The sequence below is a fragment of the Eschscholzia californica genome, unplaced genomic scaffold, assembly GCF_041429995.1.
Source record: "Eschscholzia californica isolate CP2 unplaced genomic scaffold, dmEscCali1.0.p SCAF_1, whole genome shotgun sequence".
NCBI classification, from domain to species: Eukaryota; Viridiplantae; Streptophyta; class Magnoliopsida; order Ranunculales; family Papaveraceae; genus Eschscholzia; species Eschscholzia californica.
This window is the reverse complement of record NW_028238198.1, coordinates 43,916,554-43,988,642: the sequence shown is the minus strand read 5'-3', so window position 1 is coordinate 43,988,642 and position 72,089 is coordinate 43,916,554. Positions and strand designations below refer to the sequence as shown.

The following is a 72,089-nucleotide window of genomic DNA, read 5'->3' as shown; positions in this document are numbered from 1 at the left end:
CCAAAACCTAGGGTTTGTACTACAAAAAATTTAGGGTTTTTATTGTGTGTTTTATTTTGTGGTTTGATTGATTGTGTGTTTGATATTGAATGATTATCAATGGCCCTTTTGTTATAGTAGTTGTCTTGCAGTTTGTAGTCGCATCTTCTCGTTACTTGTGGATGAATTTTTTTCATTATGGATGTAAATTATCCATAGAAGTTACCAAAATTAGCTGGTATTGATAAATGTGATTGTGCTAATATGGTTATTATGTGATATCAGAATATGTTAGATTTTGAGGAGATTGAATAGTTGCCTCTTCGAGAGCTAAATAGTTTTTGTAGAGAAGAAATATTTTAACATGTCTTGTTGTTTCCTTTGCTACATTAAGTTAACCAGTTTCAACAACATGACCTTGTTATGAACAACAGAAGCTGTTACAATGTGCTAAGAGATGATTCACCTTCTGGTAGACTCTCGGCAATCTGGTATTCCACTTCTTATGTGTGTTACTTGATCCGTTGCACGTATTGTTTGCTCTCGGAGAATGTCAATGTCAAGCTCTTCTTTAAGTGAGATTATGGAGGTGAGTTATTACAGATTTTCTTTGAGTTTCTTCTTACAAAGTATTTGTGAAGTAGTTTTTGCTAGGAATTTGAGTAGATTAAGTATCCCCCCTTTCCTTTATTTTACTTTGTCTATATCTTGCTGGGATAGACTCTCTAGAAAACAATATGGGAAGTGAAATTGACACACATAAACTTAGGAGGTTGAAACAGAAGTAGGAAAGATAACTATGCAATTGCAACGGGTGGTTTATTCTTAATATCTTAGCATGCGACACAAAAATATCAACGACTGCAGAACTTAGATTTGATATAAGTTGCAGGTTCTAGAATTGCATAGTGAAACCCAGGATGCTAGAAAGAGAAGATATGAATAGAAGTGTTTGATGAGATCAAATCCATTTTACTAACATGGAAGCTGGAACGGGATAATCGGTACTGAAAATAAGTTGTAATGGGTAGCATTCTATGCTAGTTGAAGAGTGGGTAATTAAGCTAACGAGACACTCTTTTGATTGAAAGGGGAAGTATAGTAAGAGAACGAGAACTTATTAGATAGTCCATGTCTGTTAATTTTGTAAAACAAGATAACCACGACTTTGTGATTGAATCTCATAGGATTTTGGTTTCTTTGTATGAAAAAAAGTTAGAGCTTAGAAAAGCATTTGGGTGTTTATTTGCCATGGTTTGCAGGTTACCCCTTTGTGCCTCATACATGAACTCGTTACTCCATGAACACTATTAAAATCATAGTTCAATATGAAATTGTATTCGAAAGAAATCATGGAGTTGTTTGGTTTTAATGAATTTAGTGGAGTTTTTGTAATAGATTAATCTTAATGGGTACTTTGTAAAATAATTATAAATTGTAAGCTTTTGTTTGTGGGTAAAGAGTTCATGGAGTAACGAGTTCATGAACTCCGAGAATTGAAGAGCTCCAAAAACTTGAAGCAAAGGAAGGAACAAAGGCTTGAACCAAGACTGCTCAAGAAGTATAAGCATTCACTTATTATTGTTGTTTCAATTTTAGGTTATTGTGTTGAGGAAAACAAAGATTTTTAGTTTATGAATTTATGTCTAATAAGAGCTTGATATTTGTGAATCTCTTTCATTTTTTTATCGTGAATGTGATCCACCAATTATTTAATCAAGTAAAGATCGGTGGCTTCATATGGATCCCCTTTAAGTGAGTTTGACATGAAGTCACTGATATGCACTCCAGTAGCTTGCGTGGGTTACTATAGTTGGGCTGGAGTTCAAATCGGTTGGCTGATGTCGAATCTGCTTAAAGGGAATCGACACAAAGCCACCGATTTGAACTCCAAAAGCTTAGCAAAGCTACTAGAGTTGAGTTCGACACGAAACAGCCGATTGTCTTTGGGTGAGTTCGACATGGAGCTATCGATTTTAATTGAAACCATGATTTAGGTAGTTGTTTTAAATCGGTGACTTCCTGTCGACTCCCTTTAAGCATATTCGACATGAGCCAACCGATTTGAATTATAGTAGCCTAGGCAAGCTGCTGGAGTGGATATCAGTGACTTCATGTCGAACTCATTTGAATAGGATCGACATGAAGCCACCGATTAGGACTGAAATAGCTCTAGATTAAGCCACTGTTCAAATCGGTGGCTTAGTGTCGATTCCCTTCAAGGGATTTCAATATGAAACTACCGATTTGTATTGAAACTATGATATAGATAGTTGTTACATAGAAACACCAAGAACGTGTTCTTCTCTTTGCATTTTACAAAATTAATGTTCAAATTTAATGGAAAGCAATAAGAGTACAAAACATTCAACTATACATGATTGAAAAATTGATATTAGCCAATGGAATGGACAACAACATAAATCAACTCGTATGAGATAATGGCCTCTCCTTGGAATTTCATCAAACACTTTATTGACTAAGGAAGAGACCCACACTTTGCATATTTGTATTTCCATTACATGATGACATAATAACCTCTCTTAGTCATTTCATCAAACACTTAATTGGCAAGGTAAGAAACTCACATTTTACATATTTGTGTTCCTACTACATTATAACATAATAACTTCTCTTAGTCATATTATCAAACACTTGATTGGCAAAGTAAGAGACTCACATTTGCATACTTGTGTTTCTATTACATTGTAACATAATAACCTCTCGTAGGTCATTTCATCAAACACTTTATGGTCATACATTTCATCTTGATTTTTGCTAATTATTTTATTGATGAAGATTATGATTTTGGAGGGACTTCAACCTTCGATTGATGAAGAAGAGAGACAAATTTACTTCACAAGGTCGATCGATTTGATGATTTTGAAAATTTTGACCTAAAGAGAGTGAGAGCTTTCATAGGTTTCTTAGGATCCACTCTAGCTTAATGAGGAGTTGAAAGAGAAATCAACCGAGATATTTGAGAACTAAGACTAGATTGAGATAGAAATTTGGAGTGATAGTTGATTCAAATAGTGATTTCGAGCTTTGGTTGAGAGGGAATCAAGAGAGAGATGAAGAACATCCGATTTACTCTCTGATTTGGAGATAATCTGAATATATCTAGAAATTCTAAATATGTTAGTTATAGGAGGGTAAGGTGGGAAACAAAAAAATAAAAAAGTGAAAAAATGGCATTATACCAAACTTTTCTTGGGTTGGGGCAAAAAAAGGAAGTGGCCCTTGGATCGGGGCATTTCACGAAAATCCCCTATTTCGACACTCCAAAGACATCCAACTCAGTTGACTCATTTGACAATTGTCTTGTCATTTACATGTGTGCAAATGTAAATGTATTAATTGGTTTAGATTACATTTGAAATGTCTATAGAAAATGCTATAATTAAGAAAATTAAATTTTTTACTTAATCTTTGACAAGCTGACTCATCCGAGTAAAAGAGTGGTCTACATCGTAGACAACTTTTGAAAAACTGTCTTTTAGTACAAGTGAGCCAGCATGTCAAAGATAAGTAAAAGTTCTTTGTAATAGTGGCATTTTCTATATATATATATATATATATATATATATATATATATATATTTCTATGTAACAAATTAGCTAGGTTTTGGGTGTCATCTCATAACTTGGCTCTATAAATCTCGGACGTCGAACTTTTATTTCTTAATCTTAGCCGTTGTCAGACAAGCATCAACCCATATCACGCTTATAAATTAGCAATGGGATACAAAAAAAACAAGTACCTCCCCTTCTTAAGCTTTACTTAAGCAGTTTTTAAGTTCCGTAACTTATGAAAACTATTTTTTATATCCATCCGACTTTTTTGAATCGTGGGAGGGAGAGAATCGTGGGTAGGAGAGAATCGTAGAGACCTAACTACTTTTTTTTTTCAGATCAACTCTTGACTTTGCTAATTACCTTTCTTATTTTTCTCTAACCACTATCAAGGTTTTTGCTAACTAATTTTTTCTTTTTTACAGGCATCATGGAATAACCATAAACACTTCACTTTGACTATTTCTAGCTCCCACTTTTCATGGTAATATTTTTCCTTACATTATCTGTTACGTTTGTGTTTTTGGTGTTTGTGTTAAGTTAGAAGATGAACATTTGTTTGTTTTACATATTTGATTTTTGTTTTAAGATATAAGTGTTAGGTTAATCCCACATTGGTTGTGGACGGGGCAGGGTGTGTGTTAGTAAGTGTGGGAGAAGCCTTACCTCTTGAGCTAGTTTTTGGGGTGAGAGAGTCCTAAGATCACCCAAAATTAGTATTAGAGCCCGGATAATAACAAGTCTCGGCCCAATAAGTATTGAAGTTAAGAGCTAATGTGTTAGGGGGAGACTGTAAGGTTAGTCCACATTAGTTGTGGAAGGGGCAGGGTGTGTGTTAGTAAGTGTGGGAGAAACCTTACCTCTTGCTAGCTTTTGTTGCAAATGGTAAATCTCATGTTCTTAGTCAATTGTTTCTAACTAACTCCCGAAATAACTACTTTTTATCACTACTATAAATCTCATGCATGGTTTTGGTGCCATGTCATGACTTTTTTTTTAATAAATCTCGGTCGTGCAATCTTCGTTCGTGAATACTAACAGTCGTCTTAGAAGCCTCCAATTCATCTCATGATTATATGTTAAAAGGATAAGAAGAATACTAACAACCTCCACACTTTTGGCTTCACTACACGGTTGTAAGAAGTTGTTATGTGTGGTGACTTATCAAAACTGCATTTTTATTTATGGACCCTCAATATTATGTAGAAATGGCATTTATATTAATTTTTAAAAGTTCAGTCAAAGGGTTATTATAGTGATTTACATTTTCCCAGCTTAAATATGGGAGATAATCGAATCACAAGGAGATAATATAGGAAATGGGTTAAGTAGTTTCAGGTTCCTACCATTTAATATTCATCATCTCCTCTGTTAGTACTAAAAGTCGCGGAAGCTATCGAACCTATCTTAGAAATTGATCCGATTATGATAATTAATCGAAAAGCTATGTCAAAACTAAATATGCAAACAAAATTAACGAGGTTCGGCTTAAAGCCTACGTCCTCGGGTGAACAAGAAAACTTTATTGAAGGATAGATGAAGACGACTCCCACAACCCGCAAGTTCGTCCCAAGATGGTACCGTATAGAAATTAACCGTCTATATTAGATCTTTGACGACCGAGAAATTAAACACTGCTCAAAACTATGAACAAAATTTCTCTCTGACTTGCTCTCTCTCTAGCTCTCTCTAAAGAATAGTTGTTGTATTTGTTGTTGATCTGTTGTTGTGTATTACCAATACACAAAACCCCCTATATATAGCTTTTATCCACTGACTATTATGTCCAAACAACCTCTTTAATTTTAGAAACCAATTCACACTTAGATTCCACCTCTTCCAATTGGAAACCGCAAACCGCCTCTTCCAATTAGAAACCGTAAACCGCCTCTTCCAATTAGAAACCATTAGAAAACGCCTTTCCCAATTAGAAAACCGCCTCTCACAATTCTCCACTCGTACACAATTTGATACACTTCAAATTTTGGACGAAACACCAGGATACTCCTTGTAAGATATATCTGCTTCTTGTAACTTCATCTGACTGCACCATATGACCATGGCTGTACGTACTCTTTTATAGGATTAAGCCTACCGTAGTTCTACCAACCCTTCAAATTAAATTTATCTTGCCGCCATTACGCCCTTTAGGGGAACTTAACACGAGCTGATTTGTAGCAATTCCAAGCAATGCTGAAACTTGCTACACGTCACCACTTTAGTCAACATGTCCGCGGGATTCTCATCTGTGTGAACCTCCATGAGAGAAACATCACCTTCCACTACGACATCTCGTACGAAGTGATACCTGACATCGATATGCCTAATACGAGCATGATGAACCTGATACTTCGCCAAGTGGATCGCACTTTTAGAAACCAAAAACCGCCTCTTTCACAAACCAAAACCGCCTATGGAGTTCGTGAAACCGCCTATTAGAAAAGCCAAGAAACCACCTCTTACTATTCTCCACCTCGTACACAATTTGATACACTTCAAATTTTGGACGAACACCAGGATACTCCTTCTGAGATATATCTATTCCTTGTAACTTCATCCGATTGGACCATATGACCATGGCTGCCTACGTACCCTTTTATAGGATCAAGCCTGCCGTAGTTTTACCAACCCTTCAAATAAAATTTACCTTGTCGCCATTACGCCCTTTCGCGCAACTTAACATGAGCCGATTTGTAACAATTTCAAGCAATGCTGAAACTTGCTACACGTCACCACTTTAGTCAACATGTCCGCGGGATTCTCATCTGTGTGAACCTTCATGAGAGAAACATCACCTTCCTCTACGACATCTCGTACGAAATTGATGTAGACGCATCGGAATTAAAATAAGAACAATAAAATAAACAAAGAACTGTAAAGAAAACGATAAATAAACTAAAACTTGATTAACTTCAATGGTTTTTCTCTTCAATATATCTAGAATAAACAAGACTGGACTCCCTTTTATAGATTACTAGACTTTCCCAGATAGACACAAACTGGTCTTTCCTAAATAATAGAAACACTAAATTAATGTAACTTCCTAAACTAAGATTCATTATGAATCTTCCATAAAAAAAAAAACTTCCTAAACCTAGCTAATTTGGCCGACTAGGCCGTGGGCACGCGTGGACGTGGGCCCACGCGATATGCGCCTGCATCAGCTCCCCGCTTCCCAGATGGTTCGCCCAGAACCGTTTCGAAAAAAAAAAAAAAAAATTTGATGCACCCGTATACGAGTAACCTTGTCATGACGATCCGTAATTCCCACTTCGCACGAAATTTGCTGAAATTTCAAAGAAGACATATATAGAACAATTCACCGACTAGAATCTGAAACCCATGATGTGAAATATCCCGCAAAATCAATTGCAGGAAACAAACTTCTAACAAATTTCTACATCTCCCGTCATCTAGTAATTCAATGAAGAGGATCATAATACTCACATTATTCTCTCTAAAAAATTCAACCATGTAATTTGTCATCTTATCGAGGCTTCGACCAACTAGTGAAGAATAAACAATGTTGATCGTGCCATCTTCCCATGGTAAAATTTGCCACTTAACAATCTTCAAGAAGGTGTAAAGTAACATGAACAAGTATGAAGAGAGACTTATTGTAGCAATTCCCAAAAGTTCTTCACCAAGAGACGAAGTATCAACGAAACCAACTCTAATAAAGGTATCGATATGGAAATATATAGCGTCGCTATGACTCTCAAAAACTAGCTTACCACGTTCATCTTCGTGAAGTTTGGAAATCATAACTTTATCATAACTTGTCAAGTTAGACAATACCGTAATTAAATCTTCCCTTACTCGATCGAAATAACCGAGTAGTTGAAAAACCTCCTAAGAACATTTTATCGAGCACGTGGTGGACGCCTTCCGATTGATTCCATGAAGAAAACCAAGAGCTTGGAATTAATGCACGTGGATTCCCAACCAATGACTGAATAGCCCTCTCAATAAGTTCATTAATCTTCTTGTTGTCAAGTCTCAAATACAGTAAGATTAATTGGTTGCAAGCTAAGGTTGTGATTGGAGATTCGAGGTCCCTCGATATGTTAAAAACTGCTTCTGTCTTTTTTATGGTATCAGCAACGATACAATTAGCAAGGAATGACTTATAGACTATTTTCCTTTTGAATGACTTGGAAATCAAATCTAAATACTTCTGAGCAGTTTGTAGGGCTTGTAGTTTAGCAATTAAATCAACTAGAGAAGCATAGTCTCTTTCCGTGAAGGTGAGCCATTCATTTGACTCCAACTCGTGGGATAATTGAAGCGCCTTTGCATACATGTGACGCTGACAAAGATTGAACATGGACAGTGAGATAACCGAACGGTCCAATGAGTTTCCTTCCTCAACAAACTTATCAAGAACACCACTAATATTCAGTGATGGTGCAACATATAGAACTTTGAATAAATTAGGATACCTTCTCTTTTGGGAATCATCATGTTCGTCCTCCATTAGACCAAGAGTGTCAACATTAAGGTCCTGAATATCTTCTCGTCCAAGTGAAGCTACTACATTAATCTCCCTTTTACTCTCTCGTTTCTTAGAAATAGAATCAACTCTACCATTAGGCAATTCCAATCCATTACCACCAATGTATCTCAAGCATACTTTCAATATCACTATTTTATCATCTTCACGAAATAATCTTGAAGCCGATTTTCTCTCTGTTTCTTCAGAAACATAACAACACTTTTTGTTGTGCTTTTCTAATTTCTCTGAATCGGCAGAGGGTTTAACAACAACTGTACATGTGGAAGAAGTGCAATTAGGTTTTGATTTGGGTTTTTCTTTGGTTTCCATGGGTTTAGTAGTTTCACCGGTACAAACAATAGTGATAGGTTTGATATTAGGGTTTCCATCATTGGTATGTGAATCAACAAAAGATTGAGAATTTAATTCCCAACCGGAATCGTATGTATAAGAGAAGTAAGAATTTTTGGGAGGGGTAGTTACCTCATGTTTCTCTGCAATAGGTGTCGATTTAGTAGTTGCGTCTTCGTCTTCGATCGTCTGACCCGGCTTTATAAAAGAATACAAAATTGGATTCTTATCTTCATCAGCAGCTAATGCAGCTGCAACAACTTCCCAATCGTCGACACAGTCATCATCTTCGTCGTAGCTCACTGTTCCATCACAACTACAACTACTAGGAAGTATATTATGATTCGAAACGAGAATTTCTTCTCCCGGAATTGCATATGAATCAAATAATTGATTCGGACTTGGTTGTTTCGTATCACGTCTATGGTTTCGGTGTGATGAAGGGAAGTTACTTCCTTCTTCTTCTTCCTCCGTTGACTGAATTTTGTTCCTTTTTTTCCATAACTTCTCCTTCAATATTATCAATCTTAGTGATTGAAGTAACTTCGAAGAACTGTCTTCCAGATTCAATTTTTGTTTCGAGACATGACAAATATTCATCGAGAGGAAGAAAACCATACCTGAGGATGCTTTTCAACGTCGTCCAATCGTTTATGATTTGTTTTCCTTCGTCAATGAGTCTCCATTGCATTGCATTGAATTGTTCATAAATTCTTTTGGACATATGTTGTTCAACCAAAAAAACTTTATCATTGTCATGAACTTCTTGATTTCTGAACCAATCTTCCATGCGTTGAATCTAGAAATTTATATGGAATTGACTATCACACCATACATCTACGCACTCCTTCTTAATCCCTAGATACGATGACGAGGGTAATACGTCTAACCCTAGTACTAAGTTAAATGTCGACGAATCTACTGAGAAGACCCTAGAGCCCGAACGGACTGATGACCTTGTTGTCTTGTTTCCTCGACCCCTTTCGTCTCATCATGATAGGACTGCATTAGACGTTGATATTCAGGATGATGGCTCTATGAGCAAGTTTGAGGGTGACACAATTTTGAACTTTCCGATATTTGGAATGTGTAAGGAGTTAGTCTTAGATGAAATTCTAGGAAGGCATGATATTATAACTGACTGTGAGGTTTCAGATGTCTTTGAGGACATTGATGACGTTAGAGACATGTTAGATAGTTTGTCAGACTGTTTACCTAAGGAAACCATGGACCTTGACTTGGTCCCCGAGCATATTGCCTTACCCTTAGAGTCTAGTTTGACCTTCAACATGGCATCAGACTCGGTTATTGATCCTTTTTGGGACACTACATACGTCTCCTCAAGAACGTCTATGGAGATAGTGGATATTCTATCCACTAAGCTTGCAGATGATTTTTTGCCTTCAACAGATATATTGGCCCTTCACTATTATGTCGATCCTTTTGATAACTTTCTACTCATTGGTCCTAGTATTTATAGTTACTTAGTGGATTGTGCATCCACTAAGTTTGGGGATTGCCCCATTTTTCTTTGGTAGTCTCACATGCACTCTCTGCAATTCACAAAAATGTGAGACTATTGATTATTGGTTTACAGTTAGTTACATATCTGTAATCCAGTAGGTTAATTCTTTCTATTTTTTCGAGTCATCTGTTTCCTCTGGCTGAAGACGCTAAACTTAGCGCTTTCTGGGAGGCAACCCACGGTTGGGACGTTGGAATCAGGTAACATCTTTCCCTTCACCCTGTTATTTTTGCTTAGTCTTCAGAACATTGAGGACAATGTTCGGTTTAAGTTTGGGGATAGGGGAATGAATTTTTGCTAAGTCCTTATTTCAAAAACTCAAAAGGGTTCAAAATTTTAAAATTTTTGGATTGAAAATGTGAGTCTAGTTGTTTTTGCTTGTTAATAGTCATAGAGTTTAGTTGGTTGTATAATGCTTTGGTTAAAGGTTTTTCCATGAATTTCGAGTCTTGAGGTTGTCTGTGCACTAGCCATGTGAGTGTTAGATAGGTGACGAGTAGACTTTTCTGAGAGAACTTAATCGATCATTAGTGGAGACTTAACCTATGAGAGATTCTTAGCCTTTCTTTTTGCTTTGAGTGATCTCTTCTGCGCTAACTCCGAGTAGAGTGAAGCGCTACTCAACCTCGTAATTTTAAAAGAGCTCATTCGATCTCGTGAGCTCAAATTTTACATCCACTAGGGATGTCATCAGGAATGCAAACCTTCTCTTGTAGCCAGAAAAACTTGAAAGCAATGTCAACTAGAGGAAAATAGAAACCCTATCCGTCATTTAGAACCCAGAGAATAAGGTATGAAACAAAGTGGAGAGAATTATACCCAAGGAAAGTTTTAAGAAAGTATTTTGTGTATTTTGAGTTTTATTACCAGAAGTGTATTGAAGAAAAAAAAGAAAAAGAAAAAAGAAGTAGAAAAATCAAAGTGTTTGTGTAGTTTTGTTTAAGTGTTTATCCCTTGAAGTAGTTCGTGAAGATTTGAAAACGTCGAGTTTTCAGGAGTTCTAGTCACATCATTAATCTCTATCGACCTCTAGGAAGCATTGTTAGATAGTTGATCAGGTGATAAGAGTTGGTTAGCTTCCCCATTCCGTATTAGTGGTTGTTTCCTTTCGATGAGATCAGTCGTTTACGAAAAATTTAGTCCATCTTTTGTAATGTGTTGAGTTTTCCTTCATGTTCATACTCACACATTGAGTGAACCATTTCTGAGTGACTTTAATTTTTGAGTGTATGACGTGAGGCAGTAGTCGAGGCAAAATGTATTGAGAAGGTAATCAAGGTCTTGTCATTTCGGAACCGAGATGATACTCATATTGGCGGGTCACGTGCACTTCGAGTCTAGATTACTAGTGAAGGGATTTTTAGCATTTGCATGGTCTGGTCGACTTGGATTTCATTTCTATTAACTTTCAAAATTTATACCGGATAAACATTTTTCAATCCATGTTAAGATTTAGACCCTTATGGATTTGGAAATATTGAATTTTGTGGGTATATTCACTTCAAACCCTCACGAGACAAAACTCATCCTCTAGGGTAACCTAGAGGTTTAACGGCTTGTTGCACGTGCTAAGTGCAATCGTGATTCCCTACGAAAGTGGTAAACTAGGATTAGTTTTCTTTTCTGTTTTGCTCGAGGACTAGCAAAATCTAAGTTTGGGGATGTTTGATGAGACATGAAAATGTCCCATCTAAATCTCTTAACTCGGATCAGTTAGTCTAATTCGAGCAGTTACTCGGATGAATTGTGTATTTCTCTTTGACATATGTCTTTTATGGAGTTTAGTGTAAAAAACGGATAAAATCGAGAGAAAGACGGGTTGGGGGTATTCTAGTCATTTCTTGATTATGGTACTTTTGGTCAACATTTGTGCCAAATGAAAAGTGCAGTTCAAGACGAACCTGGAGGCGAAAGTAGAAGTCGAATCGGAGTCCGGATGCTAAAGATAGAGCTAGTTAAAGTTTGGGTCAAAATCGAATGTTTCTGTAACACGTGGCACAAATCTAGCAGATGGACGGTTATGATATAGTTTCGGTACAAGCTCGGGCTACGCGGGACGGCATTCGGGATTCTCTTCAGGACGTGATCTGGTGTATGCCACATTAGAGCTTCCATGCTCCTCTCAGCAATCTAACGGACCTAAAACACGTGTTGTGCGATCAAACGGTTGGTACATCCTCTAATGTTGCTCCATGGTACAGAGAATCATCTCCTTAAATCTCCAAAAACTCACGTTAATAAGATCCACGTTAATTGGGGCCAAAGATGCTGTTTCTTTTATCTTTCCATTTCTCCAAACTCTATCTATTATATTAAAACAGCTCAGTCGGTTATCCAGGGGATAAGTCTGACCGTCTATTTTTATTGGGATTTTCATAAAGATCACATCTAATGGCCGTTATAAAATCCCTTTTCGTGTAAATCCCTTCAAAATAGAAGGGTAATAGTATAAAACGACCAAAAGTGGTTAGGATATCCCTACATAACTACCCACTTATTTCTCTCCCTCATCAGTTAACTTCACACGTTATTTATTTTCTCAGGCGTTAGCCAAGAGGGATCTTTCCCGTCCGTAGGACGGGGAGGAAACCTAGTTAATAGTAAATAGAGAAATCGAGAGAAGGAAAGATATTGGAAGTGAAGATAATATATTTCTCTCAAGATTGGCTTGGAGTAGGAAATGGATAGAAACCGAGATGGAAAGAGCAAAGTGAAGGAGATTTTCGAATAATTTTGACAGAGAGATTTCTAAAGAGAGATTCGACTGGTTGGAGACTTTAGAGAGATTGATGAAGATAATATTATTTTTAGAGAGAGAACCGAGAGATGGGTAATAGAAAGTTGTTTATAAAATCAGAAATAAAATAGAGAGAAGGAAATTGAAATCAGTAGGGATTGATTGAAGCAACAGAATATTTCAGTACGGATTGATTGAAGCAAGCATATTTTCCATTATCATATGATATTGCCTGAGAGAGAAAGCTGGAGAGAGGGGATTTGAAATGGAGTTTATAACTGGATATACAAAAATCAGAGAAGAGAGGGAATAATATTATTGAAAGAGATATTACTTTCCTTAATAAACAGAGAATGAGAACAGGAGGAAAGAAATAAAGAAAGATTTCGATTGGAGAGAGGGGCTGGTTCTTCTTCTTCTTCTTCTTTATATATGTATAACTGAAACAGAGAGATGACATCTCGGTTGGGGGATTGATCTTGTATTGAAATTTTATTTTTTTCCCTCTCTGTTATTTTATGAGCTTACGATGAGAAAACTTTAAGGAGAAGAACAGAGAGATAGAGATCATCATTATCTTCTTCTTCTTCTTCTTCTTCTTCTTCTGCTTCTGTTGTGTTTCAGTAAGTTAAGAGAGAGAGAGAGATTTAGTGAATGGTAGAGAGAGAAAGTTATCAATTAAGAGAGAGAGAGAAACAGTGAGAAGTTTATAAAACTTGTTTTATTTTGATAGATTTGATTAATATAGTTTTATTCTTTTCATTTATACTGGATAAAAAGAGAGAAAGAAAGGATTATATTAGAGAAAGAGAGAGATTACAGAAAGTCAGAGAGAGAAAAAGAGGTTGAGAAGATGAGAAAACAGTTGGGAAAATAATTTTCCCACAGAGAAAATATTTCCGAGAAGACGAGAAAATAATTTTCCCTAAGGGTCTGTTTGTCTTTAAACAGTAAAAACAAAAGGAAAATATCTCCCTTAGGGGTGCGTTTGGCTGCAGACAGTAAATAATTTTCAACGAAAGTTTAGTTTTCTCCCTATTTCTCTTTTACTCTTTATATGTACTTTAATCTCGTATTACGATTATCTAATCCTCTAATCTAGGGTTAATGATGAAACCTTATTCAAAATTTTAATTGAGTTTTAACAAAAACATCTCCCGGAATTAGGATAATTCATTATCCGAAATTCTGAGTTATAAAAACAAAGTGATTTAATTTGACTAAATATTTATTATTAAAAATGATTTTATGTGGTGAATTCAGAAACCCTAGGCTCTTTCCCATTTGACGTCTCCCCCATTTGAGTTCCTTGTATCATTTGTATTTATTTTCTTTCCGTAATTTTATTTTAATATGTTATTCATTTCAAAACCAAAACCAAATCATTTCAAAATCTTATTACTTCCTAATTTTAGAATAAGTTTAACTAGTCTCTGAGGAACGAACCGGGCTTACTGGAATTTACAACTTGACACCCGTGCACTTGCGGGTAGACCTATTTAGGGTAACCTTTCTAGGCCCACCAGATATGGAACCATGTACTGTTGATATGCCACTCAAAATTTAATTCCCTACGTTCATCTTCATGTAGTTTATATACTGTAACGTGATCAATACTTGGAAATTGAGTTAGATTCCAAACCAATATATCATCCAAATTAATTGTTTTGGTCGAAGTTTGTCGTTGTGCAATATGCGATGTGGCCAAAATTTCCATCTCCTTGATTTTTCTAAGAAGCATATTGTCGAACACATCCTCTTCCTTTAGTGGTTGGTAGAAATATGGCAGACAGTATTCATATTCCTTGAGACTGTCTATCGTAAGGTGTTTCAGAGAAGCTCTTCTTTGTGTACAACTCAAGATAAAAATCTTTTCGGACGACGACTTGAATCGTTCAACTTGATCACTCTTGGAGTGTAATGGGATATATAGAATCCAGACAAGCTTCAATTGCTTCATATGAATTAAACCTTCTTTTCCACGTTGAGCTGGTCTGATACCAATCTTATCAGATGGTGGGAAAGGTGAAACGACAGCAACCACAACTACTTTAATTTCATCCATGAAGGAGATTAATTGAGGTTTTGTACGAGAAAAGGTGTTCTTCCCATTAAGTACTCCACCCTTTTTAAAAGCATCATCGAAAGTTGAAAAATTCCAATTGATGCCTGCTCTTCCTGGAACGTATTATATTGTTCATCATATACACAAGAATCAATTGTTGCATCTTCTACAAACCCTAAGTTGGGATTTCGCAAACCTTGAGCTATTCCCTCTTTAGCGTAAAGATTAACAAGACCATAGATCGGAGCCCATAGTTGATTATGCCTTTGTGGGGATGAATCCAGTGATGATGCCTTTGTGTCTCGTCCAGAATGTGCCATCGGGAGAAGACTAGGTGATGAGTCATGAAAATGCCTCATTTCAATCTCTTAATTGGAGCTAGTTAGTCCATATCGAGCCGTTACTCTGATAATTTGTTTGATTTTCTTTCTCAGGTCTCATTTACGGAGTTCGACGCAAAAACATCGTGATAAAGACATACTTGAGGGGCATTTTGGTCATTTTAATGACAAGGGTATTCTGGTAAATATTAGTGCTCATGTGAGAGTAGAGTCCAATACGAATCTATCGGCGAAAGCGGAAGTCAAATCGGAGCCTGGATGAGCAAGATAGCCCAAGCCAAAGTTTGGTCAAAGTGCGTTGACCAAAGTAAAACAAGGAAGCCCATAGACACGTGGCGCTGATCAGAGCCGCGATTTCTTCATCTGAGGGCTACAGTCGGGCATTGCAGGTGTACCCCAGGTCCACTGGAATGAAAGATCCAGTATAGCCGCGACCAGAAGATTACCGTACAACAGCGAGCATCAAACGGCCTCGGTTTTACTCATGCACGTGGCATCATCTGGGAATGCATCTCATCATCCTTTGATGTCCCGTAGCATACCTCATCAGCTCCTATTGGCAATTAACGGCCACTGTTTTGTTCCACATTAAGTGGAATCATATTCTCTCTCTCTCTCTTATCAGTGCTAGAGAGAGACCCGCGAGAGAGAGATTCGATATGATTTAAATTCAAAATCAAACCACAAGGAGGGTGGAGATATATATGGATTTAGATAAGACCGAGAGAGAGAAAAACAGATATTCTTGAAACAGAAGAGAGAAAGAGAGAGACCCGAGAGAGAGATAGAGAGAGAAACGGATTGAGAGAAAAGATGTAACTGAATTGGGATCCGGATTTGGAGGAAGATTCGATTTTTGTTTTATGGGTCTATAAAGGAGCAGAAGAAGAACAGAGTGAAAATCACGTTTGGGAGAGATAGAAGTCACGGTTTTGGAGGAAGAAAAGGGAGGATGGTTTTGATAGAACAGTAGAGAGAGAGAGAAGGGTGATCATCATATTGTCTTTGAGTTTATTTTTCTTTTTGTTTTCTGTTTCTTAGTGAGAAAGAGATTGAGAACAGAGAGACAGAGATTGTAGAGAGAGAAAGACATAACCGAGAGTCAAAGTATTTATTTTGAATGATTTCCTTACTATAATTCGATTCTTTTTAGTTATATTAGATAAAAAGATAGGAAGGAAGGATCATATTAGAAAGAGAGAGAGAGATTACAGAAAGTTAGAGAAAGAGAAAGAACGTTGAAGAAGATGAGAAAATAATTTTCTCAGAGAGGAAAATATTTCCGGGAAGACGAGAAAATCGTTTTCCCTAGGGGTGCGTTTGGCAGAATTCTCTGAAAATCAGAAGGAAATCACTTCCTTAGGCTCTGTTTGGTGGGAAAATCGCAGAAAAGTTAAGTTTCTTTCTTCTTTTTCTTATACTAATTCAAATATTTATCGTTTCTAGCATGAGTAGCTAAATCTTTTCTATCTAGGGTTTTAGATGAAGTCATAATAATTATTTTCTCGATAAATTTATTAAAGTTTTTACTATTTTAACGATAAAATCTTCCGGGTTTTTAGACCGTTCATGGACTAAAACCTGAGTTATATAAAGAACTCTCTAATTAGATCAAAATTAAATTGTCGTTAGAATTGTTAGGAAGACGGATTCGAAAACCCTAGGTTCCCTTTTTCTAAATACCGACTTATTTCTTTATTTATTTTTGAGTTTTATATTTTATTTTTATTTTACCACCATCAAACCATTTTTAAATCTCAATAGTTTTAAGGATAGAATTTAGTTTAACTTAGTCTCTGAGGAACGAACCGGTCTTACCAGAACTATTACTTGACGCCCGTATACTTGCGGGTGGAGACCTTTTAGGGTAACCTTTTAGGGCCATCACTAGGCTCATTATGAACCCTCATAAAGTTCTCATCTGTAAACTTGCCACCATACATAGTCCTTTTAACTAACCCACTTTTCAACTCTTCGAATCTAGCCTGTGTAAGTGACTCGGAGAAGTCTAAACCTTCGTATAGAGACTCAATTTCAACTGGAACTTGATGTTGGTTGCTGCTCAAAGCTCTCTTGGCTCGTTCGCTCTCTCTTCTCAACTTCCCAAGTGCCTTATGATCCTTACTAATATTCTTCCCACATTCATCTTCATGAAGCTTATAAAGCAAAACTTCATCATAAATTGTCAAGTTTGGGATTACCTTAGTCGACACATCACAAAAAATTAATTTTCTAGTGGAAGTATTTTGTGTAGCAAGAACCGGTGTCCTATTGACTTCTTCTTGAATGAGAAGAATAGAGTAGGTGAAAACCTTTTAAGGAACATTGTGCCGAATACTTGATGGGCGCATTCCAATTGGTTCCATGCAGAAAACCAAAAATTTGTAATTAGTTCATGATTACGAGGAGATAAACCTAATGATGACACAATTCGATGAGGAAGAATTTTGTGATTCGAAACGAGGATTTCTTCTCCCGGAGTTGTATATGAATCGACTAATTGGTCCGGACATGGTTTCTTAATATCACGAATAGAATTTCGGTTTGATGAAGAAAAATTACTTCTTTCTACTTCCTCGGCCATTGAGAGAATTTTGTTCATCTTGTCAAGAACTTCTTCTTCAAAATCATTGATCACAGAGATAGAATTAACTTCGTAGTATTACCTTCTCGAGTCAATCTTTGTTTCCACATAAGATAAATATTCATCCAAAGGAAGAAAAATATACTTGAAGACAATTTTCAATGTAGTCCAATCATCGATGAATTTTTTTCTTCCGTCAATGAGTCTTCATTGCATTGCATTGAATTGTTCATAAATTCTTTCGGACATATGTTGTTCCACGACAAAAACCTTATCTTCGACATGTACATCTTGATTTATGAACCAATCCTCCATCTGTTGAATCCAAAAATCTATATGATATTGACCGTCGAATAGAGGAATTTTGGAAACGGTATTGATTTTTTCTTGATCTTTTCGATCAACATAAAATTGAGTTGTATCTCGAATAGGATCCCAACTTAAACGTAGAAAAAATTTCCAACATTCAAGAGGAGATGTATCCATAGATATTTAATTTTTATTTTTTTTGTAAGAGAAAAAAAATCCAGAATTTTGATGGCTCTGAATACCACTTGATGTAGTCGCAGCGGAATTAAAAGAAGAACGATGTAAATAAACGAAGAACGGTAAATAACTGTAAATAAAATAAACTTTATTAAACTTCAAGGGTTTTTCTCTTCAATATGAATATCAATAACATACTGGACCTCCTTTTATAGATTACTAAACTTTCCTAGATAGACACAAACTAGGATTCATAAATATTAAAGATACTCAAACATAGAAACTTCCTAAATAATAGAAATGCTAACATAAGGTAATTTCCTAAACCTGAATTCATTATGAATCTTACTAAACTATGACTCTTTCTAAACTACTAGCTTGGGCGATTAGGCCATGGACGTGTGGGTTTGCGGGGCCGGCCCGGATGCGCTGTATCAATCGACCTCGGAAAATCTTAATTTTTTAGAACAAACAGACATAATATTTTAATTTCAAAACACATATTCAAAGACAATCAAAGTATTAGCTATCAAACCCTAAGCATGAGACATTAATGGCACTAAGTCTAAATAGGAAACATCAAAACATAAGCATAGTTAATGAGAGAAATATCATGAAATAAGTGAGAAAAATCAAAATTTCTATATAAAAGCATCTCGAAGATATTCGTTGTGAGGAAAATGGTCAAATATTCATACAAAGCTAAGGTTTCATCCTAACCCTAGATTAATTGGTTAGTTACTCATATTGAACGAGATAAAACAATAAGTATGAAGCATGAGAGAGAAATATGGAAAGTAAACTCAATTTTTCTTCTCACTGATTTTCCCTGTTGCAGCCAAACACACCCCTAGAGAAAATAGTTTTCCAGCAACACCCACTCGCCAAATGCGGTCTTCTTCTCCAACATAATTTTTCTCTCTCTTCTCTGTTGTAAAATTCTTCTAAACTCTTTCTCTCTCTCTGTTACAACTATTAGAAAAGAGAAATACAGAAAGAAAATGAAGAAGTAAACAATATCAAATTGATTCTTTATTGTTTCTCAGCTTCTCTCTCAACAATTTCCGATTTCTCTCTGTCTCTTTACTCTGTTTCTCTCTAAATCACTCTCTCTATTCTGTTTCCTCTCTCTCACAAAAAAAAATTACAGAATATGAAGAAGAAAAGATGGATAAGAACAAATTTCCTCTGTTTCTTAGCCGAGAATGGATTGATAGTGACTCTTGGTTTCTGTTTCTGTAGCCGTGAAGAGATCCTCCTTAACCCTCTGTTCTCTCTCTCTTTTATACCAAATAGAAGAGAAAATCTCCAGCCGAGCCTTGCTGTCATTTCTAATCCTCATCTATCTCTTTAGATTTTATCTCTATTATCTTTCCTTCTTGATCGAATCTCTCTCATATCTCTTTCGAACCATTCCCTCGAATTTTTGTTTCAAGAAAATACCCAGCTCATTGATTCCCCTTTCTCTTACTAGAAATCTTTCTGTCAAATAATCTTCTCAATCTCTCCCTCCTATTCTGCCCAATCTCCTCTTCATCCTTCCAAAAATATTTAGCACTCTTTCCTTTTCAAAAATCTCCTCCTTATTTGTCTCCAGCTAAACTCCTCTCTCTGGATTTTTTTCTCGTTATAACTTTGAAGAAGGCAAAAAAACAGTGAGCAATCTTTACTAGGGGTGGGAAAACGGTCCGGGAACCCGATATCCAACCCAATCCGCCCGGACCGTTTACACCCGAAACCGATTGCTACCCGAGCCGGGTATACCCGGCCCGCTGGCTCGGGCTATATGGGCCGGGACACGGACAGGAGCTCCTATCCGAGTCCCGGCCCGAAATACCCGTCCAAAACCCGTCCGTGAAGACCCGCCCGCTACAACCAGCCCGTTAGCTACCCGAAGGGTACTACCCAAACACTCTTTTCATACCATATCACCAACACAAGTTTATATGATCTGAAGGTGTGGGACTAAAGAGCTTGAGTTACTTAAAATTTTAGCTTTTACCAAGCCTTGTTTTGGGATGCAATGGAAGAGGTAGATATAACTTCCCTCTTGCTTCTTGTATCCTTATCCCAACAATATGGGACTAATAGATGAAGCTTATTTAAAGTTTTTGACTTTAAAGAAACATGTCTTCTAAAGCAAATGAGGAGGTTATATATAACCTATCTCCTTGCTTCTTTTATTTCTAACTCAAAGGTGTGGGACTAAAAGCTAAAGTTTGCTTAAAGTTTGTTTTGTGATGTTGGCCTTCTTGTGACCTTGACTAACTATGGGGCATGGTCAATATTAATTGAATATATCAAATGGTCCTAAGATCATGTTTTTTTTCCTCCTAACTTTGATGTATTTTATTTTCAACACAAAAAAAATACTTGGGTATATTTTGCTAAACAAAATTTTGTAAGACATTATAAATAGTTAATAACTTTAGTGGTCACGGTCACCATGTCTATTCCGTATTTTAATGTGCCCAACCAAAAACTTCATTAGACGACTTAATGGGTTAAATTATGGTTGAAAATGTCGATATGTGTGTTCATAAAAGAATATCTAGTGAAGAGTTATGTCTTGTTTTTCGTAGAAGGATGCAATTTAAGGAGTTAGGCAAGTTTGGGAGGAGATGCATAATTTAATAATATTCGTTATGGTTGTGATAACGAATTGCTCGCAAGAGAATATGAGGCATGACAGGAAGCTGAAAAGAAGGCAGTACTAGTAGTGAATGTAGTGTGCAGTCGGTCATAGCTTGAAACACACGGCCTTAAGGCTTTACTTTCAATTCCCCTCAATGGCAAAAATTAAAAAATTACAAAACATTCATTTTGTTTAGTGATTAATAGGTAAGAATAGTTGGGATATAGAGTGAGTTGATCTATAGGAGCAGTTCTCTTTACATATGAAGTGTAGAAATTAGAATCCACACATGCATACTATCTAGACTTTGACCCATTTGTAATCTTTTTCTATTCTCTTTGTTCTTGTTGTGTGGTTTGTCTTCTCAACAAAAATTATTCGAGATATGTAATGGGTCTAATACTCCAGTCGAGTGTTCGGATGTTCCTGGTTGGAGATTTTTTTAGAAATAGAGAATTCCTAATGTTTTGAAGTTACTAGACATTTTGCTAAAGGAAGTTAAGTATTTCATAGCCTTTAAATAGGTTTAATTACTTAATAGGACACTTAGATCCTGTTTGGTTAATCATAGAGGGTTGCTTGATCACGATTGTATGATCTTAATTGAATTCGAATCATATGTATTGTCGATGGCGATTCTTAATTTTCCAATCGAGAAAGTAATTGAACCCTTACGAGGAAATGAATATCGATTCGAAGAAGGATCTGTCTTGGCTTTAAAAAAGAAACATTTAATGAGGAGAAGATCAATTAATAGAAAAATATCAATCAATAGAAAGTGAAGGTAAAATGAGTGTAGAAAATGTAAAGAACTTAGTAGAATTTGAAGATTTAGGGGATTCTGTTTTGCTAGTAACATTTGAAATTACTTAGGAAGAACTTTTAAGTAAATCTCAAGACAGTGCTAGTAACGTTTCTTGGTGATTCTAAAGATAAAGAACAGCTAGGGGATTCTGTTTTGCACTTTTGCTCCTCTTTTGATTCATTTGACTTGTAAAGGTGTTGTTTATGAAATGCAAAGGAAGAGGTTACATGTTCTTCCCTCGGTTGCTTCATCTTCAACACTATCAATATGGTACAACTGAGTTAATGAAAGCCTTGTATTGAAAACCAAGAGATTATATAACTTAATCAATTGTTTCATTTCGTTATTATGTGGTACTAAAGAATTGCAAGGGTGTTAAATTCTGAAATGCAAGCTTTGTTTTTTAAAGCAAAGTTTGCTTTCTTTATCTTCAACACCATCAATTTGGCACTAAAGAGTTAGTGAAAATTAAAATCTAAGTAAGTAGGAGTAACATTCTACATAGTCCCACATCATTGGGTGAAAAGAAAAAGAGAGGTTAGAGAATGGTTATTTATACCATCCTTAGTCAAACCCACTAATCGTACATGCATTTAATTTACAAGTTAAAACTTGGTAATTTCTAAGGTAAAACTTGTTAATAAAGAGTCAATATTAATATTTTAATCGAAATCTTTTATAAATAATCCGAACCCGTCCGGCCCGTGACCGCCGTGGCCCGATTGGGCTTGCGGGCACGGGTGGGCTGCGGGCATGAGATTGGGGTTAAATGTCCGGCCCGATCCGCCCGACGTTTAATGGTGGGCTACAACTTCTGTTACCCGATCCGCCCGAGCCCGTAAGAAAGAAGCCCGTGGTCGCCCGAACCCGCCCGAATCCCACCCCTAATCTTTACTAATACTTTATTTCCTTTTGAAAAGGTTAAATAAGGATTACCACTACTTTGGCCAATACCGGGTAACTGCTGAAAAGGGGAATGACTTTGCTGTAACGGTAGTATATCAAGAAGAGATGCAGAGGCCGTTCAACCGTTGATCTGAGTGCGCTGGCACATGTACCACTTCAGATTCGCGCGGGTACACTGGGGATCAGATGTGTGATACACCAAATCGACCCTTGAAAAACCCCAGCGTCCTCATTCCTTGCCCGAACGTGTCCCATTTGCAAATCGTTACCGTCCACCTGACTCTTTGTGCATTCGCCATGTGTCTCTCGCTGATTTGATGTATGCTGACCTAAAGTCAATTGATTTTGACCCAATCTTTGACCTTGTCTAACTTTCACGTCCGGGATCCGATTTGACCTTTGTTTTCTCCCAATGGCTCGTCTTGGACTCTACTTTTGACCCGATCATCAATATTGGGCAACATACAAGAATATCATAACCTCCAAATGACCAAAGTGCCCTCAAGTGTGTCTTTATCCAGATTTTATCCGTTTACCGCGTTCAATTCCGTAAAAGACTCCTGGACAAAAGAATCATACAATTCATCACAGTAACCGCTCAAATTGGACTAATTGACCCGAGTTAAGATATTCAGATGGGACATTTTCATGTCTCATCACGAGGATTCCCCAATTGTTCTTTCTAGAAACAAGGCTGATGTGAAGAACAAGCAAGTAAAGGCAAAATCTCCAGTACTATATAAGAGATATCTGCAAAGTGTAATTATAAGTTCGAGAAGCTTTACTTGTATCTAGCCAGAAAGCTTGCAGTTTACTGTTAAAAATGACTACTTTTATTTGATGATGCTCATATTTTTTTGGTAATCTTTCTTCATACTTTTGTTTTTTTTCATGTGTTGTATACTTACAACTTGTCACATTTTACAGTGATTTCGACCTACACTTTGTCGAATCACCGGCCTTTGCTCCTCCTGCAGTTAAAAATGACATGGCAGCACAAGAGAAGTAAGTTTTTTCTACTTCTTCATGTTCTTTGCATTGCCTAAACTGTCCGTCCTTTTGTTTTGTTTTTCTTCCACGATACTCTGTTAAAATGGTACTTTGAAGAACCTCAGGTGAATATTTGACTCTGAAACTGGAACCCTAGGACACAGATGATAACGATCCAAGCTTGACATTTTTTTTGTTTTTGGTTTTGTGCTAGCTTTCTACAATTTAAGCCAGCATATTATATACCTCAGCTTATTTCTATAGCAGATTTCAATACTAGGTAGTTGGGCTTAGGGTTTGGTACCCACGGATGACTGAGCGATCTTTAGTGAAAATGATGTCACATCTATCTAAATACAGGATATATATGTGCTTGGACTGAGGCACTGCCTAGGCCCACTAACCTAGCTTGACAATATACAAAGTCTTCCTTAGCATAAGCTTGCCTAGGCCTACCAATGTTTCTCCTCTTAAATGCCAAAAAGCACTTGAACATGCCAACACGTAAGATGCATTTTTATGTTACGAAACCTCAAGTCTGAAAGATCTTCCTTGACAATGTGGGACTGATTGCTTCAATTGCCTATCCTCGAGCCCTAAAGTCTCGTTAGAGTAGCTTCCATTGCTTTATTCAAGTATTTTGTTCGCAAAATTGGTCTTATAATTTAGTCCCTAATTGGAAAGGTCAAAAGGAGCGAAAGTGAAGGTCGAAATACCGAGCTCGCTTGACATTCTGAAAATCAGAGAAGAAACTATTAACCAGTCAAATAGATATGAAAATTGGTTTAAAATTTGCCATTTCAATAGTTTACAGATATGGGGTAAGATCAACGTACAAGTCTTCCTCGCACTTTGTAGAAGTTAGTTCACATCAAAATAGTATTCATCTACTATGATGGTTTGAAATTTTTCTTAGTTTTTGTTTTGTTCGTGTTTAATCAAGAACAAGTTATGGAAGTTCCATATATTTATTTATGTTCTTTCACCGTAAAAATCTGTAGGCAATTCCATAGATAGGAATGCTATTATTTTCTTATGAAGATTTAGTCTACTGAGGGTTGCTTCTATTTACTGTTTTACAACATATGGACCGGTGATCTAGCATTCTCCTATGAAGGTTTCCTATTAGATTTTCATTTCTTTATCGTGATGGTGGGATCAAATACATTGTTATAACTTGTGGCTTAATAATCAGGTTGTTTCTTGGGTTATTTCCCTAATGGCCCCCTACTTTGTGACCAGCTTCCCGCCTGGCCCCCTACTTTACGAGAAATACCCATATGGCCCCCTTCCGTTATAACACCGTTACTCTCTCTCTTCACAATCTTTTCTCTCTCCTCCAGCATGTTTTCTCTCTCTGCCACCTCGCTAAAACAAGCCACATCATCGTCTTCACCGACGAGTCGCCGGCCGGCGACCTTCAAACTTTTTTTTTTTTTCTCTCTCTTCTCTCTCTCTCTAAAAAAAAAAAAAAAATTTTTTTTTTTTCTCTCTCTACTCTCTCTCTCTAAACTCCGGCGAAGGGGGTTTCCCTTCGCCGGAGTAGGTCGAAATCGACCTTGAACAGATCTGTTCAAGGTCAGTTCGTGACCTTGAACAGCTCTGTTCAAGGTCATTTCGCGACCTTGAACAGATCTGTTCAAGGTCATTTCGCGACCTTGAACAGATCTGTTCAAGGTCACGAACTGACCTTGAACAATCTGTTCAAGGTCGACTCCGGTGAAGGGAAACCCCCTTCGCCGGAGTTTAGAGAGAGAGAGTAGAGAGAGAAAAAAAAAATATATATTTTTTTTTTAGAGAGAGAGAGAAGAGAGAGAAAAAAAAAAAAGTTTGAAGGTCGCCGGCCGGAATTTGGCCGGCCGGCGACCCGTCGGTGAAGACGATGATGTGGCTTGTTTTAGCGAGGTGGCAGAGAGAGAAAACATGCTGGAGGAGAGAGAAAAGATTGTGAAGAGAGAGAGCAACGGTGTTATAACGGAAGGGGGCCATATGGGTATTTCTCGTAAAGTAGGGGGCCAGGCAGGAAGCTGGTCACAAAGTAGGGGGCCATTAGGGAAATAACCCTTGTTTCTTTTGGTAAATGAAGAAAGGAGAAGGAAGCCAGTTAGCTTGTGGACGCATGGTCAGCCAGGACATCTGTTATTAACTTGGTGGTTGTGAAGAAGGTTGTAAATGATTTCCCAGATATAATTGATACAGAGAATCTGAGGACGAGAGGTCCGAAAATATCGAAAATCATATAACTCTTCAACCTTTCCAAGGAAGACGATACCAGACAGTATGTCAACAAATACAATAGAAACATCCAACCCAAAAAAGGTGAGGTTTTTGTTGGTCTAAAAGTATTACTCTTTTGTCTTGATTCACTAATCCATAGTAGGAGTCGAATATTATATTTGTGTTTGGCAAGGAATAAGCTAAGTAAAGCTCCCAAAATTCATAAGTTGATTACTTATCAACTCTACAAAGAGAGCGAGCAAGAATTGAGGGGAACGATAAAAGGATCGTGAAGGCGGAGTCTGAATTACCAGAATACTAGAAGCTTTTGACTTGGAGGTTGGTAGAACAAAGAGAACGCCAAAGTGAAGGCTTATGAAAGAAGAGAGCTAGACCGTCACTTGCTTCAAGGCCATGTATTGCAGCATATATGCTTACCTTAAAGTTTAAAAGTTTCTTAAGCCAACTCCTTGGTTCGAATTGGTATTTCATATGTTTTGAGGTAAGGTAACTACTAATTTCTTTTGAAGTTGATACTAATTACACATTATTTTGATGAAGTTTTGATAATTTGAAGTTTTTACCTCCATAATTTTGATTCCCATTGTTTGTTTTGCCATGGTACTAAATGTCAATTTTATTCTACACTTTTGTGACACCGTAGTGATGATAATGCTATACATTTGCCTTATTTCATTTTGATCAAGCCTTAAACAATTTATTTGGTTATACTCTCAGATTCGTGAATTCAACAAAGTACGACATCCAAGGCAGATAACAAAGAAGTTCTAAAAATCCTTTTTTGAATTAATTGTTGGCAGATGTCACTTTGCATCAGATGACTCAATTTCAATTTTAAGATCCTTCCCTCTTTGTTACTTTTCATTCGGTATTAATATACAGAAATTTAGTAATTTTTGTGTCTCTACATTCCCATTTAAATTGTGTAAATGTTGTTCTCATTATATATTGCAACATTTTTCAAATAGATGAGTGTTTAAAAAAAATTGGTTGGAAAATGTAGTTTTCTTTTCTTTGAACGGGCTAATAATATGATACAACTTCATTTTAATGTGTTATATTACATGTCTGGCACCAGATTTCTCTATTAATTGTTTTAATTTTATCTTACTGATTACAAAATGTATTTTTTGGTGGTAGTAATTTTAATTATATGTGGTAGTATGGGCGGAGATAAAATAAAAAAATAACAATTATCTTCTCTAATTTATTAGAAAATATAGGTCATTTTCAAAATAAAGTCATTTGAGCTTTCTTTTGAAATAAGTTTACAAGTGTTTGTTGTTTTTGTTTAGCAAATCTCCAAATGCCTCAAAAGAATCTTTTTGCCAGAAGCACATACTATACTAAATCTCCGTGCTGAAGGCACAGGTTATACCTCGTACTTATATATAACATATTTTTTGAGTTGCTCACATTAAATTAAAGTAATTTTCAATTTTCTCTAGCATTTGGTAGATTTTAACAACATCATAATATGTAACATGTGTTATTACTTGGTTAGACTAGGTGAACAAAAGTTAGATTAAAATAATTGAGATTATTCTTCGGTAATTAAGAGATTTAGGGTTTCCCTTTGAAGTTATCGTATCTTGGATATTTAGGAGGTCTTCTGTTTCAGGATCCTCGATAGATATCTTTCCGAGTTGATAGATCCTTTAGGAGATGTTTCCTCCTTCGAGACTCTTGAAACCCATGTGAGGCAAATACTTAAGATCCTCGCCAACTGAGGTCTCTGATTGGATTCTGGATTAAGTCGGTAAGTTTGAGGCACGCTTCTACGTTTCCATGTTCCGCGCTTAAGGTATGGGCCTTGCTTACATGGACCTCCCTATTCTTCTCACGAACCCTAAGGCGGACCTAGTTGTATTTCAGTCAGGGTAGGTTTTAAGGTGCCTAGGATAATTGATGCAGGGGCACCCGGCGTGGAGACTATTTCCATGACCGGACCCGGTCATGGACCAACCGGCCAGAGAGAGTAGAATTAGGAAGTCCTTATTTTAGTATGATTATTAATTAATTTGGGTTTAGGAATTATGCTATTTTAATATTTCCAATAATTGGAAAGGTTCATATTTGAGTCCAAGTTATTTAGGCAGTTGCAGTATTTAATTATTTAGAAAGTCTAATTCAAGTCTATCTAGGAAAGTCCAGAATCCTATAAAAGGATATCTAGTTTGTCTATTATTCTCAGATTGAGAGAAAACCCCCATTGAAGTTTTTAATAAAGTTAAGTATTTAGAGTTATTTGATCTTTATTTTCATTGTTCTTATTTAATTATTCGTATCTTTTAATTCCGCTGCGTTTCTACATCAAGTGGTATCTAGAGCCATAATTTTTTTTTTTTTTTCTTCATCACTTTTATCATCATGGTTAATACTACTATCTCTACTACACCAACTAAGGAGAAAACACCAACTTTCTCTTCTGAATGGGACAACATTAAAGAAGGGCTATCTGCAGGAAGAAAATTGGAAGAAGGGTTCAATGAGTACAAGAAGGAAACAACAGAAAAATTCGACAAAATCGATAAAAGATTCGATCAACTCAATGACTCAATCACCATCATCTCCAAACAACTAGAAGGTATGTGTAAAAACCAAACTCCACCTCCCACCACTACCACACATCAACAACCATCTCAACTACCGGGCACCACCAACACCACTCGATTTCCTCCTCTCGGTTTCTCTCCCGAGCCCACGACACCACTCTTCGGCCACACCATTAGCCACCCTCCACCGGTTATCACACCACCCTTCATCACCTCCTATTCACCAAACACACCTTTTCAAACACCTACCTACCCCCCCTATACCCACACGTCAACACCACCATCATTCTCCTTCCCCGAGCCGACTACAACACCACTCCGACCACCACCCGAGAGCCACTTCTCGGCCGACCACAACTCCCTCACCAACCCACAAACCAACAACCGAAACATCACCAACCAAACCCAACCAATTGGCCCTTTAGGAACCATTACAACCTATCAAGACCCACGTCCCCTTTACCCGTATACCCGATATCCTTCATTCACTACCAACCCAATCGAAACCCACTCACCATACCATCAACATCACAACCACCCAAACCCTCATACCGAAATACGATCCACCACCACGACTATTGATCCGGTTACACCACCTCCACAACACCGTCGTCCACATGAAACCGAACCAAACTTCAACCTCCCTCTCCAACCCGACAACACCACAAACCCACGTCACCAAGCCCACCCGTTCAACCGAACCCGAGACCACATCTCCACCCATTCACAAAACCGTGACCTTACTACTCCTATCACCCGTCCAACCAACATACCACAACGACAACCATTGGGAGTCCAATGCATCCAAACCGAACGTGATCATTACACTCCACCCACCGACACCGAATCTCCGAATCCTAGTTCATCATACCGTATTCGAATGGAAGTACCTTCGTATGATGGTTCGATAAATATTGAAGATTTCTTGGATTACGTCTCTAGACTTGAGATTTTTTTTGATGTTATGCAAGTTGAAGGCCCTGAACAGGTACGTTGTGTAACTGGTTATTTATCTAAAACTGCTCTTACTTGGTGGAAACAGGAATCTGAGAATCGTCGTTTATTACACCTTCCTCCTATTTCTTCATGGTTAGAATTGAAACCATTAATGTTCTCCCGTTTCCTCCCTCCGGATTATGAGAACCAACTATGTGTTGATTATTTACGTTGCCGCCAAGGAAGACGTTCCGTTGAGGAATATGCTTCGGAATTCCAAAGACTAATTACAAGACTTAATCTCCCAGATTCAGAGTCAATGAAAGTAGAAAAATTCAAGGACGGACTTCGTAATGATATTAAAGATTTGGTTAATTTGAGAGTTTTTAATTCGGTTTCTGAATGCATTAGTGTAGCTCGGTCTTTTGAATCAGATTCACGTTCAATTTTTCGAGGACATAGTACGAGAAGTCAAACAGTCAGAACTCTACCAGATGAATTAGATCAATCAAAGCAGGCGGAGGACGGTACTAAATCACTAACAGAAAATCCTTATAAAAAACCTCCACCAGTTAAGTGTTATCGTTGTTTTGAAACAGGCCACTATTCTAACGCTTGCCCCTCTCGCGGTAAAGCTAATTTGGTAGAAAAGAAAGCTGATTCGGATACAGATGATGATCAATTGGAACGAATTAATACTATTCCCGACAACGGTGATCGGATTATGTTACTCACTCGACGAGTTCTTTTCACACCTTTCAAGAGGAATTTATCTCAACGAAAGAATTTGTTCGTTACACGGGGAACAGTACTGAATAAAGTTTGTACTATTGTGATTGACAATGGTTGTGTAGAGAATTTAATTTGTACAAAACTGGTCAAATTCTTGGGTATTCCTACAATGATGAAATCAAACCCATATAAAATCGCTTGGATTCAGTCAGGAACTACTACACGGGTTGATCACATGTGTACTATTATTCTTTCTATTGGTTCTTCTTATGTGTCTACAGTTAATTGTGATGTCACCGATATGGATTTATGCCACATCATATTAGGACGACCATGGCAATATGATGTTGATGCCACTTACCGTGGTCGTTTGAATGTTTATGAATTTCCGTGGAAGAAGAAGATTGTGACGTTATTGCCAATTGAAGATGGATCGGAAGAACTACATTCTCTTCACAAACGGTTCGGGACGAACCTCTTGAGGGAAGGGGATGCTGATGCAGGGGCACCCGGCGTGGAGACTATTTCCATGACCGGACCCGGTCATGGACCAACCGGCCAGAGAGAGTAGAATTAGGAAGTCCTTATTTTAGTATGATTATTAATTAATTTGGGTTTAGGAATGAGTCCATGGGTATATAGACCAAAATTAATTTGATAATAGGTCTATAGACCATTCTTCTTAGATTATGGATTTTTGGTCCTTTTACAAGAAGGGTATAAAGTATGGCTAATTTATTGGGTAATACCAAATGTATCCCAAATAAAAAAACCCCGGATTTTTTGAATTTACGAGGGTTTTAGGAAACTTTCCCAAAACCCGTGGGCGTGATTTGTGGGGGATCTTTATTCAGCCGAAACAGATTGGATACCAATCTTCATAAAGACACTTTCTCTCTCTAAACCTACTTCATTTGGGATTTCAATCGATTTAATGTACCTTGATTTTAGGATAAATTTAGGAAAAAGCGGTTAGATTCTCACGAAAATTTCTCTCTCTTCTATAATCTGTTTAGAAACAAAATCTAAACTTTCCCAAATCAATTTTCTCTCTCTTCTTTACAGATTTAATATGGAGATTTATTAGCCAAAAATATGGAGATTTATTAGAAAAAAAAAGATAGAAACAAATCATAATTTTTCTCTCCTCTAAACAGATTTGGAAATCAAATTTTCTCTTTCCTATTATCTGAATCAATCTAGGATCAATTTAGCGTGATTTGGGGGTTAATATACAAAACATATATATTACTTTCTCTCACTTAACTTTCAGTTTTGGAAATAGTATATTTTTCTGGGAACATTAAAGCAGCATTTGTTTTCGTTTTTACTCATACATAAATACAAATCGAATACAAATTATGAAACAAATACGTAAATTATGTATTATTTATGACGAATAAACCATCATTAGTCAAGTATACAACGTAATTTATCAAATGTATTTGGGTCTTGTTCAGTAAATTACACATACTTTCTATTACATAACACATAATTTCTTTTACATTACACATCGTTTACATTCTGTTACCAAAAAATCGTTTACACTATATTGTCGAAGAGCATATGTAGTCTTGAGCAGGACAAACAACATTTACACTATATTGTCGAAGAGCATATCCAAATGATTTTTCACCACCAGGAAACAAATGACCAACTTCAGTAGCAAATTCCATAAGTTACAACAAAACTGCAAAAATAAAACATATACATTTGTTAACAAAACAAACAATTTACTAGAAACGACATGTATAATGGAATAAATTATGCATACTGTTTGTTAAACTTCATAATGTGTTAGAAGACAAACATAACGTTAGTTCGAATCACAAGGTCACTGTTATGTGAAAAAATATGTATAATGTGCAATAAATTACATATAATTTTTGGAACATTTATTGTACTATAAACGGCAACTGTTTTGTGAAAAAAGTACGCGTAAAGTACATGTACTTTATATCCAGCGAAAACAATGAATCTGAATATACCGCAAATCTGAGTCCGTCAGTGAAGATGAATCTGATCTGAAAAAAACTTCAGTAATGATTAAACGAAAATCTTAAGATACATACCACGAAAATTGAAAGATATAGAACATACCTAGATTCAATAAAACATTAAATATGATATAAAGATCAAAGATTTCATTATTGATATTAAAATTTTAGAGAGAGAGAGAGAAGTTTAGACTTCCATTTCAGATCTATCAAAGATGGAAATATATATTATGAGAAAGATCTACAATTGAATCGTTTTTTCAGAAATAATACATAACAATTTGATACAGTTTAAAAAATTAATTATTAGATCTTAAAAATGAATCTAAATACAAAACAGTAATATCAAATACATGAAAACAAAACGAAATCTTACAAATGAATGTTCTCATTATGATTTTAGCAAAAATAATTACCTTCAAGAATTGATCTTCGATAAGTTTAATGGAGATGAATGTAGAGTTCTGATGTTAATAGTGGTTAAACAACTAGGTTAATGTTCTTGAAAATGAGATATACTATATTACGGTTACATATTAGATTTGTTAATATTTCTTTCTTTATAATTCTGATTGGAGAGAGAAAGATGGAGACAATTAAGGAAATGATATATACATGATTATTTTGGAAAAACACGGTTACAAAATATATGGAAAGGTTATAATAGGTATTAATAATGATTAAATATTATAGAGATTTGATATTTCTCTCGAGATGAATACAAATGGACTAGATCTCTTTTATGATGATTAATTTGGTTTTTAAATCCTTTTTAGGATTATAGAGGATTAAATCTCCTATTAAGACCCTATTTTTGGTCTATAGACTCAAAAATAAGTTTAGGAATTATGCTATTTTAATATTTCCAATAATTGGAAAGGTTCATATTTGAGTCCAAGTTATTTAGGCAGTTGCAGTATTTAATTATTTAGAAAGTCTAATTCAAGTCTATCTAGGAAAGTCCAGAATCCTATAAAAGGATATCTAGTTTGTCTATTATTCTCAGATTGAGAGAAAACCCCCATTGAAGTTTTTAATAAAGTTAAGTATTTAGAGTTATTTGATCTTTATTTTCATTGTTCTTATTTAATTATTCGTATCTTTTAATTCCGCTGCGTTTCTACATCAATAATCGTGCGGACCCCCTAATTTTGAGCTTGAATGGCACACCTCCTTCGAATTCGACCTTCCTGTTGACTTGACGCGCGTTGACCCGCTGAACTTCTAGTTTTCTCTTGATTCATTAACCTCAGTCAACATATGACCACTTTTTGGATCATCACAAAGTCTTGCAAAGGTTCGCAAGCCATTGTGACCTTGTTTGTAATGCTTTGTAGACCATCGCAGAACCTTTACAAGGCATTGCAAAGAATTTGCGAACTAATGAAATTTTATTTTAGGTTAGGTCATCTTGCTTTTTCAAACTCTTATATGATGAACAACAACCTAAACAAGATTTTGAGAATTCCAAGAATACCTTGTTGGTGATTTTGAGAATCGACAATTTCACCTATATCAGAAAATAAAAATCAACGATCTCCTTAATTATTTGTTTTCTTCGTTCAATTTTAGAGATAGGGAGAGAGAAAAATAGTTTCAGATTTAGAGAGAGAGGTAGATTGATTCTCAATGTTATTTTTGTGTTTTCATTATGGTAGATAATTTTAAGAAATGTCATATGGAATTTTTTTTTTTAACAAAGAGAATTTATTCTTTTGAGAGATTAGGCCAAATTTCCAATAAAATCGATTTCACATTAAGAGAGGGGAATGTTCCTCAATTGACATATTTGAGATGGTTTCACGTTAGCTTTAGACTTGTTCTGAAATCTCAAAAATATGGGCTTTATCCAAGCCTTATAGATGACAAGCCCGTTTAGCTCATTTTTCCGATTTTTATAAAAATAAAAAACAAACATATGAAATTTGAATAGGGCAACAATTCAGATTTTAGATCTATATTTTGTTAAGAAACAAACACAACCTTAGAAACATGTGAGAAAGTTATTGTAACGCACTATTTTTGGTGAGACATATATGTTGGCAATGAAAAAACAGTTATTGACTTGTATATTTATATGGCATAAACATTAAAGAAACATCTAAACCACAAAAAAGGATAACATGAGTTCATGCCACAGGAAAAAAAACATGGAATGCTGTTACAAGATAATAGCATCCCCAACACTTGTGTCCTTATGAAAAATCACCTCCTTTTCGCCTTCGATATCTTCCAGAACATTTCTTTTCTTCACAAAGTTTCATATTATTTCCCAAGTAAGTATGAGAGTTGAGAGAAACTAGGCTATCCACGTAAGTCGTTTCAGCTTCCTTATCAAAAGTACTATGCACTTTAACGAGTCTACCTTTTTGAGGCTCTCCATCAGACGAAACTAACATATATAACCCGTCTTCAGGATAACTATCTTCATAAATATCACCTCCATGAATATCCAATAAGATTTCTCCATTCTTTGATAATTCTATAGGATTCGAGTGATAAACATTTGTGGGTGAGGTAATAAACATTTTAGTCCAAGATTCAACCACTCCATACTCTTTCATCTCCCAGAATTCGATGCCATCCTTATTAAGATTTTTGAGTAAGCAAAGGCTTCCTCTCAACGCACTTACATTGGTCAGGAACAGCTCAGCTGAATAGCTATAGTTAGCAGGTAATGGTAACTCATTGAATATCTCTTTGACAATGTCGAAAGAAATTATGGACGTGTAAGGTTCGAGAAACCAATGAAAAGATCCATTCAAAACCACAGGGATGTGATCATTCCAGTCAAACTGAAAATCATATGGAATAACGGATGGATTGGTTCGCCATGAATTTGATCCTAAAGTATAGACTTGCACTTTAGAAACCTTAAGTGGATATAATGACACAAAAGTTATCAATTTGTAGTCATCAATCACATGATCGTAACCAAAACAATATAAGCATGAAGTTTCTTCACCTAGTAATGGTGGCGATGGAATTTCCTTGTATTCAGTAGTAGAGGGATTGAAAAGAATAGGATACTCGAAACAACATGTATTTACTATGCAAATCAAGCCATTACAAGAACCAACAATTTTAGCATCCGGAAACAGCTTAATGATCACCTCTTGTTGATCAAAACAGAACGATGGATCATAAGCAATTGAGTAAAATTCGCCATTTAGTCTGGAATTAGTCAGCAATAGATTAAATTTGTCGTTTTGGATAGAGTAATCTAGTTGGATCTTAATAAAATTAGGGTTTGTGATTAGGTCAAACCAAAATTTAGATACACATCTGAACCGAACTAGAGATTTCACAGGACATCTCAAGAGGATGTTGAAGATGATATCTTCTGGCAGGATTATCATGGCTCTCGCCTCGCTGCTACGAAGAAACCAGCACTTCAACCGTCTCACAAAAGCTTTTAAGATAGTATTCGTAGTGGATATGTTTTTCGGTTGCAGCTCCATAGATAGAATATAAATAGATATTTATAGAAGGTCAAGAAGAACTTACAGATACAAACCTTACTTGATCATAGATATATAGGAGAAGATTTAAAAATAGTACTCGTAGTGGTATTGATATACTAGAAGAATCTGTTTTGTTGTTACCGATGGAGATTGTGTTTCTTATTTCTTAGTCTTATTCTGAAATCAAGTTTGATTTTGAGATGGCATATGCTTTCGTGGGGAACGATTTAGGGAGCTCGATGGAAAGTAGTATGAGAGAGATGAAGTAGTACAAACAGTACTTATTTTTTTGAAATCTAATAACTTCACTGATATAGACACCCAATAATATGTGGGTTAATTTGATAACAGAATTTCAGTAGGATTAGGAAACCCTACCCACACCGCCACACGTAGTGTTTGTTTGTGGGTTAATTTGATATAGACACCCAATAATATGTGGTGTTCCATGTTGACCCTTTTTGCCAAAATATTACTGATATAAACCCCAGTTTCTAGTGTTCTCATAAATTAAGTGGTGTATACGCCATTGGCACATGCCAAACTTGATGGAATTACCCATCTCCACATGCCACACTTGATGGCTCATTATAGTCTTACTTTTTTTTAGACAACGGTAAACATCGTATTATTTATATAACAAGAGTTTACAGAAGGGAAAACAAAGTTACAACAAAGGAGATAAAAGCTGAAAGATACAACTTAAAATTAATTCTCCTCAATGTAACCCTCTTGGTTGTACGATAAGCCGTCGGACTAACTATGTAGTATCTAGTAGTCCAACCATCATTCACAAGAGGATATGAAGCAACAGAACTCAACGGATAAATAATCAGCAAAGTTTGGGTCCATTGCAACTCATCCATAGTCGAGCATGAGATCCCACGAAAACAGCCCATCTCCATAAGACTTCAAAACTGATCTATCCATACATGTCCCAAAAACACAAAAACGAACAACTCCCATGTAGGGTGATATAGGAAATTATCATCTTCGGAGAAGATATATAAATTCCAGATTTCGGAATCATGAGACTCCAAGGTTACCCTCCAGACTTCTCTCGATAGAGAAATAATACCGAAATGTCTACCAAAGGAAGAAAATTTGGATACCTGGTATTTAGGGTCACTGATCAAATTCAAGTCGAAAGACTGGAGTGAACCAGTTAAAAGAAGTAGCATGGCTACTAAAGGTGGAGAGAGTGTTACTAGATTTGTATTCCATGACAAGTAAAGAACATTTCAATTTCGAGAGCAATTAAAGAGATGTATCCCTTTCCCGAAGAGAAGCAATCAGCTCTAATAGTATCTTGGTAGGTAGAACTAAACAATCTACCAGGGTCGAATGGTCTGCCCAACACGAATAAGACCCACGCTCGAGAAGAAATTCCTTGATCAAAAGAATGCCCGAAATAGTGACTCATATAGGCCAAAAGGCAAGTAAGTGAGTTGGGCCCAGAACATATCGCCAAGTCCATTAAGTTGTAATAATCGACCAAAGTGGGAGAGCAAGTGTAAGCACACGTGTAGGGACGCGTGTAGCATTCAGAAGGAACAAGCTCTACACAGGAGACATGTGCTATGTCTTCTACAGTTGGCCGGAAACTACGAAGGCAATCGGAATCGCTGAACTCGACGACGACAAGGAAATCATGAACAAAAACTTCGAACAAACCCAAAAAGAAAAATTCATCTACTACCATCCTAACAAGGTTAACATATCATGACTGAGAAAGAAGGGTGAGAGAGTAACAAAGAATCTTCTGGAGAACAAACCAGGAAGATGAGGAAGAACACAAAGAGATAAGAGAGTATTCTTAGAAATTTATACACTAGATCCTGAAATAAGTTGGCTCAGACAAGTCTAGATAGTAATATTAAGCATAAGAGATGAGATCAATAAGAAGCTTTAGAAGAAATCCTCTTAAAGGCTGGGCGAGCCATTTCCTCCTGTCAAAAGATCAAGGCACAGAAGTCACTGCTATTCAACTTGAAACAGAACAAGATCTAGATAATAGTGAAGTTATAAAACGATTTTTGGGGAAGATGAGGCAGAAACCATACAGAAGAGGCACCTTTCCTTCGTCGATTGCTTTCAAAGTTTGATTATCCAGCAAGAAACAATCTAGATCTACTTTCCCTCTCTACAAGTTAGAGAGACAAAGTCTCATTATAGTCTTACTTTTAACTTAAATAATGTTTGGAATAATTCCAACATTCCAATGTAATGTAGCAACTCAATTGTATCTCAATTCGGTTAAATTAAATTAAATTTTTTTTGTCAAAAAAAAAATCTATCCAAACCCATATGTCACATCTCCAGTGATGATAAAAATAGTAGTTTCTGACGGAAAAAGAAACTTATATCTCAAACAAACATTATTTAGGAAAAATTGGGCTAGCAAGACAAAATAGGCCATGAAATGAGAGCACAGTCCGCGGATGCCAGAGTATTAGCGACAGGTCCACAGCGTCAGAGAGAGAGACAAAATTTCGGAAACAACTTTCGAGATTTCAAATATTACGATTGCCATTGAAAAATGCCCGAGATATCTGAAAATTTCTGAAAACAAGTTTGACGCACCTCTCATCAAATCTTGTACTTTCCACGAACTCATAGAATTAGCATTACAAAATTTGCCGTTTACGACATTCTCTCTCTACTCTTTCCATAATTATTTATTATATTTTTCTCCTACACATATTTCTCTCTCCAATCTCAACTAATTTCTTTCTCTTTAGAATTACTTTACTGTTTCTTTCCCTCTACAATTTCTATTTTCTCTCAAATTTTTAACCAATTTCGAATTTTTCTCTTCAACTTTTAACTAATTTCGAATTTCTCTCTCCATATATTTTTTTCCTTTTTAAACATATTTACTCTCTCCAATCTAAACTACTTTCATTCTCTCAAACTTTCTCTCCTTATATAATGGCAGATTTTTTCCAAACATCTTGTAGTGTAAATATAATTATGTCCTTCTCTCAAACATTATCTCCTTATATAACGGAATATTATAGGGCATTCTGATGAGACATGAAACAGTCTCATTTGAATCTCTTAACTCGGGTTAGTTAGTCCAGTTCGAGCGGTTACTCTGATTATTTGTTTGATTTTCTTTCTCAGGTCTCATTTACGGAGTTCGATGCGAAAACATTGTGATAAAGACATACTTGAGGGGCATTTTAGTCATTTTAAGGACAAGGGTATTCTGGTCAATATTAGTGCTCATGTGAAAGTAGAGTCCAAGACGAGTCGAACGGAGAAAACGGAGGTTAAATCGGAGTCCGGATGAGATAATTATATTGGGTCAAAGATTTGGTCAAAATTCGATCAACTTAGGGCTTTTCACAGACACGTGGCATTGGTTTGACGGATCAGATAACGTACGGGATAATTTCGGGCATAGTAGGGGGGACGCGAGGTTCTTTATGGGACGGGATCAGGTGCATCACGACCCCGGTAATCCTCGCAAAGATCTGACGGACAGGAAGAGAGACCGCGTGGATCAGCCATCTCGGTCAGTGGTCTTATTGCACTTCATTACTCCGCGAAGCACGGAATCGCAGCCAACTACAACCCGTGACCACTCTGGTTGTCCTTCTCCTTTCTCTCTTATCTTCTCACTCAAATTTAGAAACTATATAGAGAGAGAAAGAACCGAGACAGAGATGGAGATTTTTGTTTAAACAAAGAAGGAAAGTAGAGAGATAAAGCCCGAGAGAGAACTTATGGAAAGAATCAGAAATGGAAGGAATCAGAAAGGAATATTTTTAAAAGAATAGAAAGTTGGAGAGAGAGAGAAGGAAATAAATCATCTTCATCTCGGTTTAGAGAGAGAAAACCGAGATCATTCTTTCTCTACATAAACTGAAGAGGGAGCCACGGTTATATCATCTTATCTCGGCTGGGACTAAAAATCATCTCATCTTGGGTGGAGATCATTCTCTCTAGCTCAATCAACACAGAAATATCAGAGAGATAGAGAGAGATAAAGGATCACTCGGCTGGGGAGAAACAGTAAGCAACGATCACCATCATCACCTATCCTTCTTCTTCTTCTCCTGTAATTTTTCCTTTTTGTGAGAGAAAGAAAAGATCAATAGTGAGAGGAAGAGAGATTTGTAGTGAGGGAAAGAGAGTAACAGAGATGTTTGATTGAGTTGTTATGAATCATTCTTGAAGAAGCTTCAGTTAAAATCAATTTTGATCATATTACTTATGTTTGAATAATCATCATAATCACTGTTCTTCATCTCGGGTTAGACAGAAACAAAGGTAGAGAGAGAGAGATTGGTTATTCCTCTTATCTCGGCTGAGAGATAGAACAATAGAGAGAGAGAGAAGAAAAGTTGTATCTCAGCTGAGAGATAGAACAGTAGAGAGAGAGAGAAGTTTTTTTTAACTCTAACCATTATAATCTTTTTTTCTTTTAATCTCTTTGTTTGTGAGAGATAGAGAGATTACAGAGAGAGAGACTAAGAATAGAGAGATAAAACAGAAAGTTTAGAGAGAGGAAGAGAGTTAAGGAAGTTGAGAAAATAATTTTCTCAGAGAGGAAAATATTTCCGGGAAGACGAGAAAATCGTTTTCCCTAGGGGTGCGTTTGGCAGAATTCCCTGAAAATCAGAAGGAAATCACTTCCTTAGGCTCTGTTTGGTTCTAAAATAGCGAAAAGTTAAGTTTTCTTCTCCCTCTCTTTACTTTATTTTCCAATATTTTTATATAATGTCTATGAGTAATTAATTCTCTATCTAGGGTTTTAGATGAAGTTCTTCATAAGTAATTTTATCGATATGATTTATTAATATTTTTATTGCTTTTCATGATAAAATCTTCCGGATTTTTAGACCATTCATGGACTAGAATCTGAGTTATATATAAAATTCGCTAATTAAATCCAAATAAATTGTCGTTAGAATTGTTAGGAGAACGGATTCAGAAAACCCTAGGCTCTCCCCCATTTGAGTTAAGGGCCCGGATTGCTCTGCTAGAGAAGGCCGTGGCGAATGGCGGAGGACCCTCAACTAGGGATGGACCAAGGGTCAAGGTGCCTGAGCCTGAGAGCTTTACTGGAGTTCGGAATGCCAAAGAGGTTGACAACTTCATATGGCATATGGAGCAGTACTTCAAGGCTATCTACCGTGAGGACCCAGAATCCATGGTGAGCACAACAGCCATGAACCTGAAGGGAGATGCCTTAACATGGTGGCGACGCAAATCGGGCGAAATCGAGAAGGGACTCTGCAGGATGGACTCTTGGGAAGACTTCAAAAAGGAGTTCAAAGCACAATTCTTCCCAGAGAATGTTGAGTATCGGGCTCGAGACAAGCTGATGAATCTCAAGCATACAGGTAGCACCACTGACTATGTCAAACAATTCAATGCCCTTGTGCTTGATAAAACTCACATGACCGATGAAGACCGACTTTACTTCTTTCTCCATGGTCTCAAACCCTGGGCTGCAACTGAGTTACGAAGAAGAGGGGTTGAAGACCTACCCACTGCCCTTTGTACTGTAGAGAAGCTTGATGACTATACATATAGGTCTGACCAAAGTACCAAGACCAAACCATCTAAGGCCAACCAGGGCAAAAGTGGGGGAGAAAGCAAGCAACCACCGAGGGACACCCGTAGAGATGCCCCTAAGGAAGGTCAGAAAGGTCCAAGGGACTGGAAGGGCAAATGGAAAACGACAGACCGACCAAAGAAATGCTTCCTATGCTCAGGAGATCACATCTCCTTCGACTGTCCCATAAGAGCTAAGCTCAATTCTCTTCTGGCTGAACCTGGTGAGAGTCAAGAAGAGCCACACATGGGTTCCATTAGTCTCAATGCCCTCAAGGGAACCCAACCCACCAAACCCAGGAAAGGGAGGAGCCTTATGTATGTCGACATCCTACTTGGTGGAAAAGCTACTAGGGCCATGACCGATTGTGGAGCCACAGATAACTTCATTGTCCCAGATGAGGCTAGGAGATTGGGACTCAAGTATGAAAGAGACGCGAGTAAGATGAAGGCTGTGAACTCGCCTCCTAAGACCGTGCATGGAGTAGCACGAAATGTATCACTAAAGATTGGCACTTGGAGTGGTACTGTGGACTTCATGGTAGCAGACATGAATGACTTCAAGGTTGTCCTTGGGTTGGATTTCATGGAGCATGCCAAAGCAACCATCAGCCCTTACTTGAACGTTGTAAGCATCCATGATGAGAAGTCACCATGTATGGTACCTGCTGTTCGGGCAAAGGCAACGGGAGGATCTCTTTCAGCTATACAGCTTAGCAGGGGACTTGCCAAAGGAGAAGAGACATTCCTTGCCACACTTAAAGAGGAACCTGATGGGGCTGAAGGACCAGCCCCTACTGATGTTCAAGTTGTCCTTGACGAGTACAAGGACATTATGCCAGATGAGCTGCCAAAGAAGCTTCCACCAAGGAGAGAGGTGGACCATGAGATCGAGTTGGAGCCGGGGTCCAAGCCGCCTGCCTTGGCCCCTTACAGGATCGCACCTCCTGAGTTGGCAGAGTTGAGGAAGCAACTCAGGGAGCTACTTGACGCAGAATTTATCCAGCCTTCCAAATCACCTTATGGGGGCGCCAGTGCTCTTTCAGAAGAAACACGATGGGAGTTTACGTCTATGCATCGACTACCGGGCACTGAACAAGGTGACAGTAAAAAACAAATATCCTATCCCACGGGTGGAGGACTTGTTTGATCAATTAGGTGGTGCAAGGATCTTTTCGAAGCTGGACTTGAGGTCAGGCTACTACCAGGTACGAATAGCCGAAGGAGATGAGCCCAAGACCACTTGTGTCACCAGGTATGGAGCTTATGAATTCCTAGTTATGCCCTTTGGTTTAACAAATGCTCCTGCCACATTCTGCACCCTCATGAACAAGGTATTCCATCCTTACTTAGACAAATTCGTAGTTGTTTACCTTGATGATATAGTAATATACAGTCATACCATGGAGGAACACCTCAAGCACCTACGAATTGTCTTTCAAGTACTAAGGGAGAACTCTCTCTATGTCAAAAGAGAGAAGGGTTCCTTTGCTTCCACCAAGGTTGCCTTCCTTGGTCATTGGATAGGAGAAGGGAGAATATGGATGGATGAAAAGAAAATACAAGCCATTCAAGGTTGGGAGGAGCCAACCAAAGTGACCCAACTAAGGTCCTTCTTGGGGCTTGTTAACTATTACCGGCGGTTCATCGAGGGATATTCCAAAAGAGCTGCCCCACCCACTGATCTTCTAAAGAAGAACCAAGCTTGGTTGTGGACTGATAAATGCCAAGCTGCCTTTGATGATCTAAAGCAAGCTGTTATGAAAGAGCCCGTACTTAGCTTGCCAGATCATACTAGACCTTACGAGGTTTATACAGATGCTTCTGACTTTGCTATTGGAGGTGTTCTTATGCAGGATGGTCATCCCATTGCTTATGAAAGTCCGAAGCTTAACGATACGGAGCGGTGCTACACGGTCCAAGAAAAAGAGATGACAGCTGTGGTGCACTGCTTAAGGACATGGAGGCACTATCTTCTGGGCAACTTCTTCACAGTGTACACTGACAATGTTGCCACAAGCTACTTCCAGACCTAGAAGAAACTAAGTCCTAAGCAAGCAAGGTGGCAAGACTTTCTGGCAGAGTTCGACATGAAGATGGAATATAAGCCAGGCCACACCAACCATGTTGCTGATGCACTAAGTCGAAAGGCAGAGATAGCATCCTCAAGGCTTTGTGCAATAGTCAGCCAACCCGATACTTTATACCTGGACCGGATACGGGAGGGACTTCAACACGACTCCCATGCACAGAAGCTAATGCGGGCCGCTCGTGAAAGGAAGACCAAGAAGTTCTGGGTGGATAATGGTCTTCTCTTTGCAAAAAGGAACAAGCTTTATGTGCCAAAGTACGGGGATCTCCGTCGGACACTCCTAAGGGAATGTCATGATACCAGATGGGCAGGACATCCAGGCCAGAGGAGGACTATGGCATTGCTCGAGCTGAGATACTATTGGCCAAAGATGATGGAGGATGTGGAATCCTATGTGAGAACCTGCCTCATATGCCAGCAAGATAAAGTGGAGGAGAAGGAGGCAGCAGGACTATTGGAGCCACTTCTTATAGCAGAGAAGCCTTGGGCAAGTGTCTCTTTGGACTTCATTTCTACCTTACCCAAATTTGATGGGTTAGGTTCCATACTTGTGGTTGTTGACAGTTTCACCAAGTATTCTACCTTCATCGCTGCACCTACCGACTGCACTGCCGAACAAGCCGCAAGGTTATTTGTGAAGCATGTAGTCAAGTATTGGGGTATACCAGCCAACATTGTTAGTGATCGGGACCCAAGGTTCACTGGCAAATTTTGGACGGAGATATTCAAGTTACTTGGGTCGGAGCTATCTTTCTCTACGAGCTTCCATCCTCAGACAGATGGGCAGACGGAACGATTCAATACACTCTTAGAGCTATACTTAAGGCACTTCGTCACAGCCAACCAAAGGAATTGGGTGGAGCTCCTAGACATTGCCCAGTTTTGCTATAATCTGCAGAAGAGTGAATCGACTGGGCATAGTCCTTTTGAGTTGGCTATAGGCCAACAACCACTCACCCCACTTACTCTTGCAGGTGGGTATAAGGGTGAAAGCCCGACAGCCTTTCAGGTTGCCAAAGGATGGCAAGAGGAGCTTGACGTTGACAGATCTTACTTAGAGAAGGCCGCCAAGAAGATGAAGAAATACGCTAATCAAAAGAGGCGTCCTTTGGAGTTTTAGGTTGGAGACTTGGTGATGCTCAAGTTCAACCAAAATCAGTTCAAGTCCCTTCGAAGGGTGCACAAGAGGCTGATCAGGAGGTATGAGGGACCATTCCCCATACTTAAGAAGGTCGGGAAGGCATCTTACAGGTTGGAACTTCCAGCACATCTCAAAATCCATCCCGTCTTTCATGTAAGCTGCCTCAAGCCTTATCATGCGGATCCAGAAGATGCAACCAGGGCCCAGAGCAGCAGAGCACCTGTGACAATGACTACCTCCTTTGACAAAGAGGTAGAAAGCATCGAGTCCCATCGGCGGGTTTCCAGAGCAGGACGCGTCTATAAGGAGTACTTAGTGCGATGGAAGGGGCTACCAGACAGTGAAGCAAGCTGGGAGCATGAAGACACCTTATGGCAACATAAGGATCTTATCGCCAAGTACCATGAGGAGACCGCAACGAGGACGTCTGCGGCTTAAGTGGGGGAGAATGTCACAGCCCACATGATTGGAGCACAAAACAGCAGCTAAGTGGGCCGGACAGCAGCTACCAGAGAGCACCACAACAGCCCAGACAGCTGATGTGGCGTGAAAAAGCCACATTTAGGTCACTTAACTTTGATTAGTTAGTTCTTTTCGAGTTGTATTTCTAATTATTTATGTGTTTTTCATGTTAGGTACCTATTTTGGAGTTAGACATGAACATCGGAATAAAGGGAACGAATCGTCACTATCATTTCATGTGCCAAAAACGAGAGAAAAAGACTTCAAGCAAATCAAATGACAAGACGAGTTAATGACGAGTCCGACGGTGAAAACGGAATTCAATTCGGAGTTTGGACGGGGAAGATGTGAAAGATAGAAGCTAAGGTCTTTTCTTGAAGGCACCCCCCCCCCCTTTGGTTCTAAATGTAGAGACAAGATGAAGGCACTCGCTTGGTTTCTAAACCAACCCCAAAGCCCACACAAGCCCAAAGAAGATGACAAGGAAAAATCTTGGAGGCACCTTCTTTATGGTTCAAAGTAAAGTCTGAGTCAAAGTCAAACATTGACTAGGGTTTTGAGTCAAAAAGAAAGGATCACAAGTAGTAAAGAAAAAGACTATTGATCATCTTCTTCACCAAGCTAAAGTTAGAGGGAATAGACTAGGGTTTTCTAGGGTTTTGGTAGTTTTTGAGTTTAGAGCTAAAGGTTGAAGAGGGAAAAGAGAGAGGAGGAGGACTGCCGGCCAAGCTTAGGCCGGCCAACACTCAAGGCCGGCCAAGCTTGGCCGGCTTAAGAGCAACAGCTCGGGATGCAACACGGGAGGCCGGAACACCAAAGAAGACGCTCGGGATAGCTATTGAAGTGCACGAACAGCTGCTGGCTCGGAACTGCTGCAAGACGGGACGGAGCTCGGGGTTGCACAATACCAGCACGAACAGCAGCTCCGGTCCTTCCTCAGCACGATGCAAGCTTCTGTGTTCTTCATCTTCTTTGCTCGGATCTTCAAGGTCGCGGCTGCAAGCTGCTCGGGACTTCAAGGGAACATGCACGGGACGCGTGGAGCTGCTAGGGACAGCTCGGGACAGGGTGTTATAGCCGGATTTCATATTATTTGGCCGGATTTGTTCTCAAATTTTGGCCGGATTTTCAAAGGTTTTCCGGTCACTCTCTTGGCCGGAAAACTTAGGGCTTCTACTCCCCTCATCATTGGCTTGCTTCCCCTTGTGTTTGATTTGGTTTTTGGTTGAAATTTCTTAGAGAGATAAAGCTTGGTGAAGCTTTAATGGTGGTGGGTTTTAAATGAAGAAGATGAGTCTGGTTGCTAAGGGGAGATCTGATTTTTGCTCGGGGAGACCCATTATGCACTGTTAAGGGGAAATCCAGAAATTTGCTAAGGGGAGATCGGCTGAACCTTAACTACTCAAATTCTCCGACGAACCTAGCCTCGAACCACATCGAAAAAGGGGGATTTCTCATCATCTTCTTTTCATTTATTACTTATTCACCATGTTAGCTAAATCAAGTGTGTCGTTAATGAGATGAAATGCGATGAATTTGTGATTGTGTTTGTGATAATTTAATGTGTTTGATAATAAATTGATGTTCTCTTATTTCGATTACTTGTTTCAATCGTTTTTCATGTGTCTTATCAAGTACTTCGCATAGTTAATCAATTAGGCAATGTGATCGATGATTCGGTTTTGTTCGTTTAGGAAGTTTATTTGACTAAGTATTATCTCCGGACATACGTAGTGCTTATGAACATCCACTTTAGGAATCGAGACTAGGTTTGTATCAATCCATTCGATTAGACCGTACATAGTTGTAGGTTCACCACATCGGATTCCCGGACCTCGACACTTCTCTCACTTGTTGTTCCCGACTCTTGTTCCTCCGACACTTCTCTCGAATCTCTCTCGCCCGTTTACTTTATTGTTTAGTTTTACTTGCTTTAATTGTTTTCTTTATTGTTTATTCAATCAAAACCCTCGTTTACCTTTGTTCTTTTCCTTTTTAGTCTAAGTTAGCTTGTAATATCTAGACCGAGGGATAAGACCCTTCGATATCCAAACTACCAACTTATCCTTGGATCGACTCCGGTTTTACCGGTTACTACTTGATACCTCCGCTTGGGTGTGCAACCTTTTCGGGTGCATCAAGTTTTTGGCGCCGCTGCCGGGGATAGGTCTATTAGTTTGAATATCGTTTGTCGTGTTTTTCATTAGTTTGGTGTTATTTGTTTACTTAGACGTTTTTTTTTTGTTTGTTTTCGTAGTTTCTTCTTAATTTTTTTGAATTTCTCTAAGGTACTCATCCAAGGAGCTCTAAAGGACGAAAGTTAACAAGTTTGGGGATATAAAGGGAGACACAAGAAAAGGGAAGAGGACCAAATTGTGGTAACAAACGCCACCTCTAGTATCGTTCCTTAACCTTTACCTATTTGAGCGGCTTAAGTGCATTTGCATCTTGTCTATTATTGATAGTAGTTGAATTGAAAACTTGTGATTGCTTGCATTTTGCTTTAATTGTGCTTCAATGGATGTTTATGGGAATGATAGTTGGAATGATGGGTATAAGGTTCATCGACCACTTAGAAGTCTTAGAGACTACCGTGAACCTAATATGGCTAGCATACCTTCATGCATCATATTTCCGAGTTATGAGTGTAATTTAGACATAGACCCTGAGATTATTCCATTACTTCCTATATTTCGAGGCCTAGAGAATGAAGATCCATATTTTCATTTGAGAGAGTTCGATGAGATTTGCTCGATACTCTCAATCAATGGAGTACTTGAGGAAGTCGCTAAGCTCAAACTATTTCCATTATCATTGAAAGAAAAGTCGAAGATATGGTTTCATTCTCTAAGGCCTAGGACTATAAGAAGTTGGGATGAGATGACTAGGGCGTTTTTGAAAAAGTTTTTCCCAATCCATCGAACCAACACCTTAAGAAGAGAAATTATGAATTTTGAGCAACACAAAGAGGAGACCTTCTTTGGGTGTTGGGAGAGATTTAAAGACCTCCTTCTCGCATGTCCACATCATAACTATGAAATATGGAGGGTCATCGGGTTCTTTTACAATGGTTTGACCTCCAAAATGATACACTTCGTGGAAGTGATGTGCAACGGAGAGTTTATGAGTAAAAGTCCTAATGAGGCTTGGGAGTATCTCGACCTCTTAGCGGAGAAGGCCCAAGATTGGGACACACTCTTTAAGAGTGACGGAGATATAGCCGAAGGAAACCATTACTCAAAAGGAGGCATATGGTTTTTAAAGGAGAATGGGGAAGTAGAAGATAAAATTGCATACATGGTTCGGAAAGAATTCATAGATATGCATGATGATGATTTAGCGATTCATAGTGTCTGTAGCATTTGTGCAAGTCGAGAACACCTAGCGAGTAAATGCCCTACTATTTCTCTTTGTCGAGATGTCTCGCTAGGGTGCACAAATGTCGTAAACACTCATATGAAGCCTGTAGGTTCGAGGAGTGATGTCTTTACCAATGATTATGAGAATCTTCAAGAGCCCTTAGTTAGTTCTTATGCGTCTCATCACGAGAGGACTCTTGAAGATGTTTCGAAATCATTTTATGAGGCAGAAACTCAGATTAGCCAAAACACCTTGCACGCCCTTAAAGAGATGGAGGAAAAATTAAAAGACATCGAGAAAAGGGTTTCACAACCCCAAACTCCAACAGATCTCAAGGGTACAGGTGAGGGTAATACACCTAGTGCTAATGTTAAGTCCAACTTCATTCTTGGAAGTGATGAAATGATTAGATTGGATACTCCTATGAAGGTAGGCATACCCGAGGATCTTACAAATTCCGAGAGAGGAGATGGACATAACGAGGTTTTAAAGTCGAAATCTGAGTCTGAACTAGTTGATGAACCTCATTCCACTTTTCATAAACAATTGTTCCCTACTCGTGATATGAATATGCTTGCATTGATAGTTAAGAGGGACAATACTACTAGTGCTCAGGAGAATCATAACGACATGACTAATTTTTTACCTGAGACCTTTGTAGCTAGTAAAAATGGACGAGATGTGGATGCCCTCTTGAGCGGGGCTATAGATTTCCCTAAGGACACATATGATATCGAGACAAGAATAGTGTTTAAAGGATTGGTTGAACCCTCACTTAAGGAAACTTCTGACTTAGTCTCGAGCCTTATGGGCAACCCCTTAGGTTTTAGTTCGACATCTCAACCAATATCTCATACATATGTAGATCCTTTTAGTGAAATGCATGTTTTCCCTGTTATTATATCAAACTTTGTTGCATTGTCATCATCCAAGTTTGGGGATTACCTCTTATTTTTTACCGTCTCACTTATGTACCAATGTCATTACATTGTTGTGAGACGGTTCTTACCGGTTACATCTTTTCTTTGGGAGGACCCCCAAATCTTTCGTCTTTTGTTATATGATTGGTTGGTCTATTGAGGTGGGACCTTGATGTTTGTGGGTAGCATCTCTGAAAAGCCTCCACGAGACAAAACTCGTGCTCTCGTGCATACGAGAAACTAAAAGGCTAGTTGCATAGCTTGATGCAATCGAGTGATCCCGCGTGAGTGGTCATTTTTATATGGTCATGTTTATGTTTCATTCTTATTCTATTATTGATGTGTTAGGAGCGTTTCTCAATTTGTATACTTTTGGGACGTGGTTCGTTCCAAGTTTGGGGATGGCGTTGGGCTCATCATCAACTTGGAACTCGAATACACAAATCTTGGTAGTATTATCTTTTATCTCCTTCGGCTATGGTAATATCCTTCCACTCTTCTCTTTAACTTATTGTACCTCTTATATTTTAGTGAACATATGCTTAGAACATTGAGGACAATGTTAGTTTTAAGTTTGGGGATGGGGATACGACCTTTTGGTCGCATGACATCATGACCTTAGATTTCAAAAGACACGAGGGTTCAACAAATTGACCAAATTTGAAAATTTTTGGGTAGATTTGGTATGACTCTAGTGGTATTTTTAAGTATGTTGATACATGTGGTTCTTTCTTGATAAACCTTATGCATGCTCTTAGCCTTTTCATGAATGTTAAGTCCTTTGGTGTTGGTGTCTTATCATGTGAGTAGCATCTTAAGGAAGAAGAAACACTTCTAAGTGACCTAAAATAGTCATTAGTGGAGACTTCAACCCATGTGAGATATCTGAGCCTTTCTATTGCTTTTGAGTGTACTCTTCCGCGCTAACTCCGAGTAGAATGAAGAGCTACTCAACTTCGCAACTTTCAAAAGAGCTTAGACGATCTCATGAGCTCAACTTCCTTAGCCACTAGGAGTGACATCAGGATAGCGAATAAACCTTACTCTTGTAGTCCATGAAACCCGATAATGGTGTCAACTTTAGGGAAACGGATACTCCACCATCCATTCATCATACTACTCTCGAGAATGAAGGCATGAGAAGTAAAGAAGAAAGAATGTGAAAGCAAAATGTGAAAGTAAAGGTGATTTGTTGAGAATACTAGTTGTATTTTTATTTTGGTGTTTGGATATGTGTGCAAAAAAATAAAAGAAAAAGTGAAAAAGAAAGAAAAAAAGAAAAAGAGAAAAGGAAGGAAAAAAAAGGAAAAAAACAAAAGAAAAAAAAGAAAGTTTGGTTATATGTGTTATTTTGTGTTTGTGTAAGTGTTATGAAAATAAAGTATTCAATGCAAGAAGTTAAGTTTAAAAGTTGTTTGAGTGTTCTTTTATCGTTGAAGGCGTCGACATTCTCGGGATTTCATCATCTTCCATTCCATCACTTGTATCCGTTGACCTTTAGGAGACATTATTAGAGGGTAGAGTGGGTGAGAAGGGTGAGTGAGCTTCCCCATTCCGTTAGTGGTTATTTCCATTCCTAAGAGATCATTTCGTTTTAGAACTTGATATCCTCATTTAATTTTTGTATGTGTTGAGTTTACTTTATTCCATGCTCACACATGAGAGTGAACCATTACAATTCGATTTTGAGTGATTTCATGTTTAAGAGCGTATGACCGTGAGGCTAAAGTCGAGGCGAAATGTGCTATGATAGGAAACAAGGTTTTGTAACTTTAGCCTTGGATGATACTCATGATGATGAGACATTTGCACTTGAGTATGAAACTATTAGTGAGGAGACTCTTAGCATGCTTTTGTGTTTATTGGTTTGGTTCATATGCTTGACATACTTAAGTCTCTCACTTGTTGATCATCACCTTATTTGCATCGATAGTTGAACCCTTATGTCTCTTGGAAATCTAGAACTTTGTGGGTGTATTCACTGGAAACCCTCACGAGACAAAACTCGTCCTTTAGGGGTAACCTAAGGGTTTAAAGGCTTGTTGCATACGCTAAATGCAACCGGGAGTCCTCCGAAAGTGAGCTAGGTTTACTTTATTGTCTTGTTTTGTTTGTTTGCTCGAGGACTAGCAAATTCTAAGTTTGGGGATGTTGATGTGGCGTGAAAAAGCCACATTTAGGTCACTTAACTTTGATTAGTTAGTTCTTTTCGAGTTGTATTTCTAATTATTTATGTGTTTTTCATGTTAGGTACCTATTTTGGAGTTAGACATGAACATCGGAATAAAGGGAACGAATCGTCACTATCATTTCATGTGCCAAAAACGAGAGAAAAAGACTTCAAGCAAATCAAATGACAAGACGAGTTAATGACGAGTCCGACGGTGAAAACGGAATTCAATTCGGAGTTTGGACGGGGAAGATGTGAAAGATAGAAGCTAAGGTCTTTTCTTGAAGGCACCCCCCCCCCCCCCCCCCCCCCCCCTTTGGTTCTAAATGTAGAGACAAGATGAAGGCACTCGCTTGGTTTCTAAACCAACCCCAAAGCCCACACAAGCCCAAAGAAGATGACAAGGAAAAATCTTGGAGGCACCTTCTTTATGGTTCAAAGTAAAGTCTGAGTCAAAGTCAAACATTGACTAGGGTTTTGAGTCAAAAAGAAAGGATCACAAGTAGTAAAGAAAAAGACTATTGATCATCTTCTTCACCAAGCTAAAGTTAGAGGTCTCATCAAAAAAAAAAAAGCTAAAGTTAGAGGGAATAGACTAGGGTTTTCTAGGGTTTTGGTAGTTTTTGAGTTTAGAGCTAAAGGTTGAAGAGGGAAAAGAGAGAGGAGGAGGACTGCCGGCCAAGCTTAGGCCGGCCAACACTCAAGGCCGGCCAAGCTTGGCCGGCTTAAGAGCAACAGCTCGGGATGCAACACGGGAGGCCGGAACACCAAAGAAGACGCTCGGGATAGCTATTGAAGTGCACGAACAGCTGCTGGCTCGGAACTGCTGCAAGACGGGACGGAGCTCGGGGTTGCACAATACCAGCACGAACAGCAGCTCCGGTCCTTCCTCAGCACGATGCAAGCTTCTGTGTTCTTCATCTTCTTTGCTCGGATCTTCAAGGTCGCGGCTGCAAGCTGCTCGGGACTTCAAGGGAACATGCACGGGACGCGTGGAGCTGCTAGGGACAGCTCGGGACAGGGTGTTATAGCCGGATTTCATATTATTTGGCCGGATTTGTTCTCAAATTTTGGCCGGATTTTCAAAGGTTTTCCGGTCACTCTCTTGGCCGGAAAACTTAGGGCTTCTACTCCCCTCATCATTGGCTTGCTTCCCCTTGTGTTTGATTTGGTTTTTGGTTGAAATTTCTTAGAGAGATAAAGCTTGGTGAAGCTTTAATGGTGGTGGGTTTTAAATGAAGAAGATGAGTCTGGTTGCTAAGGGGAGATCTGATTTTTGCTCGGGGAGACCCATTATGCACTGTTAAGGGGAAATCCAGAAATTTGCTAAGGGGAGATCGGCTGAACCTTAACTACTCAAATTCTCCGACGAACCTAGCCTCGAACCACATCGAAAAAGGGGGATTTCTCATCATCTTCTTTTCATTTATTACTTATTCACCATGTTAGCTAAATCAAGTGTGTCGTTAATGAGATGAAATGCGATGAATTTGTGATTGTGTTTGTGATAATTTAATGTGTTTGATAATAAATTGATGTTCTCTTATTTCGATTACTTGTTTCAATCGTTTTTCATGTGTCTTATCAAGTACTTCGCATAGTTAATCAATTAGGCAATGTGATCGATGATTCGGTTTTGTTCGTTTAGGAAGTTTATTTGACTAAGTATTATCTCCGGACATACGTAGTGCTTATGAACATCCACTTTAGGAATCGAGACTAGGTTTGTATCAATCCATTCGATTAGACCGTACATAGTTGTAGGTTCACCACATCGGATTCCCGGACCTCGACACTTCTCTCACTTGTTGTTCCCGACTCTTGTTCCTCCGACACTTCTCTCGAATCTCTCTCGCCCGTTTACTTTATTGTTTAGTTTTACTTGCTTTAATTGTTTTCTTTATTGTTTATTCAATCAAAACCCTCGTTTACCTTTGTTCTTTTCCTTTTTAGTCTAAGTTAGCTTGTAATATCTAGACCGAGGGATAAGACCCTTCGATATCCAAACTACCAACTTATCCTTGGATCGACTCCGGTTTTACCGGTTACTACTTGATACCTCCGCTTGGGTGTGCAACCTTTTCGGGTGCATCAACAGCAGCTTCCTTAGCAGCCCAAACAGCACACATGTTCCGGGCTGCATTGTACATAGTTGGAGCATCTCTTTGGCCCAGCCCAAGAAGAATTCTAGAGATGGCATGGAGATATTTTGGGAGAGAGTTTTCTAGAGATACTTGGAGCCCAAGTAATCTAGAGATTTACATAGCCATTAGATTGGTTACATGTGGGTAAATCCCAACCATCCATTGTATATAGGAACTAGTATAAATAGGGGATCACCCCTCATTTGTAAAGCATCCAAGTAAGGATTCAAAGCAATAGTGTGAGAGTTGAGTGACTTGGGAAACGTGCCCAAAAGCCTTCTTGTATATAAAGAGTTCTTAGTAATAAAGATCAAAGTTCTCTTTAGTTGGTGCACACTTTGGAAGCTTATCTTTCTTGGGTCTTTGCCTATTTAGTCAAGGTTACTTAGGCATTTGGGAAGGTTACGGCTTAGACTTATACTTAGGAGGAAGCTAAGTCAAGTGCCGCACGATGCGTTTGGAAGCTTCCAGACGCACCTCGGATGCGACTGGCGCGTCCGGATGCGTCTGGGACGTGTCCGGAGCGCCCAGACGTGTCTAGGACGCATCTGGACGCGTCTAGGACGCATCTGGACGCGTCCAAAGGGCATCCAAAGATGGATGCCCATGCCGTCCCACCCGAGACGCGTCTAGGATGCGTCTTATGCACCAAACTCCACTAGGATGCGTCCAGGACGCATCCTAGGGTCTGTCTTAGGGCCAGATGCGTCTAGGACGCATCTGACCCGGGCAAGACGCGTCTAGCTAGGCTAAGGCGCGTCTGGCCAAGGGACAAAGCACGATATAACGTGCTGTCCCTTGGTCCGGCCTATGACTAGTCAGAGTCAAGGGTTGACCCGAGATTAGTCAAGGGACTTTCACCAGAAATTTGACCAGGGTTTGACCAGGGTCAACTTGGGTCTTTTTGAGTTTGACTCGAGGACTTTTGGGCCTTGACCCGAGTGGGAGATTTTCAGATCTTTTGCTCCGAGTTTCAAACTTATTTTTCCGAAATTGACCCGGGCCGTCAAAGAGCCCAAACGGAGTTTTTCCTTAAAGCGATTTTGGAAATTATTAAGGAAGAAACATGATGTGCTATTGGTCCGTATTTTGTGAAAATAGACTTAGAACTCACGTTAGACATAGGAATGTCACAATTTCCCACATTTAGCTATACGAGACATAGCGAACCTAGAAACATATCTAGGATACATACTATACTATGACTGTCATACTTTTGAATGTATGTATACTTTATGTGATTGCGTAGTTTAGTATACCTTTAGATAGGCTAACGTTTCTTGTTCCTAAACACAACTGATTGTGCCCGAAATAATACTTAGAGTATAGGGTCTAGGAATCCATTGATGACCCGAACGATGAGATCATGGTTCAAGTGGGAGTAATCAATGGAGGTTCAAGGATGAGAATCCATACGAACCATAGGCGAACAAGAAATTAACCTAAAAGATGAGATCTTTTAGGGATATACTAAAGATTTGAATAAATCATTACGCAAACCGACATAAACTTTTACGTAATAAATCATAACTGGTTATGCTAGAGTTCACAGTAACGCAACTAGATAAATTACGTAAAAAGTCCCGAAAAGAATTTTGAGTAAAGCCTACCCAGATTAAGATACCTGTTGCTCTCTTGTTCATCGATGGTGGGTCAGCCTTCGCAGAGTGCCATCTTTTACCTCGGGTCGATAAGGGTAGATCTATAGTAGAGGTCTACATGTCTAAATGGTTATACTCAATGAGTCAGCAAAAGGGTTTTTGATTTCGAGGCAAAAGGACAATTTGACACTAAAGTGTGAAATTTGTCAACCAAGAGTCGTAAGAGTATGATCAGTAAGATGTTACTCACCCAGTACGACGGATTAAGGGCAGTGCCCTAGTACGCTTAATTCCGTAGAAATGGAATCCTGGAATTATATTATTCTTAGGGGACGATAAATAAATAATAATATGGGCATACACGAATATTATGCCAGGATAACAAGTTTAAATCACTTTCGCGTTTCTTACATGTAGTTTCATTATGACGAACGAAGGAATCTTCGACCTTTGCAACATGATAGAGAAATTGAACGATACAAACTAAGTTCAATGGAACAGAAATCTGAGAAAAATTCTCTGGAAAACAGCAGTAGTATTGGACACGCCCATCTCGACACTTACAGAAACCTCTTCTAAAGGAGAACGTGAGCATACTGAAATTATCAAGAAAAGTCAGGACCGGTGACAGGTTTAATGCTGGTATCCATGGGAACAAAGTATCTAGATACTTTCATTGACATGGATGCATAAAACATCATTCAACAGCTAAGAAATGTGTTCAGAACACAATGTCAAATTGAAAGATTTAAGATCTTCTCAAGTTTGCTTGACAAACGCCAGCAAAAAGAGAACCGGTCCGACTTTATGTCTTAAGCATGATGGACCATCTTAGTGACTTGAAGTGGTTGGGGTCTCTTAGGGACGTTCATATGGCTATTGACACAATCTTGTTGTCCTTACATGATGGATTTGAGCAAGTAAGGAATAATTTCAAACTGAAATTTGGATTAGTATCACTGGAAAGATTGCTCGCTATTCTGGAAGTGGCCGAAAGCAGATTCGTTGTACCTGAAAATACAGAAGAAGTTTGATGAGACATGAAAATGTCCCATCTGAATCTCTTAAGTCGGGTTAGTTAGTCCAATTCGAGCGGTTACTCTGATGATTTGTTTGATTTTCTTTCTCAGGTCTCATTTACGGAGCTCGATGCGGAAACATCATGATGAAGACATACTTGAGGGACATTTTGGTCATTTTAATGACAAGGGTATTCTGGTCAATATTAGTGCTCATGTGAAAGTAGAGTCCAATACGAATCTATCGGCGAAAGCGGAACTAGAATCGGAGGCCGGATGAGGGAGATAGACTAAGTCAAAGTTTGGAATCTATGATTGTTGACTAAATCAGCTGGATGACACATGGCGCGCACGAGGGAAATACATCGGATGGTCCAGGTCAAACGCGGGATGCTTTAGGTCAGTCTTGGTGTGTTAAGGGACTCTCCAGGAGCGCGCGATCCGGTATAACATAACACAAGATATTATGATGCTCCTATCCACACGGTGTCAAATCCAACGGCTAGAACTCGTCTAATTCAATCTCACGATCCAGGAACCACCACTCCACCTGCTCCAGAAACGTGTGAAACACCGAATCACTCCCTTTATAACCCCAGCTCACCTTCACGTGAAATCCTTTATAAGGCTCTTTCCCTCTTTATCTCTTTTGAATCTTACGTTAATATTTGTAGTAAGAGAGAATAGAAATAAAAGAAAGAGACAGGTAGCTGGAGATGGAAACAAGGGAGGAGATTTGATCGTTTTTGGGGATTGGATTGAGAGAAATTTTTCTTTCTAAAGAGGGATTCGATTCGGATTGCTGGATGGTCTTCTACTATATAACAGGGGGCGGCTCGGCTTAGGAGGATGTCTCATATCGGGTTAGACAGAAACGAAGTAGAGAGAGAGAGAGAAGATAAAAACAGGAAAGGGAGAAGGATTAAGAGGAGACTCGGTTATAAGAAAAACAGAGAAGAACTATACCTCACCATTAAAGCTATAACCGAGGTAGAGAGAGAGAGAGAGAATTTGAGAGTTTCTGTTATTCTTCTGTTTCTTCTTCTTTATTCTTCTCTTTGTGAGAGAGAGAGGTTTAGATTACAAGAATTAGAGAGAGAGAGGAGCTCCTTTTCTGTAGAGAGAGAGATTGAATTTATTATCAAAACATCCATTAAAATTATCTTTTTCTTCTTCTTTCTTTTCTGTTACAATTATAGAGAGAAAGAGAGAGTTACTGTTGCTGTTTTAGAGAGAGAGAGAAAGAGAAAACAGCAAAGAGAGAGAAAAACCAGAGAAGGAAAATAATTTTCCCACAGAGAAGTATTTTCGGAGAAGACGAGAAAACAATTTTCCCTTAGGGTCTGTTTGGCTGCACAGAGTAAAATTTCGCGAAAAAGGTGTTTTCTTCTCCAATTCTTTTCCTTTCTTTAATGTTATTCTTTTCCTTCTTTTTAATCATTATTATGCTCTCATACATCATGAGTAACTAACTTTCCCGATCTAGGGTTAAGGTTAAGCTTTAGTTTTATGTGATTTTCTGACTTAATCTCTTATAAGTACTTAAATACTTTGATTTCTTCGCGTATCTTTTACGATAACCCCTTTCATTAGTTATACTTATGTTTGATGGTTCATATTTAGGCTTTAGGTCTTTAATGTATCATGCTTATGTTTGATATCTAATAGTTAGAGTACCCGTGATTTTACGTACCGAAATTGAAAGTGTTAAAGTAAGAGTTTTGAAAAGTAAAAATCATCCGAGGTTGGTTATTCTTCCTTGAGTTATATAAGAAGAAGATTTGAATTGCATAAGTTAGATGTCATATTTGCTAAAGTGGATCCTGAAACCCTAGATTCTCCCTTCTCATAGATTCCCTTTATCTGAATATCAACTTTAGTATTATTTAATTTTTAATTGCTATTTATCTTTTTATTATTTGAAAAAAAATATTACCAATCAAACCACTATTTTGAAGACATAATAGTTTTAAGATTAGAATTGAAATTTGACGTAGTCTCTGAGGAACGAACCGGTCTTACCAGAATTTTACAACTTGACACCCGTGCACTTGCGGGTGTAGACCTATTTAGGGTAACCCTTCTAGGCCCATCAAGTTTTTGGCGCCGCTGCCGGGGACTTAGTTTGAATTGAATCTAATTTTATTTCTATTTTTGGTAAGTTTTTATTTTTGGACACTTTGACTTGTTTTTCCATTTTTGGTGTGTAGAACGCTAAGGAGCGAAGGAAAAGGCGCAACAAGGAGAGGAGCTCAAGAAGGAAGATTTACATTTTATTTTTAGTAATTTTTTATTTTTGGTGAGAGAGAGACTTTTAGACTTTCTAGTTTTTATTTTTGGTATTAAAGTTTTGACCCTAAATTGGAGGGCTTTATAAATTGTAACCGAAAACCAAAACGAAGCCTCGGGTTGGAACACTCACGAGAGAGTGGCCCGGGTCGTCTGCAAGGGTCATCGCCTGTCTTGAACGGGAGGTAATTTCTTTAATCACCCACGAAGCCCCTGTCAGTGGGTAATTGCGTGTTTTGTGTGCCTAATTGCTTTGATCGAATTGTTTAGTATAAGCATTCTAGTAAGGGCAATAACCCAATTGAAAGATAGGAGACGGATTTCATCACCGTTCTCTTGCCCAAATAGGTAACAACATTCACGATCCTAAACCTCACCTAAAAACTAAAATTTGATTTAGACATTAGCCCCTAAGGTGACGAGCTCATAGGATCTTTTGAACAATTCAGGGACTTGATTTTTATTTGGGCATTCCTAAAGGGAAAGTTCACTCAACTCTTTGTAAGGTCGCCTCGAGAAGAGGAAACGTTACCAGGTTGGACGGCTATCACAACGTTTATCGTTGGTCGTCTCCAAGAGTTGTTTGATCGTAGTACTTGAACGGAGTAACCCTCATAAACATTATAGTTCAAGCTTTGTAACGAAGTAGGAGCTGTCTAGATTTTTAAGGGAAATCTGACCAACTTGTCTTTCGTCTAGATTCTGTTTAGGTTGCTTGGTGGAGTCAGATTGATTGTGTTTGCTTTCCTTTAGGGTCTTCGTAGTGATTCCTCGGTTTTCGAATTAAAAAAAAAAAAAAAAAAAAAAAAAAAAGTTTTGTTGAGAATATCCTTGGTCATTGGGCTCTAGTTTATGCCCGATAGATATCGTGATAAGAGAGGTCGTTTCATCAGTAGAGAAACACATTTAAGTAATCTTTTAGCGAATCTCTCTTTGAGTGACACTATGGGTGAAAATCCAGACCAAGCCAGGGGCGGAAACCCACCTATGACACTCAGGGATTACATGAATCCTATTAGAAAAAGTCAACCATCAAGCATAAGGTTACCCCACTCCACGACTCACTTCGAGTTGAAGCCGAGCATTATTCAAATGCTCCCTACCTTCCGTGGGGTTGAGAACGAGAACCCCTACCACCATGTTAGGGATTTTGAAGAAATCTGTGGGACTATGAATCTCCCCAATATGCCTGATGAAATTTTGAGACTTAGGTTGTTCCCTTTCTCTTTAAAAGAGAAAGCAAAATCTTGGTTGTATGCCTTACAACCTCATTCCATTACTAAATGGGAAGAATTAAGCAATTTGTTCCTTCTGAAATTCTTCCCTAAACACAAAACTATCACTTTAAGGCAAAGTCTTAACAGTTTTGTGCAACAAGAAGGAGAGTCTCTCTATAACTATCTTGAGAGGTTCAAAGAACTTGAACTGCAGTGTCCACATCATGGTTTTGAAAAAATGAGATTAGTCCAGATTCTTTATGATGGACTAAATTATTCAACTACATCCATGGTAGAGTCATTCTGTAATGGCGGGTTTATCGATAAGAGTGCTGATGATTGCATGGCCTTTTTAGAAGAATTAGCTGAGAAATCCCACCAATGGGAAACTTCTAGAGGACCTCCCACTAGGACAAATATTACTCCAAATAAAGGTGGCATCTATAGAGTTGATGAGTCAGAACTTAAACTCGCTGCCATGGCTAGAAGAATAGAAGCCCTAGAGCTTGGTCAACCTAAAGCATTCAGGGAGGATCCCACTCAGGTCATGAGTGTTGGAAATGAATCCATCTCTTATCCGTGCTCCGTCTGTGGAGACCCTTCTCATACAGGGAACAAGTGTACCCTGTTATTTGGTTATGATGAAAAAGAACATGCCAATTTTCTTTATCAAACCTCTAGGCCAGACAATCGTCAAAAGTATGATCCTTATTCCAACACGTACAATCCAGCTTGGAGAAATCATCCCAACTTCTCCTGGTCCAAGAGTCAAAATCAGGGTCAGCCTAGTAGTTCAATGAACCCTCCTGGGTTTAATGCTCCATGGAATCCTTATGCTCAGTCTAGTGCACAATATCCTCCGGAGAACAAGAACTCTCTAGAGGAGGCCTTCATAAAACTAGCTAATAGCCAAGTAGAGACCAACCAATCCTTGAATAGTCTGAAAATCCAGGTAGGTCAACTTTCAGAAGCCCTTAGCCAGAGGGAAAAGGGTATGTTTCCTAGTCAAACTGAGCAAAACCCAAAAGGTAGACTAGGTAAACAACCAATGGATCAGGCCAATGCAGTAACCACCCTTAGAAGTGGTAGGGTAATTAACAATAAGGTAGGAGTTCCCGAAGATAGTGAACCAAACTCTGAGCAACCCACCTTACCAACTAGTGTCTCTAGTGAAGAGCCCGAGAAGGCTCCTGAGTCTGAGGAACCACTTGTAGTGCCTGAGCCTTACATTCCTAAGGCCCCGTATCCTCAGCGTCTCGTAGTGCCAAAGAAGAAGTCTCAGTTCGAGGAAATAATGGAAATATTTAAACAAGTCAACATTAATATTCCATTACTAGATGCAATTAAACAGATCCCAGCTTACGCTAAGTTCCTTAAGGACCTATGTACTAGAAAGCGTAAGATGAATGTGCATAAGAAGGTCTTCTTGACTCAACAAGTGAGTTCTATCATCCAGCAAAACCTCCCACCTAAGTACAAAGATCCAGGAAGCCCTACATTACCTTGCACTATAGGGGACCATAAGATTGAACGAGCTTTGTTAGATCTAGGTGCCAGTGTCAACCTTCTTCCTTATTCTGTGTACTTACAATTAGGTTTGGGAGAAATAAAACCCACTTCTGTAGTTCTTCAGTTGGCAGATCGGTCTGTCAGACGACCACGTGGCATAGTAGAGGATGTTTTGATAAAAGTCGGTGAGTTTATCTTTCCTATAGATTTCATCATCCTAGATACTGAACCAGTTCATGATACCCAAAGTCAAATCCCTGTCATTTTGGGTCGACCATTTTTAGCTACATCAAATGCTGTCATATACTGTAGAAGTGGTCTTTTAAGATTATCATTTGGAAATATGACGGTGGAGATGAATATTTTTAATGCGGGACTTCACCCTGATGACATAGATGAGTTTAGTGGGTTGAACTTGGTAGAATTATTAGTTCAAGATGCATTACCAACAAAGCAGTCGAGAGATCCTTTAGAAACTCTATTGGCACTTTTATGCTTAGATGAGGAGGGTAGTATTAATGAGATAGATAACATGTCAGAGTCTACCTCCTTGTTAGTGTCTGAGCCGATTACTTTGCCAACCTTGGAGTCACCACTTCCATCGTATGAGTCAAATGCTCTACCACTGAGCTATGGACCCACCATAAAAGATGATGATGAATCTTGGCTGCTCAATCTAGTAAATGAGAATGATGACTCGCTTGACTTAGTCAAAGACCTGGAGTTCTTTAAGGACACTAATGACATCATAATCAAACAAATTATAGAGGGTTTATCTGAACCAACTTTGGTAGAGCTTGAGTCTTGTAACCGAGTGATTCCTTTGGAAGAACTTCGTGTACCTGCTTTAGAAACCTCTTGTTTAACTCTGGGTGTATTTGATAGTTCTCTAGATCCTCTTGTATCGTATCCCTCAGGAGCATGTTTAAAAGTTTGTGCAATACCTCACTTGGTTTCTCCTCCATACCTAGATCCTTTCTACGAGGACTATACTCTTTTTAGTCCATGGCCAAACTTAACGACTTTATTGTCGTCTAAGTTTGGGGATTCTTACCTGATCACGATAGTCTCACGGGTACTGCAACATATTTGCACAAGTGTGGGACTATCATTCACTAATCACTTCGTGTCTTGGGTAGATCCTCAGATGTTTCGCCTATTGGTTTATGGAGATGCTACTTGAGGATTGTTGAATAATTTGTATCGTCTGGCTGAAGACGTTAAACTTAGCGCTTTCTGGGAGGCAACCCATGCAGAGGACGCTAAATCGGGTAATATCTCTCCCTTCACCCTGTTATTTTTTGCATAGTCTTCAGAACATTGAGGACAATGTTCGGTTTAAGTTTGGGGATAGGGGAATGAATTTTTGCTAAGTCCTTATTTCAAAAATTCAAAAGGGTTTAAAAATTTTCAAAATTTTTAATTTTTGGATTGAAAATGCGAGTCTAGTTGTTTTTGCTTGTTAATGGTCATAGAGTCTAGTTGGTTGTACTACATTTTTGCTAAAGGTTTTTCCACGAATTTCGAGTCTTGAGGTTGTCTGTGCACTAGCCATGTGAGTGTTAGATAGGTGAAGAGTGGACATTTCTGAGAGAACTTAATCGATCATTAGTGGAGACTTAACCCATGTGAGATTCTGAACCTTTCTTTTTGCTTTGAGTGATCTCTTCTGCGCTAATTCCGAGTAGAGTGAAGAGCTACTCAACCTCGCAATATTGAAAGAAGAACTCATTTGATCTCTTGAGTTCAAATTTTACAACCACTAGGGATGTCATCAGGAAGTAAACCTTTCTCTTGTAGTCTGAGAAACTTGAAAACAATGTCAACTAGAGGAAGATAGAAATCCATTTGTTAGAACCCTGAGAATAAGGCATGAAGCAAAATGAAGAGAATATTACCAAGGAAAGAATAATGTGAAGAAAGTAGTATTTGTATTATGAGTCGTATGAAAAAAAAAAAAAAAAAAAAAAAAAAAAAAAAAAATTAGAAAAGAAAAAAAAAAAAAATAGAAATAGAAAAAGAAAGAAGAGAAAAAAAAAGTGTTTAGTTGTGTTTAAGTGTTTATTCCCTGAAGTAGTTCTTGAAGATTTGAAGACGACGAGTTCTCAGGAGTTCTAGTCACATCCTTAATATCTATTGACCTCTAGGAAGCATTGTTAGAAAGTAGATCAGGTGAGAAGAGTTGGTAAGCTTCCCCATTCCGTATTAGTGGTTGTTTCCTTCTTTGAGATCAGTCGTTTACCAAAAATTTAGTCCGTCTTTTGTAATGTTGATGAGCCATGAAAATGTCTCATCTGAATCTCTTAACTCGGGTTAGTTAGTTACTTTCGAGCGGTTACTCTGATGATTTGCTTGTTTCTCTTACTCAGGTGGTTTTTATGCAATTGAGCACGGAAAATGGTTAAAAACGAGATAACGACGCACAAAAGGGCATTTTGGTCATTTCAAGGTTAGGGTATTCTGGAAATTTTAGTACTCGATTGAAAAGAAGAGTTCATGACAAACTCAGAGGCGAAAACGGAAGTCAAATCGGAGTCCGGATGAATAAATTAGAGCAAGTCAAAGTTCGGGTCAAATTTGGTATACTAAAAGTCAAGAGGGACACGTGGCATGCATCCGGCAAGAAATCGAATGGACCAGGGAATGCGCGGGCTACTTTCTGTCACGTCCAGAGGTACACCAAGCTATACGCGTGACCCGGATACCCCAACCCGACTCGATGACGTCAGCTGACGTCATCTTCTTCTTCCTTTTATTAGAACCGAAGCTGTTATAATTTTCTTCAAACCAAGATTTTTCAAACAGAGAAAGTTTCTCTATAGAAACCGAGAGAGAAAAGGAAAGAAAAGAGAAGAAAGGAAAGAAGAGAAGAGATAACCGAGAGGATATACTCGGTTATAAGAAGAGAGAGGGGGAAGTGAAAAAGACAGCTCGGTTTTGGGGAGCTCACGGCTGAACAATTAATCATCTTCTCTCGGCTGGGATATCTCTCCAGAACTCAAGTAAAGATAAAAACAGAGTACAAAGAGAGATAGAACAGTAGAGATTACAGAGAAAGAAGAGAGAGATTGTAGAGAGAGAAACTCGGTTTCTAAGAATCTATTATCATTTCGATTTTATTTTTCTTCTTTTCTTTCTTTGTGGTTCCTGTTTCCAGTGAGAGAGAAAGAGAGAACATAGAGAGAGAGATTAGAGTAAGAAAGAAAGAAGAAACAGAAACAGTAGAGGGAGAAATTAATTGGAGAAGACGAGAAAATAGGTGAGAAAATTATTTTCTCTCAAGGAAAATATTTCCGGGAAGACGAGAAAATCGTTTTCCTGGAGGGTGCGTTTGGCAGAACAGTGGAAAATCAGCAGGAAATCCTTTCCCTAAGGTTCTGTTTGGTTGCGCAGAAGGAAAAAAAAAAGCGAAAAAAAGGTGTTTTCTCTCCGACTCTTTACTTTATTTTCCAATTCTTTTTACATAATGGCTATGAGTAACTAATTTTTCTATCTAGGGTTTTAGATGAAGTTTCAATAATTATTCTGATGATTAATTTATTACAGTTTTTATTATTTTAACGATAATATCTTCCGGGTTTTTAGACCATCCATGGACTGAAAACCTGAGTTATATAAAGAACTATCTAATCAGACCAAAATTAATTTGTCGTTAGAATTGTTAGGAAGACGGATTCAGAAAACCCTAGGCTCTCCCCCATTTGAGTTCCTTGTATCATTTGTAATTATTTTCTTTCCGTAATTTTATTTATTTTATTTTATTACCAAAACCTCATCAAAACCAAAAACCAAGTTACTTCCAAGTCTTAGAATAGGTTTCGCCTAGTCTCTGAGGAACGAACCGGTCTTACCGGAATTATCACTTGACGCCCGTATACTTGCGGGTGGTGACCTATTTAGGAAACTTTCTAGGCCCATCAAGTTTTTGGCGCCGCTGCCGGGGACTAAGTTCAAAATTTTTTCTAAACTTGGAAAGTTTTTATTTTTGGTAAGTTTTTATTTTTGGCCACTTTGACTTGCTTCTCTATTTTTGGTGTGCAGGACATTAAGGAGCGAAAGAGAAGGCGCAAACAAGGAGGAGGAGTCGAAAAGAAGAAATTTACAGTTTTATTTTATTTTATTTTTGGTGAGAGAGAGACTTTAGACTTTCTAGACTTTATTTTTGGATTTAAGTTTTGACCCTAGTTTAAAGGGCATAAATTGTAACCGAAAAACCAAAACGAAGCCTCGGGTTCGAACACTCGCGGGGAGAGTGGCCCGGGTCGTCTGCAAAGGTCGTCGCCCGTCTCGAACGGGAGGTAACTTTCTCTAATCACCCACAAATCCCCTGTTAGTGGGTACTTTTCATAAGATCTTCGTAGTGCTTCCTCGGTTTTTCGTGTTTAAAAAAAAAAAAAAAAAAAAAAAAAAAATGGACCAAAGAAAAGGAATCGAGTGTAGTTTTTGCAAGTGTCAATTCCCATCTTGTGATCGTGCCTGATCATCATGGCGCATTTTTCTAATGGTTGGACGTACCCTGTTGATGATGATGACCTTGATCTAAAGGGACCCGTCATCAACCGAACTGATATAACCTTAAGAGAATACCAACAGTTGCGTAAAGACTGGCTTAACCAACGTGGTACGACTCTAAGAGATTGTCAACGACTTAACGAGGGGAATAGGCTAGTTGAGCCTAACCGAACTGGTATGACCCTAGGAGAGTACCAACAGATGTGTAGGGACGAGCCTAACCGACCGGGTATGACATTTCAGGATTATAAACGAATGTCTAGAAACAGTCCGATTAGTGAATGGAGTAGACCATATGAGCCTGATCGACCTCATATGACATTAGGAGATTATCAGCAAATGTGTAGAGATGGTCCGATTAGCGATGGATATGGTCCGACGCCAAATATATATGAGAGACCTTATTGTCCACACTATTCTGAGACCAATGACTTTAGAGACAGGTATGATCCTAATATGTACGGAGGAAGTTATTATCAAGAGTCTACGTTTAATTACACTAGCGAACCTTATTATGAGGAGACTCTTGAAGATAGATCTCGATCAGAGTCCGAGAGTCGTCTTATTGAGATTATGTCACAATTTACGACTCAAATGCAGCAGGATACTGAGTCCTTGGCTCAACAGATGAAAATATTTAAGTCACAGTTATTCACCGACGAGGAAGGGGGTTCACCACCCCAAACTCAGGAAGGTACTAGGTACGATGACGAGGTTAATACGTCTAACCCTAGTACTAAGTTAAATGTCGATGAATTTACTGATAATACCCTAGAGCCTGAAAGGTCTGATGACCTTGTTGTCTTGCTTCCTCCACCTATGTCATCTCACCATGATAGGACTACACTAGACATTGATATTCAAGATGATGGCTCTATGAGCAAGTTTGGGAATGACACTATTCTAAACTTTCCGACATTTGAGATTTGTAAGGAGTCAGCCTTAGATGAAATTCTAGGAAGGCATGATATTATACCTGACTGCGAGGCTTCAGATGTCTTTGAGGACATTGATAACGTTAGAGACACGTTAGATAGTTTGTCAGACTGTTTACCTAAGGAAACCATGGACCTTGACGTGGTCCCCGAGCATATTGCCTTACCCTTAGAGTCTAGTTTGACCTTTCACATGGTCTCAGACTCGGTTGTTGATCCCTTTTGGGACACTTCAGATGTCTCCTCGGGAACGTCTATGGAAGTAGTGGATATTCTATCCACTAAGCTTGCAGATGACTTTCTGCCTTCGACGGATATATTGACCCTTCATTGTTATGTCGATCCTTTTGATGACTTTCTAGTCATTGGTCCGAGTATTTATAGTTACTTAGTGGACTGTGCATCCACTAAGTTTGGGGATTGCCCCTCTTCTTTGATAGTCTCACATGCACTCTCTGCAATTCACAAAAATGTGAGACTATCGTTCACTGAAAACTTTGTGTTTTGGGTGGACCCACAGATGTATCGAATATTGGTTTACAGTTAATCACATATCTGTAATCCAGTAGGTTAATTCTTTTTATTTTTTTTTTTTCGAATCATCTGTTTCGTCTGGCTGAAGACGTTAAACTTAGCGCTTTCTGGGAGGCAACCCACGGTTAGGACGTTGGAATCAGGTAATATCTTTCCCTTCACCCTGTTATTTTTTGCATAGTCTTCAGAACATTGAGGACAATGTTTGGTTTAAGTTTGGGGATAGGGGAATGAATTTTTGCTAAGTCCTTATTTCAAAAATTCAAAAGGGTTCAAAATTTTTCAAAATTTTAAATTTTTGGATTGAAATGTGAGTCTAGTTATTTTTGCTTGTTAATAGTTATAGAGTCTAGTTCGTCAGACTATCCGTTTGCTAAAGGTTTTTCCATGAATTTCGAGTCTTGAAGTTGTCTGTGCACTAGCCATGTGAGTGTTAGATAGGTGAAGAGTGGATTTTTCTGAGAGAACCTGATTAATCATTAGTGGAGACTTAACCTATGTGAGATTCTGAGCCTTTCTTGTTGTTTTGAGTGATCTCTTCTGAGCTAATTCCGAGTAGAATGAAGAGCTACTCAACCTCGCAATATTCATTAGAGCTCAGTTGATCTCTTGAGTTCAAATTTTACAACCACTAGGGATGTCATCAGGAAGTAAACCCTTCTCTTGTAGTCTGAGAAACTTGAAAGCAATGTCAACTAGAGGAAAATAGATATCGTCCATCATTTAGAACCCTAAGAATAAGACATGAAGCAAAGAGGAGAAAATTATGCCCAAGGAAATTGTTGAGAAAGTAAGATGTGTATTTTGAGTTGTATTACCAGAGGTAAAAAAAAAAAAAAAAAAAAAAAAAAAAAAAAAAAAAAAAAAAAAGAAAAAAGAAAAAAATGTGTTTATGTGGTTTTGTTTAAATGTTTATCCCTTAAAGTGATTCTTGAAAATTTGAAGACGTCGAGTTCTCAGGAGTTTCTAGTTCATCCTTAGTCTATCGACCTCTAGGAAGCATTGTTAGAAAGTAGATCAGGTGAGAAGAGTTGGTTAGCTTTCCCATTCCGAATTAGTGGTTGTTTCCTTCTTTGAGATCAGTCGTCCACAGAATTTTAGTCCGTCTTTTTCATGTGTTGAGTTTTCTTCGTACTCATACTCGCACATTGAGTGAACCATTTCTGAGTGACTTTAATTTTTGAGTGTATGACCGTGAGGCAGTAGTCGAGGCGAAATGTATCGAGACGGTAATTGAGGTCTTGTCTGTTCTGAACCGAAATGATACTCATATTGGTTGGTCACGTGCACTTCAGGTCTTGATTACTAGTGAAGGAATTTTTAGCATTTGTATGGTTTGGTCGACTTAGATTTCGTTTCTATTACCTTTCGAAAATTTACCGGATAAACATTTTTAGTCCACGTCTTATTTAGACCCTTTTGGATTTTGAAATTTCTGAATTTTGTGGGTATATTCACTGCAAACCCTCACGAGACAAAACTCGTCCTTTAGGGCAACCTAGAGGTTTAACGGCTTGTTGCACGTGCTAAGTGCAATCGTGATTCCCTACGAAAGTGGTGAAATGGCTTAGTTTTATTTTTCTGTTTTGCTCGAGGACTAGCAAAATCTAAGTTTGGGGATGTTTGATGAGCCATGAAAATGTCTCATCTGAATCTCTTAACTCGGGTTAGTTAGTTACTTTCGAGCGGTTACTCTGATGATTTGCTTGTTTCTCTTACTCAGGTGGTTTTTATGCAATTGAGCACGGAAAATGGTTAAAAACGAGATAACGACGCACAAAAGGGCATTTTGGTCATTTCAAGGTTAGGGTATTCTGGAAATTTTAGTACTCGATTGAAAAGAAGAGTTCATGACAAACTCAGAGGCGAAAACGGAAGTCAAATCGGAGTCCGGATGAATAAATTAGAGCAAGTCAAAGTTCGGGTCAAATTTGGTATACTAAAAGTCAAGAGGGACACGTGGCATGCATCCGGCAAGAAATCGAATGGACCAGGGAATGCGCGGGCTACTTTCTGTCACGTCCAGAGGTACACCAAGCTATACGCGTGACCCGGATACCCCAACCCGACTCGATGACGTCAGCTGACGTCATCTTCTTCTTCCTTTTATTAGAACCGAAGCTGTTATAATTTTCTTCAAACCAAGATTTTTCAAACAGAGAAAGTTTCTCTATAGAAACCGAGAGAGAAAAGGAAAGAAAAGAGAAGAAAGGAAAGAAGAGAAGAGATAACCGAGAGGATATACTCGGTTATAAGAAGAGAGAGGGGGAAGTGAAAAAGACAGCTCGGTTTTGGGGAGCTCACGGCTGAACAATTAATCATCTTCTCTCGGCTGGGATATCTCTCCAGAACTCAAGTAAAGATAAAAACAGAGTACAAAGAGAGATAGAACAGTAGAGATTACAGAGAAAGAAGAGAGAGATTGTAGAGAGATCATCTCTCCCGGCTAGAAAAACAGAGAGAGAAAACAGAGGTTAGAGAGAGAAAGAAACAGGGAGGAAAAACATCAATCATCATCATCATCTTCTATCTTTTATCTTCTTCTTTTGATTGTAATTTCTTAGTGAGAGAAAAGATTACAGAGAGAGAAAGAAACAGAGAGGGAGAACAGTAGAGAGACAGAGAGATTTGTAGAGAGAGAAACTCGGTTTCTAAGAATCTATTATCATTTCGATTTTATTTTTCTTCTTTTCTTTCTTTGTGGTTCCTGTTTCCAGTGAGAGAGAAAGAGAGAACATAGAGAGAGAGATTAGAGTAAGAAAGAAAGAAGAAACAGAAACAGTAGAGGGAGAAATTAATTGGAGAAGACGAGAAAATAGGTGAGAAAATTATTTTCTCTCAAGGAAAATATTTCCGGGAAGACGAGAAAATCGTTTTCCTGGAGGGTGCGTTTGGCAGAACAGTGGAAAATCAGCAGGAAATCCTTTCCCTAAGGTTCTGTTTGGTTGCGCAGAAGGAAAAAAAAAAGCGAAAAAAAGGTGTTTTCTCTCCGACTCTTTACTTTATTTTCCAATTCTTTTTACATAATGGCTATGAGTAACTAATTTTTCTATCTAGGGTTTTAGATGAAGTTTCAATAATTATTCTGATGATTAATTTATTACAGTTTTTATTATTTTAACGATAATATCTTCCGGGTTTTTAGACCATCCATGGACTGAAAACCTGAGTTATATAAAGAACTATCTAATCAGACCAAAATTAATTTGTCGTTAGAATTGTTAGGAAGACGGATTCAGAAAACCCTAGGCTCTCCCCCATTTGAGTTCCTTGTATCATTTGTAATTATTTTCTTTCCGTAATTTTATTTATTTTATTTTATTACCAAAACCTCATCAAAACCAAAAACCAAGTTACTTCCAAGTCTTAGAATAGGTTTCGCCTAGTCTCTGAGGAACGAACCGGTCTTACCGGAATTATCACTTGACGCCCGTATACTTGCGGGTGGTGACCTATTTAGGAAACTTTCTAGGCCCATCATGTGTTGAGTTTTTCTTCATGCTCATACTCGCACATTGAGTGAAACATTTCTGAGTGACTTTAATTTTTGAGTGTATGACCGTGAGGCAGCAGTCGAGGCGAAATGTATTGAGAAGGTAATCGAGGTCTTGTCTGTTTGGAACCGAAATGATACTCATATTGGCTGGTCATGTGCACTTTAGGTCTTGATTACTAGTGAAGGGATTTTTAGCCTTTGTATGGTTTGGTCAACTTTGATCTCGTTTCTATTTACTTTCGAAAGTTTACCGGATAAACATTTTTAGTCCATATCATATTTAGACCCTTCTGCATTTTTGAAATTTTTGAATTTTGTGGGTATATTCACTGCAAACCCTCACGAGACAAAACTCGTCCTTTAGGGTAACCTTGAGGTTTAACGGCTTGTTGCACGTGCTAAGTGCAATCGTAATTCCCTACGAAAGTGGTGAGATGGGTTTAGTTTTATTTTTGCTCGAGGACTAGCAAAATCTAAGTTTGGGGATGTTTGATGAGACATGAAAATGTCCCATCTGAATCTCTTAACTCGGGTTAGTTAGTCCAATTCGAGCGGTTACTCTGATGATTTGTTTGATTTTCTTTCTCAGGTCTCATTTACGGAGCTCGATGCGGAAACATCATGATGAAGACATACTTGAGGGGCATTTTGGTCATTTTAATGACAAGGGTATTCTGGTCAATATTAGTGCTCATGTGAAAGTAGAGTCCAATACGAATCTATCGGCGAAAGCGGAACTAGAATCGGAGGCCGGATGAGGGAGATAGACTAAGTCAAAGTTTGGAATCTATGATTGTTGACTAAATCAGCTGGATGACACATGGCGCGCACGAGGGAAATACATCGGACGGTCCAGGTCAAACGCGGGATGCTTTAGGTCAGTCTTGGTGTGCTAAGGGACTCTCCAGGAGCGCGCGATCCGGTATAACATAACACAAGATATTATGATGCTCCTATCCACACGGTGTCAAATCCAACGGCTAGAACTCGTCTAATTCAATCTCACGATCCAGGAACCACCACTCCACCTGCTCCAGAAACGTGTGAAACACCGAATCACTCCCTTTATAACCCCAGCTCACCTTCACGTGAAATCCTTTATAAGGCTCTTTCCCTCTTTATCTCTTTTGAATCTTACGTTAATATTTGTAGTAAGAGAGAATAGAAATAAAAGAAAGAGACAGGTAGCTGGAGATGGAAACAAGGAAGGAGATTTGATCGTTTTTGGGGATTGGATTGAGAGAAATTTTTCTTTCTAAAGAGGGATTCGATTCGGATTGCTGGATGGTCTTCTACTATATAACAGGGGGCGGCTCGGCTTAGGAGGATGTCTCATATCGGGTTAGACAGAAACGAAGTAGAGAGAGAGAGAGAAGATAAAAACAGGAAAGGGAGAAGGATTAAGAGGAGACTCGGTTATAAGAAAAACAGAGAAGAACTATACCTCACCATTAAAGCTATAACCGAGGTAGAGAGAGAGAGAGAATTTGAGAGTTTCTGTTATTCTTCTGTTTCTTCTTCTTTATTCTTCTCTTTGTGAGAGAGAGAGGTTTAGATTACAAGAATTAGAGAGAGAGAGGAGCTCCTTTTCTGTAGAGAGAGAGAGATTGAATTTATTATCAAAACATCCATTAAAATTATCTTTTTCTTCTTCTTTCTTTTCTGTTACAATTATAGAGAGAAAGAGAGAGTTACTGTTGCTGTTTTAGAGAGAGAGAGAAACT

The 72,089-nt window shown here is 38.3% G+C and overlaps 2 protein-coding genes across 3 annotated transcripts; one reads left to right on the top strand and one right to left on the bottom strand.

Annotated features, from left to right (window-relative positions):
• Nucleotides 1-34,127: 34,127 nt before the first annotated feature.
• On the bottom strand, nt 34,128-35,604 carry LOC147567039 (F-box/kelch-repeat protein At3g06240-like). Its single transcript, XM_086656674.1, has one exon. It carries the CDS (start codon nt 35,391-35,393, stop codon nt 34,128-34,130), a length of 1,266 nt encoding a protein of 421 aa, XP_086512800.1. The 5' UTR covers nt 35,394-35,604.
• Nucleotides 35,605-39,025: 3,421 nt separating this feature from the next.
• On the top strand, nt 39,026-67,754 carry LOC147567038 (uncharacterized). 2 transcript variants are annotated; one of them, XM_086653658.1, is made up of 3 exons: nt 39,026-39,523; nt 63,934-64,277; nt 64,930-67,754. In XM_086653658.1, exon 3 carries the CDS (start codon nt 65,374-65,376, stop codon nt 66,880-66,882), a length of 1,509 nt encoding a protein of 502 aa, XP_086509784.1. In that variant the 5' UTR covers nt 39,026-39,523; nt 63,934-64,277; nt 64,930-65,373; the 3' UTR covers nt 66,883-67,754. The 2 variants fall into 2 exon arrangements, with proteins under 2 accessions (XP_086509784.1, XP_086509785.1); XM_086653659.1 differs by lacking the exons at nt 39,026-39,523; nt 63,934-64,277 and adding exons at nt 39,771-40,073; nt 40,136-40,348 and having other exon boundaries at nt 64,578-67,724.
• Nucleotides 67,755-72,089: the final 4,335 nt, after the last annotated feature.

Coding starts and splice junctions, on each gene's coding strand:
- LOC147567039 (XM_086656674.1), bottom strand. CDS start 35,393: ATGGAGCTGCAACCGAAAAACATATCCACTACGAATACTATCTTAAAA.
- LOC147567038 (XM_086653658.1), top strand. CDS start 65,374: ATGGCGCATTTTTCTAATGGTTGGACGTACCCTGTTGATGATGATGAC.